Source organism: Diadema antillarum, unplaced genomic scaffold, assembly GCF_040938485.1.
Source record: "Diadema antillarum isolate AM-2024a unplaced genomic scaffold, OU_Dant_1.0 seq00001804_RagTag, whole genome shotgun sequence".
Lineage (NCBI taxonomy): Eukaryota > Metazoa > Echinodermata > Echinoidea > Diadematoida > Diadematidae > Diadema > Diadema antillarum.
The window spans coordinates 1-72,089 of record NW_027272480.1 but is presented as its reverse complement, the minus strand read 5'-3'; the positions used below and the strand labels follow the sequence as shown (position 1 = coordinate 72,089).

Genomic DNA, 72,089 nt, shown 5'->3' with positions numbered 1-72,089 from the left:
GATTTCAAATGTCAATATTTAATTTGAATATTTCCACGTGCATTCAGTTTGTTATCACCAGTGATCTCCTGCTGCTTTTTGGCTGTGATTTCAGTTGTCAAAAGAAGAGAGGCCATCATTACATGAGCAAAAAATGTTGTCTATAATGTACCAAGCTGATCGAACACAAGTAATCCCCCACGAGTAACTAAATCAAGTCCAAGTGAATTTGTATATACGAAGTTTATCCTTTGTCCTTATAATATGAATGAATTCTTTTAAAGAGAAATTTATCATTTCCTTCTTCTGTGAGTTTCAAAAAATATCTACCTCTTATCACGAAAGACGGCGGTAAAGTGGATCATTTTGGAATGAAAGTACGGCTACTGCCTATTTAAATGTCAGGAAGGACATAATCATGTTGATTAAAAAAATCTGCGCTCTAAAAAGCCAAAGTATAGAATATAAGAGTGTCAGAAATTATTTGTTTTATAACTCTCATGTATATATTTACCATCGTCATATCTGAAAACATTTGATATTGTTTCACTATTACCTTCTTATAAGATGGGAACTGTAATATATTAGTTGCTTGCCATGGATCACAATGCAAAACAAAGGTAGGATTTTGGTTAGTTTATCTATCTATTCAAGACATCTTGCCTTCAGCTTACAGCTCTTTTAATCAAGTCCGTTGAAATGTATAGTATAGAAATGACTAAAACATACGAAACATATTTAGAATACAAGATATAACACCATTGCGATTGTAAAAAAACCACCAAAAACTGAATAGAATAGGTGTCACAGACAAATGAATAATCGAATGAAAAGTACAGAGGACAGAAGCGTCTCCGAAAATAAAGTCAAAATGCAAACACGACGAAATTAATGTAATACGATAAAACTGTATTGGTCATGTATTATTCATAATTTGACGTAAGAATGTTTTGGATGTTTTCTCAAGTCAAACTTTTCCAGGAAGATCATGCAGTAGTTTCGCGCATGGATTTTTATCATATATACTGTTGTCCATGTCATGGTTAATAAAAAGAATGTTCTGAGTCAATGCAAAAATCTATTTACCCCTCAAAAGACTGTCTTTCCCATTAATCTCTATAGTGTGACCAGCTTTGCAATTCACTTGTCATCATCATTAGTATCTTTGTTATTTGGTTGCTGACTATTATTGTAATAGATCATGTCGGCAACAAGATATGCGAAAGCATTCAATTTGGACATTCATTACACGACTTTCTTGTTGACGTGCGTTACATTCCACTTTCGAGGGACAGAGAAGGAGCAAGAGGCTTGTTAAACATGGCATATTTAAACGGATTATAGTATCCTCTGAAGGTCTAGCAACAAGCTAATCCCTTGACCTGTATATACTCAACTCATTTCAATACTTCCACCAATCAACTTTACATCATAAAGGTGCTGGCATGTTGAGCAGGCCTCTTTACACAATGAATCTTTGCAGTTGTCAGGAACAACATTAGCATAAAGGCGTGCATCATAGTTATCTAAATATTAATGAACAGTCTGTCTTGAGCTTAATTGTGCACATTCTTCTTCTTCTTCTTTTTTTTTTTGCGACAAAGATATTTGCAAGCACTGTCAAGCGAGATACACTTCTCGTGCCCGCTGTTATTTTACATAATTATGTTCAAGAATATAATACCGTATACTAATATCTCTATACAAACATGTGTCTTGATTATTTAGTAAAAGACTAATGTGAGAATAGCAAAATCATTACAATGTCTTCAAACGGAGCTTCTAATTTTCAACTCTGTACGCCGAATAACATTTACAGTTCCGTACAGAATTCTTGTCTTCTGTATTATTATGATCTGAAGCAAAGAGCAAATTCATATATCGATATCGTGGTGGATATGTTAAATAGATTGAAGTACATGAACTGCTCACTCTTACAATATAAGCCTTTGTTGGCCTAAAGCATTACCTACCCCGGAAGTGAACACAATGATAACACGATGAAAACAGGAAAGATGTACTGCCTATTACTAATCTTTGTATGCTTGAATTTCAGTAGGCAAGTCTATAGACGAGAGAAAAAAACAACAACAATGTGCGGCAAATGAAAATTGTAGAACGCCAGACTTGACTGATATATACATGTATTCTTTTTTTCACGCTAGAATCGACTTGCCACAGGGTCTCATCAGTTTCAATTTTGCAGTCTTGTCATAAATGATTCATTTATAAATTGATATTTCAATAAACTGCTAATGAAAGCAAATCTATATTTTTTCTTCTTCACTACAAGTATACAACAAGCCACCATTGCGTGTATGCTCCAACCGTCAACATCTGGAAACTCCACTTTATTCTAAATTGCAGAGAAAAAAAGAAGGTTTCAAAAAGTTTTTAAATCCACTAACTGAAATCAACACAATATTTAAAGTTTAATTCAAATCGAACATGAAATAACAAGATATGTAATCTCAAAATGCTTTTTTCTTCGCGAAAGAGTGGAGTAAAAAAAAGTCGCTACATCATTACGCATGAGGTGATGATGCCTTTACCTCACACCACTCTAGGTTTGAACACGTACCATATATTACTGTAAGAATATTTTCCCCGCATAATGGGCAGATAATCAGCACCTTCAACACCTCCCCTCTAACAATCACAATTACCAAGATATCAAACAATACATGTGACAAGTTGTTACAGAGGAAACAAACTGTTCTCATTGTTTTCGTATACCACAACAACAGGGACTTCAGTGAAGGTTTGCGAACGATATTGGTCAACAGGAGGCTCAATTAGAAGGAATAAAGCACCGTGCGATCTAGCACGTGCATTTGTAATTTGTGTGATCAATATCGTTGTTCCATAAAAACATATGAAACTTCTTAACTCCTTAGCTCCACAAAAGATTGATTTGCATTAAAATTGAGCAATTCTGTTCGATTTTTTGTACCTTTATCACAGTCAACTTTCCATGAAATAAGAGCTTTAGGTGCTCTGAATGAAAAATGTGGTATACTGTGTTCCAGCAGTTTCTTATTACCATATATCCGATCCGAACATTTTAAGAGGACGTCACTGTCATTTCTTTTTTTTACGTGGATGGACAAGGTGCAAGCGTGATAGGTTTTACAGTAATAATCAAACTTGTTGTTTTGGTATTGGCCCTATTATAGACATATTTGTCAGCTGACTGTTGGTATATGTATCCATGACTCGATTGTTATATGTCAAGATTATAAACATTTCGAACCGTTTAGTCTTTCTGATGTGTAAATACTTCTAAAAGTGTGCACGACTGCGTTCAAGTTGTTTTACACAATTTGGCACATGTCCACGTGTATTTGCATCAGTTGAATATATGGTATAATGAATGTTTTTATAAACTTTGTAAAGATCGTAGGCCTATAATATGAAGTACTCTTAAAGATATTGTTTGTAAAATGCAATAAATGCAGATTGGTAGAATCACGCCTCAAGTGTCAGCAGTCAAATGTCAAATGCAAAGGTTATAAATTTGCCTATATTGTGATTGCGAATAGTGAGTGTGTGTGTGTATATGTATATATATATATATATATGTATGTATATATATATATATATTGTGTGTGTGTGCGTAAAGAAGTCAATCCCGAATGTTCGTAAATTCCGAAAATGTATAAAAGGATCGTTAATTCGAAGGTTTGTTAATTAATCAATAAAAAGATAAAAAATATCAAAAAATGAAACAGGGTTTATTATTCGGAAGAATAGTCCGAAAATAAAAAAAAAAGTTCTTTGATCCGAAAAGTGAAAAAAGGTTCATTATTTTGTAGGTTCGTTATTCCGAAATTTGGTTATGTTAGTCCGAAAATGAAAGGTTCGTTGGTCTGAAAATGGAGAAAAAAAAAGTTTGTTATTCCGGAGGTTGGTTCATCCGAAAATCAAATGAGGCTCGTTGTTCGGAAGGTTCGTTAATGAGAAAAAATGAATAAGGTCCGTTATTGCGTTATGGTTCGTTCATCAGAAATTAAAAAAGATTCGTTTTTCCGAGATTTCGTTAATGAGAGAATCGAAATAAAGTTCGTAGGCCCTAATTACGACGGCTCGTTAATCGGAAAATGAAAAAAAAAAAAGGTTCGTAGTTCCCGAAATGGTATAGATTTCTTTAAGTGACAAAAATACACAGTAGGTCCTACTGGATGAAAACTCGAACACTCAAGTGCACAGTCACACACAATGTAGGCCTATTATAAACACACACAAACGCACACGACACACAAACTTAGACATGAACTGGCCAACAATCGTACTTTGTAATTATTGCGAAACTCATCCAAAGTTGTCCACCCGCAAAAAAAAAAATAATTAAATATATATATATATATATATATATATATATATATATATATAACAATAATAATAATAATAATGATAATAATAATAATAATAATAATAATAATAAAATCCTGCGTGCTGGAGGCCCCCCCCCCCCCCCCCCCCAAGGCAACAATATCCCGCGTAGCTTGCCCGGAAAGACTGGGTACCGTTTCATGAAAGGTGTCGGCACTGACAAGTTGTCAGTCTCTGACAATGACCATAGTAACAGTGAACAGTCTAGTGACCAGGGGGGCATTTCATGAAGCGTTTTGGTCGGATATTTTTCTGACAAACTGTTACAAGCCATTGAAATCTTTGCATCTGATTGGCTGAGAGCAAATTGGTCCGACAACTTTGTCGGACGAAATACGTCATGAAACGCTCCCCAGAGCATCTTGAGCAGCCAATCAAAACCAAGGATTTTGCTGATCAGAGACTTACAACTTGCCAGCGCTGACTAAGTTGATGGAACACCCCCGGTGTGGCAGGGCCTAAACTTGGCTGCGGGTGAAGGACTTGCGTGCGCAACTCCGAGTAACTACGTGTACGGGCGAGATCACTCTGAATGTAGTCAGCGCGAGTGCTTACAAGTGTCTTACTAATTCTGACCTTAATTATTCTCGAGTTATCAAACCTTCAGAATAATGAACCTTATTTCATTGGCGGTTAATGAACCTTAATTAGCCCTTTTTTTTTTCATTTTTGGACTATTGTGCAACCTCGGAATCTAACGAACATTGTACTTTTGGAATAACGATCGTTATTTCATTTTCTCGTTCTGAAAGGCGCATTGATGATGTTTAGGGGTCTCTAAAGGGCAGTTACCCCCAGGGCCTACCCCAGACCTTCCCCTGACCCTAACCCCATTCCTACATCCTGAACCTTAACCTAACCCTAAACCAAACTCTAACCCTAAATCTAATCTTTACTCTAACCTAATTATCACTCGCTAACCAGCAGGCCTATTTAGCAGGAGGATAATTTTCGGGGGTAATTGCCCTGATTGGATGTGAAGTATCCTTTTGAACGATCCAAGTATTACAAGTATAGTGGACTACTCTTTTCCATACTTTTTTTTTTTTCTGTCAACCTTTCAGTCAACCTTTTAAAGTAGGGGGTTCCTATTCATTGGTGTTCTTATCGTATTATGGTTATTGAATTGTACATATTATTTTACGGTCCCCATTGCGTCTTTTTTTTTTTTCAAATTCATCGAACTTAATGATTGTGTAATGCATGCTCTGTATCTTGTATCATTCTTTGTTGGATGGAAATGAAAATTGAAAAGAGTGAATTGAATTTACGTTGGTGGGGTGACAAAACCTCGTATCTCAAAAATGTCAAATGCTCAGGAGAGCTAAAAAACATGGCTGCCATAACATGTAAGTCAATGGAAACAGCCAACTTTTATTTATCATTTGTGACCTTATTTTTGCAGATGGGCATATAAGGATTGGGAATTACATAGTAATGGTTCCTAGCTTCAATATAATGAAGAAAACTCATTTTCACCAAATATCGAGATACGAGGTTTTGTCACCCCACCAACGTGATCGGATTTTATATAAACGCTATGTGTTTTGATTAGTAACGAACCTAATACTTATGATCAGTATTATTATCATTATTATATTTTTTCTTATTTTTCTTTATTAATTTTTTAACTTCGGAGTATAGGGCTGGCCTACCAACGAACTTTCGGAATTTTAACAAACAACCCCGTAAGTATTAACTTTTAGCTCCACAGTTGACGTGGCAGTATATGCTGCACGCGGTTGTTTGTCGATCTCTTCAAGCGAGACGACGCGCAAAACAACAAATCGACGACGTGTCATTCGCATGCACTGGTTTTGCTGAGCACTAACTATTCGCTCGTACGGACTCTGTAGATGAGAAGCTAACTCGGTCCACACCAATAAACATTCTTCTGGGTAAGTGAGTGACGTTGTAACGCAGTCATGCAGACACAAAATTATGTCGTTAGAATTGTATACTTTGCTTCTCACGTGTAGTCAACCGGGGGATGTCACATCGTTACGTATTATGGTCTGCGTCTTGTGAATTCTGACAAACAGCTGTCTTTAAGTCATCGAGTCGAGCAATTCAATACTTATCAGTCCCACGTGTAGGGAAGTGTGTTTGTTGATTCAACAATCATGAATCTTGCCCTGTAATGTGGTCGGTCATACTCATGAGTACGAGTCATAGCCTAGGCTATGTTAAAAGACATACATTTGTAAAGTTTAAGTCTTCTTCTTCCTATAAGTCTTACTGTTAGACTAAGTACCTGACTAAGTTGTACCCAAATGTAACTAGTCTATAATACTAAACTGTAATAGTAGTAACTAGGCTCTACACTGCTACACTTTTATTTTTTTCTCACGAGCACAACCAAGACTGATATTTAAATTACCACGGACTAACCGTTAAAAAGTAAGACTCCTATTTATCAGTGTGTAATTGTAGCGAGGTGAAGAAAAATACGGACTGATGCTGTACATGTGACCTGTGTGTTTCTAATGCAGCCAGTAGATCCTGCTAGACTATAGGAAAGACCATGAATATTCTGACAAAAACTTGTTCAAGATTTATGTATCATAGATTCATACATCAGGTGAAGCCAGGAGAAGAAGCTATTTCTATTCTCTATTTTTATTTGCTGCTGTAGTGTAGGGGCCAACCAGATAGGGAGTGCATTGATGTTGATGGCGCAGAGGGAAAAATGAAGTTAATTGCTTTGCCTTACTCTTGGATGCATTGGATATGACTCTTACATGTATGACATGAGTACAGGATTAACATGGAGAACTGCTGTTTTGAAATTATCTTTGTCTTTAAGATAAGTGACTGCTGATGGCAATGTGTCCCACTCTGTGATACCTGATGGTACTTGGTATGAATGAATACTTCTGTAGCAGTTTTTCTTTGTGGTGATATTAAGGATGAAAAGAAAAAGAAAAGAATAACTTTTTTAGAAAATAAAGGCTAGGCACATTCGTTTGTTAACTGCCTTCCAGTTGTGCCCTGGGCAATTCCATAAATTTGTCAACCAGAGGGTCAATTTTTCAAAATGAAATTATCAGCACAAATTATATATCATTTTGATGGGAATTGTTCAAACTGTTCAAAAATGTAAATTAGAAATATACTTAACCAAGGTCAAGGTCACAGGAGTGATTTCAATGAAGCCATTTAACAACTGCTCTGGAACCACTTTTATAATCCACTATTTCATTTGATATTTTTTGTGAAGGAAAAGGAAACTTTTCAACTCACTACATCATTAAATATGAAGGTAATGAATCACTTTTTCCATATCCATAGGGTAGAGAATGTGAAAGTGACAATTTATGTTGTTTTCTTCACTTTTATTTTATGCATTATTTCAATGTACGTCCGAAACAAAAAAACACCTTTTTTTAATCCTACATAAAAACTTGAATGCCAACAAACTGCAAAATCTCAATGCAAAGCAAGTTTTTGTTGCTTTTCAAATGTGTAACTGTAGAATTTTGTAATTATCTCTAATTAATGAAAAAATATGTGTTCGGACGTACACATTTTTATGTACGTCCGAAACAACTTTTATGTACGTCCGAAACACTTTTCATGTTGACTTCTTACTGTGCTCTGGAAGCCATTGAAAACAATCCCATTGAGCTTACATGTTTAAGGAATACATTTCTGTGTCTAATCCTCTTGTATACATAGGTTTATAATATTCAATAAAATTTTAATTATTCATTAAATAACAAATTCTGTCCATGTATGTGTGTACACAAACAAGTTAGGCTGAACAGAAAGAGCGGTCTGAAGTTGATACTGTGGAATGTATGAAAACCACCAGCAGTAGGGAATGGTCATAGCAACATTCTGGGACATTCTTTAGACAATGTGTCTTTACAAAGACAGATATTGATTACTTGCTTTAACTTACATAGAGCTGAGAAGGTGGCTTGTTGTATGAAATACCCTCCTATTTTGGCCTAGACTGAGTATTTCAGCTTCTTATCACCTTGCGTTCACATTGCAATACTACAATGTACTGTTTACTACCATTTTTGTCGGCTGGTGTTTACAATCCTAATCCTGTGACTTGAAGGTATCATCTGCATCTTCATGCTTTTTTATTACAGATATATGGACACACAACCTGCAATTTAGGCAACAATAGACATTGTTATGACCTAAGACCTCAAAAACATACAATGTTCAATTCACTTTGGTTAGTTCCTAAACCTTAATTGTCAATTTTCTTGACAAAGCTATGATGTATTTATCTTCTTTCAAAATCGGTTTCATGGTCTACTATAGTATCTATGTCATATCATATCTTTTCAATTTAATGATTTAATTCAATGCTGCACACTGGCACTGGTCCGATGGTCCAGCACAAGTAAAAATTACTGTCGGACCAGTAATTTTTTTTGAAAGAATGGACTAGTAAAGGATGGAAAAACTGGGCACCTACTGGTCTGACAGACCAGTCTGACCAGTAGAAAAAATGGGTATTAAACTGTGCAGCCCTGTCTAATTTGTGATTTATCTTCATGCACTGTTAATAATCATTCATTTGAAAATTACAGACTAATGTTGCTGCCGAAGGAGTACGGGAGCTGGTCATGCCATAAAAATGGTCATGATAGTGTTAGTGATTTATAATAATAATGATAAATATTTCAGAGTGAATAAGATTTTTTCATATAATAAATTATGCAACAAAAATACACTGCATAGAGCCCAATGGTTAGCAGGCACTCAATAACATTTCACTATTAAAAATCTAATATCTAAAAAAACAACAACATCAAAAGGCCTATGATTACCAGAATATTCCAAGCATAATGCAAAACTGTCCAGTGATATGTTACTTTCTTCATACATTACCATGCATGTTTCTGTGAGCTTGACCTCACAAAAAAGGAACCCATAATGTTTAAATTACACTGAATGTTGTGTTTAATATATAAATCACTCATAAATTGAATGTGACCATGCACATTTTGCTTTGCTCTTTTCATTGAAAGTTCAGAGAATTTTGAGAACAGAGTAAAATTTCATGTAAAATTTTCTGGTCCAATTCATGTACTTACTGTTGAATCAACATAAAGTAATCAGCAAATGGTTTCTTTTGATTATTTTTTTCCATAATTGTTAAGGTCCTTGTTTACTAAGTACTGCAATATGCTTTAATATAGACTAGGGTTTAATTCTAATATTGGCAAAACAGGGCTATTTTTTACTCTTCTTTCCCATAAGATGGCAAAATAAAATAGCTTTGACTTGCCCATGAACAATATCCATTGTGTCAGGATTACTCTACTGTTGTCTGTAAAAAAAAAAAAAATGTATTGTTTTGCCACCATGGTATACATGTAACAAATATCTAGTCAGTATACAGTTATTGGCTACTAATGTAAATCTTTCTATTTTCCACAAATTTTATTTTTCTTTCTGTTTGTAAATACATGCATCTGGTACAGTACTTCGTTGACCGTACATTATTTTGTACCTTGATCACATTCATTGTGAAAAAAAAATAAACAGAAATATAATGTTTCTATAAATCAAAATAGTAATTTGTTACCTACAGTTTGCAACACATGTGTTTCTGTTGTTCTGGCCAGTTAGTTTTTAGGCTGTATTTTGTGTTATAATCACAAAGTTTGTTATTAGAATTTTGGTTCTGTAATATAAGTACATGTACGTACATATACTTATCATGCCTGAATATTGTTACATGTATTAAGGCAGCTGATAATGCACAAACCCTATGTACACAGTAGTTTTCATGTTCTGAATCTCTTTTATTCATTTACACTGGTAATGCTGACATGATAGACAAGTGCTATCATCTGAGAAGGGCCTAGGATGAATAATAGTTATGTAACAAATGTCTTTTTGCCTTTATTATAAGTGTTGTTGAGGGCGTACATAGTGTACGTCCGAAACGGCGGTCGTGTACGTCCGAAACTGTACGTCCGAAACAAAAAACAAACATAAAAATTTCCATGTTAATTGTCTAAATTGCTAATTCTTTTTATGTTTCTACATCATTTCACATCTACTTTAACTGATATTATGTGAATTTTTAGAAAAATATTGCATACTTCACAGAACTTTGCTACTGAACTTACGAAGTCAGAAAATTCACTTTTTCTGTGTACGTCCGAACACATGCTATCTTTTAATCATTCCAAGGTCACTGAGGTCTTGGCATAATTTTTTCATAGTTAATTGTTTTGTACTGACCACTTGTCATATCATGGCCAGAAAAAAGTTTCATATTTTCAATCTTTGTATCTTGGGCAGCTAAATAATGTGTTCAAAATGTACGTCCGAATTTATGGAATTGCCCCCCTGTTAACAATGTACATATTTATCTGTTATACTGTACTACAACCGATGAAATACTGGTACAAAATATGATACAAACAACATACAAAACAGTGAAATGAACACAAGAAACCTAACTACGTTTGTACATCAAAAGTCATCAAGAACAGAATTAGGAAAGGGGAGAATGACTAGTCCCATGTCTATTGAAGCGAAGTGTGACAATGAAAAACTAACAAACCCTGAAATTGTGTATTTCATTAAAATAGATTTAAAACAACTTGTACTTTTAAATCAGTGGTGAAGTCAGCTATTAAATGGGATGTCTGTTAAAGAGATAACTGAATCACTAAACTACTGAAATCACTAAGCACATCATACCAGAAAAGTGATGTTGCATGGCAAAATTAAAGTGGTCAGGATATTGCCATCAGAGGAGATCAACTTAATGATCACTTTGTTGGTCTGTTTATTTGTTTGTTTTTTGTTCGTTTGCAGGAAGAAACTGGAGTGGCAGGCTATTCTAGCTTTGGTGTCGTGCTCAAAGCTTCGGATATTGACACGAGATGGAATACAAAGATGCGTTGTCGCTGTGTGCTACGATCTGCACCATCGGCCTCTTTCTCACTGGAATGTAAGCACAGTTTGACCTTGATCTACTGGCCATGCTGGGACCGGCAGGCATCCGGATAAGCGATTTGGCCGGATAAGAGACATATGCTCAAATACAGCACTTTTTAGCATTATATGTCATGCTAGGAGTATACACGTGCTATTAACAATCTATTGTTTCTTTGATACTGTACCTAGCAGCTGTCCTTATTTATGACAAACACTGCTGATATCAAGGTGTCTCAAATACTGGGGGTATAACCATATATCTCTATAATCTCTCTTTCGAAAGCAAAGTGTTGGTTCTATGTCCATTTCCATGGGTCTATTTCACTCTTTGGTAGGTCTATAAACAAACGATCACCATATTACTAATCTTTCAGCTACAGTGTTATAGCTTGATTGAGTTACAGTCCCTTGCAATGATTGGAATATGTCCTGCCGTGTATTCACACAATAACGGTTGAACATATGGTTGTTTTGAGTGAGATTTGGCACTGAAAATACGTGAAAACTTTTTTTTTTTTTAAAGTCAGAAAGTCGATGTCTGGATAACAGAGAGATCCATATAATTGATGGCTGTATAGGTAATCAAGGTCAGACTGTACAAGAATGACTTAAAAGTAGAGTTTGGCTAACGGGACAGACTATGGTTCTCTGTATCTCATTTTAGGAGAACAACTATCAGTTCTACTGCATATTTTTTAATGTATTCATCCTTGTAGTCTTAGTTATAAGGGTGTTTTGATGCAGTTATGAAAAGAATCATTCTTTCTTCCAAGGATTATTTGTTTTTGCTTGTTTGGAAATGATGTTCGGTTTTACTTGTAGGATAACTTTTGAGCCAAATGATAATTTGATAAATTTTTGTCAAAATAATGAAATACAGAACTGCTGGTACCACTGTAATTGAAATTAAGAAAAAAGAAAGAAAGAAAGGATGATACTGTAACTGCTTATCAGTGTCACAACACCTAATTGGAAAATGTAATACAATGTATTAACCTCCTAATGTGTGTTAATTGCCACTTTGATCTCTCTACTCTCAGACAAATCTGCATGAAAATCCGTTCTCAGGGCAACACACAAAACATCTCTGTTTTCCCGTTTGTGGCTGCAGTTGTGAAGTAAGTTGAACAAAACTGTTGATTCAAATTCATGAAATTCTTCCGTCGAGATGTTTTCATTGCAACTAATTGACAAATTACCCTACATTGACGTAAATAAGCACTGAATTGTTCAGTGTTTTAGTAGTGGCCATGGTAATAGAAATCATAGGTGTTCGAGCAGGATTCGAACCTACATCCTCCTGATCGCTGGACAGGGGTCATCTCCACTAGACCACCGAGCTTCTGCCCGACAGCATGTGTCGGTTCTAATCCTTATAGCATGCAGGGAGTACTGATCAATTCAGTGCTTACTTACGTTGATGTAGGGCAATTTGTCAATCAGTTAATCAGTTGAAACACTTGATATTCTGCCTACTTGCATCTGAGCCGTTATGATATTGTTGTTTTTTTTTTTTAAATGATTAATCCTATTGTAGCATATTCTGAGAGGAGATCTTTCAGAAGGCTCAGCACTCTAATTCATATTGCAGCCTTGGAGCTTCTTTGAAGGATACTGACTAAAATAACATCCATGACTGTAGCATCAACTGCACTCATTTCCTCTGTGACATAATAGGGAGCTTTAGATTTTGACACGCGGACGTTTGAGCCGACGCTTGCGCTGGACGTTCTCCTCTCCCTGCGTCGTGTGGAAAAGTAGCTTTTATTAGATTACGCTGGGACGCAACGTATAAAAAATAAAATCGCGTCCCCATATTATCAGTGCATGAAGAAGCTCTCTACGTCGCAAACTGTGCGGACGTGAAAATAGCCCAGTACGCGCAGTGAAAAACTCAGGCGACGCAAGCTAAAAATAGATTGACTTTACGCTCGCTACTGCGTACGCTCAGAACATGTTTTTTTCCTTTGAACGTCTGCGCGTCTAAAATCTAAAGCTCCCTATTAACAAATTGTGACACCTGAAATAAATGAAGTGAATGTTCTAATATAAGTACTGAGGTTTGATATCTAAATTTGGTTTTGCTCGACCCTGAAGTTTGGAATGGTTTGAAACCCCCAAAACCTTCCATATCTTGAAGCACGTTAATATGTTGTTTTAATTCTATCTAATTTGGCTACCCAACTAATCTGTTGCACATGTGAATGCACCTAAACATCACAGATAACTTCCTGAAAATTGTGTCTATATGGATGCTACAGTCTAGCATTTCACTTTTTCCTCTGTGGTAAGGTTAATGAATGAAGTATTCAGTAGGACAAATTGTATGTCATTTGAAAGTTTAGAGTCCAGAGGATGAAAGAAAATAGGAAATCAGTATTTTGGGAGCATCACTATCAGATATTTATGGAGAGGAATCATGTCCACTCAATGGCAATAGAGGGTGCTGTTTGTGTTGGTAAGATTAGCTGTGTACCTTTACAGCCTTTCTTTTCTGTTCAGCTGTAATGTCGCAAGACCACAAATCCTCCTCAACATAATGTTTCATACCTTGTTAAAGGGACAGTATAGTTTTGGTTTAAATGTGGATTCAGATTTTAACTTTTTTTTTTGAAATGATTAGGAACTGCTTGTATGAAATATTATATTTTCATCAAATGAACTTTCTCACAGAATTGTATGCTCCTAAATATTGCATATTGATGGCTTCTAATTATTTTGCAAAAAGTTAAAGTTTGAATAATAGAATCCCCATCTCAACTAAACTATACCATCCCTTTAATTCATTTTCTTTCGTTATTCACACAGTACAATTTTGTGGACCAAGTATGGTGTACTAACAGAAGATATGACAGTTATACTCACCAATGGTGTTGGCATAGTTCTACAGATTCTGTACATCATCATCTATTACCTGAATACAAATGACAAGGTGAGATCATAATGACCTTTAACCATTTATGTGCTCCGGCTCTGAGCTTTAACAACATCCCAATTTTTTTAATTGCTATTCAGTAATCCGTCCAGATTTCATTGAGTTGTAAAATCAGTAGCAAACCCATCAGATGGAACAATGAGCGTTAAAGGCATAATTAACCGTTTGCAGATGAAACAAAAACCCAGCATTAGTGCTTCAAAATAGTTCTAAAATGTGAGTTGGGGATAGAAACAACCGGTGTAAAGATTTTAATCAGCATAATCGATGTTGATTATTGTCAAATATACAAAGTGTGCACAGTACAGTTATAATAAAATTGTTTCCAGACTAAACCATCTACAGTTATGGTTTAATGAGAAAAACAGTGATATCTCCTTTTAGGCTTTATTGCAAAAATTTTATGTGTTGGATGTTTTGTGATACAACTGACCTACATGTACAGTATGCATCAAAAGTGGTATCTTGAACATTTTTTAAATTACTGATCCCAAAGGTAAACAGGACCTTGAACCCTTATGTGCTCTGGCTCTAAGCGTTAATAACCTCCCAAATTTTTTAATTGCTATTCAGTAATCAGATCAGATTTATCGAGTTGTAAAATCTGTAGCAAACCCATTCAGATGGAACAATGTGTCTTACTTAACCCGTTGAGGACGGACTGATTTTGCTACAACACACATTTCCCATAGACACCTGCCCGAGTACACTCGGGACTCATCCTCAACGGGTTAAAGTCCAACAGGAAGGCCATGGTAACAAACTAGGAACTGGATCTAAACCTGCATTCATTAGCAATTTGTTTTACAGACATTTATGACATCAGCATGAAAGTATTCCAGTGTGTGTGCCAGTTGGTGATCAATGCACAGCAAGGGTTACATTGAAATCTTATTGCCTAACACATTTCTGTTTTTCAGAAAGTGGCCATCACTGTCTGTTGAACCCAGATATATATTTTGGGGAGAAATTTTCCTCCAAAATTTCTCAACTACTATTTTTGCCCAAGCTGATTTAGAAAGAGCTTCCACTGTTCTTCATTATCACATGCTACTGAAGTTTATGAATAATGAAAGTGACCTGATTTACAGTACTTTTGAAATGAATCTTTCCAAAAAGAAGGTGAAAACAAATCTGTCATTGATTAACAATGTAACAAGCCACAGTAAAAATCACTGATATTTAGTAGCAGGGCTTATCCAATCATGTGACATTCTATTACCTCAATGTTGATAGTTTGCCAATCTCTGATATTTATGCAAAATGCAGAAAGATGTCCATTCCAAGCTACTATATGCAGCCCTCATTGTCTACCCCACCCTTGGTGCTATCAAGTTTGTTACCATGACGACCGAGACTGCAGTACACTACATTGGTCTCATAGCTGCCTGCGGATCGGTCGTAATGTACGGCTCACCGCTCAGCGTTGTGGTAAGTTCTGTGATCTTATTGCTTGCATCATAGCCAAGGCATATAAAGATATGGAATGACTTTTTAGTGGCGGCAGAACAATATAGACCGATTCGGGTCCGTTGAGGGCAGCAGACAATTTCGGTCGTAATGTACGGCTCACCGCTCAGCGTTGTGGTAAGTTCTGTGATCTTATTGCTTGCATCATAGCCAAGGCATATAAAGATATGGAATGACTTTGTAGTGGCGGCAGAACAATATAGACCGATTCGGGTCCGTTGAGGGCAGCAGACAATTTGTGGCACTGGGCGCAGCCATTAGCTCAAATTGCGGTGTCCCAGCCTACCCCCCCCCCCCCCTCCTCTCCCCCACCTTCCGGGCAACATGTTTATCGCGCACTTGTTAGCAGGATTTGCGCATTAAGCAAGTGTTCGTGCACTCTGTACGAGACGCCTATTGGCTATTAAAAACAACCGTGCATCAGTTTTTCATTCCGTGCGCATGCTAATGTAGGGAGGGGGATGGGGGAGTGGGAGGGGGGATCGGATGGGACACAGCAGTAATGGCGCTGCCCATGCCGATAATACACAAAGCGCGTCACAGAATCGGTCTATAGACAGACCAGGAAAACCGACACCAGTAACCCCGTTACTGTTGACTCAAATTCCTTTTTCATGCTGCCATGTGAAAGACTGTGTACAGATTGGCTCTCTCAGTCTTCTTCTTCATACCCACAAATTTAGCTCTTTCATCAGAATGACTGGCTGGTCATCATCATTTTAGAAGAAGTATGACCAGCATTTTGGCATTTTTGCCTTGCTTTGGCCACCAAACCATCCCACAAGCATGTTCACAACATCTGGGGATATTTTTGTGTACATTTTCAGTATTTTCAGTACATTCCATGTGCTACCCATTGCCGAATGTGAAGTCCACCAAAATTCGTAACATTATAGTACTGGTAGTCAAGCAACATAGAGAAAATAAGACAAAATTGTCTTTGAAAAAAAAAAAGAAATCCTTTTCTAGGATATCAGAAAGAGCACTTGACCTACACGTAGCTCATCCAGAATGCATTTAGAAATGATATGCTCTAACATTTCTCCATTATAGGTTTCAGGAATGTACTCTTTTTATAGATTATTTTGTAATGCCTTTATGATTATGCTTCTTTGTATCAATTTATAAGTGTGACTTTCCAAATAGTTGTGCAGCTCTTCTGTAGATATTATAGAGTTCCTGTCTGTAGAGGGCAGTGCACAGGATTGACCAGAAATTTGTCTTGGTAACTTTCGAATGAACCATCCCAATCAATTCCTCAATCAATCACTGGGTGTCTTATTAATTTTTCTGCTTTTACTAAATCCACATACACTTGGGGAAACTTCTGTTTTAATGCCTGTCCTCCAATCTGCTTCTTGTTGTCTTTTTTTTTTTCAGTCGCAGGTTGTTCGGACGAAGAGCACGGAGAGCCTTCCGTTCTCCCTCTCATTTGCGGGGTTTGTCGTTTCCATCCAGTGGTTTCTCTATGGCCGTGTAGTGCAGGACTCCTTCATCCAGGTGAGCCATCTGACAGAAAATGTGGTTGACAAGGGTGACAGTAAGGGCAGTTCGATTTGTTTTATTTGTCCACAAAGACACTTTAGTCATATAACATCCAGAAACCTCTAGATCTCTAGAATGTTTGTATGACTCGTGAATTGGCAACATATTTTAGAAGGTTGATGTTCCTGTTTCTTTCACAAATTGACAAGATTTGGCTAATTTCCTTCTAATTTTTCTGGAGTTTTCAGAAAGATTGCCAGATCCATATAAACTTTCTACAATATAAGACTTGCAGTGATATTCAGATTTAATGAGTACAGGATGACAATTTCTGTATCAAATTTGTCATGTGACTTTATGAATCTAAATGCATGCACCCATCTGTGGTGCATTGTTATGTTACCTGTACAGAGTCTGAGTTCATAAAAGGAAGAAAAATGCGCACACAGCTGACTTCCCGGACAATGTAATCTTTACAGCTTTGTAATAATTATTTCATTCTTTTGAAAAAATATTTTGATGGTAATGAAGTAGGACAAATTAAATATCAATTTTAAGCTTAGCATCTAACAAATTCAAATCTGTTGAAAACCAAGGTATTATTTCTCCGACATTATATGGCATTCGTGATGATGCATCATGTTATGTACTTTCTTTTTATCATCCTATTGTATCTCAGTTGCCAAACTTCTTGGGTATGCTGCTAGGGGCTCTCCAACTGGCGCTCTTTGTGTGGTATCCCAGTTCCTCGCGGAAGTACGACCTCTCCGGGCCATCGAGCATCATATGAAAATGTCATACCTTTGGGACGCAAGCACCATGAATATTTGGAAGTGACGAGGCCCGGTCCTCAGCAATGTGAACGCTTCTGAGAGAGCGTGGAAAGGGATTACATGGGGAAAAGAGTACACTTTTGTCATGTAATACATTATATGCCACCTGTGTGCTCTTGTTGCAAGGAAGAAATGATAAGATAGACATTTTAATAGGTGATTGTGCTATTACGCTAGGAGGCAGGCGGCGTGAGGGATAAAGGCAGAGGAACTCCGGGTGGTTATTGGCTCCGTGGTGGAGGGAGATTGGTGTTTGTCTGATGGAAATGTGATGAACCAATTATGGAAGGAGATTGCCCAATTGGACAAAGATGTGGTGATTTTTATGGTTGCCCTGAGGGCGGCATGAATATTTTTATTAAAGTACACATGTAATTTGTAGATGTAGCAGGCGACAGAAGATGAGCATGTATTTTTATAGAGTACTGTTGATACAGAACCTACAATTACGAGACAATCACAAACACGCACACACACTCACACACAAACACAAGCTCATACAACTGAAGTGTTGGTGGGATATGAATTGAAATATTGTAAGAATTGAAAAATGAAATTATCCAAATGATAATGAAACACAATCAGGATACGGAAAGGATAGATATTTTGTGAGTATTTTCAAAGTATTAAAACAAGATATGTTTTAACAGACGAGAAGGATATATTTTTAGTCTTCATAAACTACAAATTCTAGAGGCTTGTCTAGAGACTACAACAAATGTAAGTGGTCAGGTGGCGATATATCCATCAAAGTCAAATTTTTCTTAATGTGTTCCTTTAATTTGTCGACATTCATTGATGAACCCACCATAGGACAATGCTGAAACCCCGATGCGAGATGGAGAAAATCAGGAGGTATGCGATTTGAAGTTATGAAGTAAAATCAAATGCTGATGGAGGAGTTTCTTATCTTGAACTGTCTACGTGTCACATTTACACTTCTGATGGTATAGTATGTCCCCCCCAAAAATTACAACCGCATTTTTGCATTGATAACTTCCAATATGATTAAACTGTCTTCATGCTACTTCAGGGTCTTAAAATACAACATCTTAGCTATATTGTGCAGAAAACCCCGTTAAATTTGACCACGTGGTGACAGAGAATGTGGATTTTTGTAGAGCATGTCATGGGTCTGATTCTTCCAAGTTTATCACGTGGATGCTCGTGGAACTGCATAATGTGTGAACACAATGGACAGAACTTGGAGGGAAGGGATTCCAGACATGCTCTACAAAACCTTATTTCTCTTTGACCACTTAAGCAAATCGGATGGGGTTTTCTGTAAGTTGTGGGCAATAAGTTATAGTTTCATACCCTGAAATTGCATTTGGATTGATTCACTATCTTTAAAGATATCATTGCGGAGGGTCCCGTTTTATTTATATATATATATTTTTAGACATACGGTATAGGGTCTCTGGTAAATCCACCACATTCCTGTTTGTTGGGGGCAACCAAAACATGAAAGGGCATTTGCATGATGCAGTACCATATGTCCCCCCCCCCCCCCCCAAAAAAAAAAAAAAAAAATTACAACGGGACCCTTCGCAACGATAACTTTAAAAATAGTGAATCATTCCAAATACAATTTCAAGGCATGAAACTATAACTTATTACCCATGTCTTGCAGAAATCCCCATCCGATTTGCTTCAGTGGTCAAAGAGAAATGAGGATTTTGGTAGAGCATGTCAGGAATCCCTTTCCTCTAAGTTCTGTCCATTGTGTTCACACATTAATATGCAGTTCCAAGAGCATCCAAGTGCCTATTAAACTTGAAAGAATCACATCCACAACATGCTTCACAACGATCCACAATTCTCTGTGACCACTGAACCAAATTGAATGGGGTTTTCTGCAAAATGTAGGTAAGATTTTATCTTTGTAGACCCTGAAGTAGCATTCAGACAGTTTAATCATATAGGACGTTATCAATGCAAATATCCAATTGTAATTTTTTTGGGACATACTGTATTGGTCCTTGCCTGATGGCCTGGTGGAGAATTTGGGGAAATGATTTCCTTTGGTAACGTACTGTCTTTTTCAGTGCATTCATTTCACTGTCTCTCTTTTTAATTCTTTGCCTAACCCCATTTGGTGCAGTCGATTACCATAAGAAAAACAAAAATGATAGAAAATAAAGCCAGTAAGACTCATGCACATACCTCATAGGACAACCTTTCTACAGTGCCCATGCTGCAAGGTGCTCTATCGCACTTGGAAAATGTTGAGTTATTTTGCTGTTTCCTTCATCTGTGCACGCAGTCCTGTGGCATATTAAAGTAATCCAAAACAACAGAAAAATGGTCCCCCACCAAAAAAAGAAAGAAAGAAAGAAAAAGAAATGATAAAAATATATATAGATTTTGTATTCTTGAAATTTGCAGGACTGGTCTTTTCTAGATGTACTGACTTGTTTCGCCGTGTTTATCAGGGGTCAATCAGACAGGAAAATGAAGCAAAGGGGATTATCAGCTTATTTCTCGATGTTGAAATGTCACGCGGCTTTTTATTATTTTTTTTGTTCATTTACAACACCTTCTAACTTCACATGCAACTCCGCACCACCTGATAAAGTTAATTAGCCTGAACAGTGTACAAGAGACAGAATGGGTTAAATATAGATGACTTTTAAAACAGGGATTGGATTTTTCTGGTAAAGGACTGTACACTGTACTTGAGAGGGACTCTTACATTTTCAAAATAGTTGATAACATAGTGCACGGGTGTACAGGAGGGATAATGTCAATACTCCTGATGGTAAATTTCAGGTGAAAGCTCAAAGTAGATCACCAAAGTAGCCCATAGTACACACAAATAATGCACTTATTCAGTTACACTGGACTGATAATCAGTGTAGTTGCAGAAAAATTTATTATGCCTCTGCCATGAAATGTCACCGGAGGCATTATGATTTTGGGTTGTCTGTCTGTCCGTCCATAATAAATTTTGTGGACAACTTTATCAACTTTTGCTCGCAAATGCACAAGATCAAAGGTCAAAGGTCAGGATCAAATACTAGTACGTAAAATTTCACTGTTCCCCCCCATATCTCTGCAATGCTTGAAGGTATTTCTTTACATTCGGTATACACGTGTATTACCAGATAAAGATTTTGTACGGAAAGTTTCGTGCCATAATGTGAAAGGTCAAGTGAAAAATAAATGCTAAAATTTAACTTTTTTTTCATATCTCGGAAATGGCTGTAGGAATCATCATGAAACTGTGTACATATGCTGTAATGTGCAATGCATGTACTGCCTGTCGGTGTTTCTCTTTGGACTTCTACGGTCATGGGGTCTAAGGTCAAGGTCAAATTCTCAAGATCTCACTATTTCCCCTATATCCATGCAGTGCTTGAAGAAATTTCCTTGAAACTTAGTGTATGACATATTATGAGATCAATATTATCTTGGACAGTTTTGCCCCATGGTTAAAGATCAAAGGTGGAGTGAAATGCCAGAATTCCACCAGACACTTTTTCTATATACCTTGGAGATTACTCAACACATAGACTCAACAAAACTAGGTCTATATACATGCATTATTGCACAAAGATGCTTTAGGGAAAGATTTCGGCCATGGGGTCAAAGGTCAAGGGAAAATATTCAAATACCAAAATTTTTCCCATATTTTGAAAATAGCTTAAAGTAATACCTTTGAAAATGAATATTTGAAGAATTGTGGGCCATGGGGTCAAAAGGGCATGGGTCTAAGGTCAAGTGAAAGTGTTTAAATGCCAGAATACCTATACCTTTAACAATTTAGTTTTCCATCCGAATGAAACCTAGTTCAAGGAAAGTAAACACTCAACACATTTTTGACAAACATGTCATTTAAATTTTTTTCCAAGTTAATGTGAAACTGTAGTCCCACATTGTCAAGACATACTTCATACCTACTGGAAGAACCATGCATTATAGCAGAGGCATACCAGTCGCCATAGCGACATTTCTGGTTTCCTCTGGCATAAGGTAACTACAGTGGACTCCTGTTGTAACAAAGTTCTCAGGACCGGCAGTTTTCTTTCGTTATATCAAAATTTCGTCATAACCGAACAAATACACAACAAAAATACTTAAAATGGATAATGTTGCTTGCTGAATTTTTACTTCATTGTAACTGGAATTTTGTTATTAACCGTATTTGTTAAAACGTGGTTGTAATGAAATTATGCACGATTATAATGAAAAAGCAACAACAGCAGTGCACTGTACAGATAGTTTCACCTGTGGTTCTCCTATGAATCATAGAAGAAGGACCAAAATTGTGTCTGTTGCAACATGTAGGCCTACTGTTAGAAAGTTACGAGCATGATAAGGTGATGTGTGGGGAACATCTTGAAACTTTGCCTTCCCATTTTTGTGCTGCTGCCAGTACTTTTGTTTTTCTTCTGTTGTATGAGCTCTCCACAGACTCGTATAATTAGTCAGAAATGGACGTGTTTGCTGAAATGTCATCCTGTGTATCTAGGAAGCCCTAGAATGAGAAATGAAGGACGATGTCACTAACGTCAGCATCATTCTTGTGACCATGACAGAAATGTAGGGCTTCATTTTCCTTGTACTTTCTGGTTTAGATATATGGCTGCACTGTTATTAACTAAATCAGAATGTTAGTCGTGACATTGCATTGCTGCAGGAATCACTTGTCTGGACATAAATGCCATCACTTTTTTTAAATTTTTTTATTTCTTTTAAATTGAGAGAAAAAAACAAACAAAACCCACAATTACCGGTACCAGCTTTGTGAAAATCTTAGCTTGGAAAAACAATGAGAGATGTTTTCAATTCAGCCATGACTGTGATGTAATGGTACAGGACAAACATGCCTGTCATGAAGCCTTTTATTTATCTATTCTTTTTTTTTTGTTAAGCACAGGGCAGTAAATAGGGTGGATTATTTGTTCCAAATACATTTGCATAAAAGGTTAAGGCTTACCGTACCAGAGTGCTGTGTAACAAATGTATCAAGTGAAACAGAGTGTTTGCACCTCATGCTTTCTGAAAAATTCCTCTATTGAAGTGGACGGTACTGTAAAACAAGAAATATTTGCGGCATGACATTTTTTCAATTTGGTACCGTTGGCCTTTTTCACGGCATGCAGTTTCCACTAATCACAGCTAGCATTCATTGCATATACAATGTATTGTAGACAAGAACTTTTGCGTGCATTTTGAAATTTGTGAATCTTGGCTGTCACGAAATTCACATACGTGCACAATTTTTCTGGTTTTAGAGTATGTCCAGAGTTGGAGTTACAGCTGTAAGCCAGTTCAATATTAGCTCATAAGCACATTTGTACAAATGGCCTTACTTTTTCTCAGTTGTTTTGGTGTTTTACTCGTTTTCAAATTGTCATAATGTGTCAGCTTGCCCAATGTTACAGTTTATAGAATTCATATTCAAAGGTCCTGGAAGCCTTGGCATATTATTATACTGTACCAGTTGACCAGAATTGCCCATCTTGGACTTCAAAAGTATCCATTTCATTGTTTTGTATCGAATGCATTGAAAAACATCTATTGATATTGTCAAATACTCATTACTAGGTTTTAATAGCACCTGTTGTAAGGTGGTTGTGCTGGCAGGTAGGACCACCATTTGTAAGGATTATATGAATAATCATTGCATTGCAGAAGCTTCTCAGAATTTAAAAACTGATACGGTTATTACCACATCACATCTCATTCTGCTTGTGTGCAGAGTCGAACCAAGAAATGGCATATAGGGAATATATAGGGCTGCTATCTGCTGCTTATATTGAGAACCACCAAATTTGATTTGGTATTTGGGATTCTTGAATGCTGTGGGTGAAGGAGTAAATATTGAAATGTGTATGTCTGAACCATTAACTGATTCCTTGCTGCGGATGTCTTGACCTGGTTTAAAAAGAAAAAAAGATTGAAATAACTCCTTCAGTAGTGAGGTAAAGAAGCAACACAAAAGTTAAGAAGCCAAGAATTACCAGAAGTCATATGGTAACCATAGTAACAAGGCACTGGCGTGGTAGGTAGGCATCATCAGATGGCGTGATTGTGAATCCATATGGCCCTCTCTTTTGCAGATACGTTAGGCTTGCTTGCACCACTCGTCAGTATGGTTCTTCAATAAATTTCGGTCATGTTCTTGGATGAGGTATTCTGCTTTGTTGTGGAGATGTGCTTAGTAGATTTTGGCAAAAAATCTGTCGAGATCAAAGGGCAGTAAAACCTTGTTTTCCAATTGTTGCATTAAATAGGAATGATTTTCCAGCAATGATGCGTTTTGTAGGAAAGATCGAACTGCACCAGAGATCACCTGAGTTGACTGAGGTATAAGGCAAAGTTAGAGGACAGAAAACAGAAGTTTGATGTGGAATTTCATTTTTCAGGTATACCTTCAGGCGGGGAAAGTCTAATAGAAGGTAATGAAAGAAAAAGGATGGAAATATGCAGGAAAATATCTCTTTCATACAAATGTCAACCTGCATGAAGGTCAAAGGTCAGGAGGAATGAACTTCATTAAAATGTTGGTAGGGTTATCCTCATTGCAGTAATAGTGCAAGAAGGAAAAGGAATTTCATCAAACTGCTTGTGGATGCTTAATGATACTGCTGCAGTTATTTTTCTAGCCCACCACTTGTCTGTTTGCCTTCTCTTTCATTGACGATCTATTATTCTGCTTAATACCCTGTACAACCTTGTTTCAAGGGGTACGTATTTTACCATCAAAATGCTATTTTGCACTCATAATGCTAAAAGCTTTGGCTAGGGTATGTTATGTCACAAGTATGTCATGCTACGTTGTGTTATGTAGTAGTACAGTACTTGTTTGGATTTGATGCCGACCAACGTATTTATCATTATTCCATTTTAATCCAGAAAATGGAATTTTAGAATGCTATTGCTCTGCTATTATTTTTTTATTTCATTTAGAAAGTGTAATCACTTTATTGTATTCGTCATGGTAAACAAAGACTTGTGAAATATACCTGCAGTTGTGTTTAGTGTTAGCTTGTTAGATTTTGGGTGGAATAATACTATGGTAAAGTGGGGGTGGGGGTGGAATGGGGGGCTTTATTGATAATTTTCCTTTTTTGTTTTGTTTTGTCTTGTTCTGAACAACTCTGGCATGTACATATGAACCTCAGAATGTTAGCATTATATACATTGACACTTATGTGTTATGAGCAAAAATGTTTGAATGAGATGGATCTTATTTTTGTACAGATCTGCTTTACCTAAATTGGTACATAGATAGAGCTCGTATTTTTGTATATCTTCTTGTTTATACAGTAATATATAACTATGTGTGCTATATGTTTTCTTGTTCTTGTTGTGGCACCTCCTGCTGTAAGATCATGTCTGTATTGGCGATAGCTGTTCTACGGGGTTGACAAATTACCAGAGAATGGCATCAGAGTTTGCCCAGCCCATGCTGTGGTTTGGCAGGTGATGTTTTTCCCTTTCTGTAGAATGCAGAATTAACTGTGAGCAGGTCAGGTGGGGTGAATGTGCCCAACCTGCAATAGACTCTGGCCTACACAGCTCCACTCGCTGTATTTTGCACTGAAGCCGAAAACAATTTCACGAAAGCTGAAGTGTGTTGCATGTAGATGTCTTATTTTTTGTCTTTGGTTTAATGCTAATTACGTTCAGATGGTGATCCTTGACTTCGAAGATAAGCTCGTAGTTAAGTATGGGGCGCCAATTGTCACATAGTCTCTTTTGTATTGAAATCAGTCGTTTTGTTGACAAGTGACATCAATTTCGTCAATGAAATTACAGTTTTGTGACGAAATTATCATTTTGTGGCGAACTTGTTGTTGTAACTTGTCAATAAAAAAAAAAATGTAATGAAATTGTCATTTTGTGACAAAAGAGACCATGTTACACTTGGCGCCCCATACCTGACTACGAGCTTATCCTTGAAGTTAGCTTATCCTCAAAGTTAAGGATCACCGTCTGATCGTAACCATTAATCAGTCTGCCTACTTTAACCCAGTTTACAGTGGACTTTATTGAGTTAAGCTTTCTTCTCTTTTTAATTGTCTGGATTGTGAATCATTATGGAATCATATGCCTTGGGCACTGCAGTCTTTAGTCCACCTTAGATACGACAATTGAGATGTTGTCACCAGCGCACTGTTTGAAGTTCTTCAGGAAGTTTGCTGCAGAGACTATCCTCCTATCAAGTTTTCACCTCTTCATGCTACTTCACACCTTGTATCAAAGACAGATGAGATAAGATTAAACAATTCCATTTGAAATCTGCCCTGAATCCAGAAGAAATTTACAAGAAACTCCCATATTGCAGGCAGAAACAAATACTTTGATCTTGTAGAGTATGTTGTCAGACTTAGAATCAGTAACCAACTATAAAGCAACTAAGAGGCTTTTGAAACAATTATGACACGAAACAACGAAATAAATGTATGGATTGAGTTTATGAAGAAATATTAGACCACATTAGGGAAGTTTGAAGAGAATCAGACAATCCATAAGGAAGTTCAGATTTTTTTCTTTTCTTTTCTTAGTACAGCCAACGGTGGTAAGAAGACCAAAACAATTTGTGATGTCACACATTGACAATGCTATAAAGGAAATAATTGTAAAGAGAATTGACCATATTATTTTCCTTTTCTATCGTATTACAAAACCACTTGGCTCATCTCTGTCCAGGAAGAATGATATTATTCTCGACATGTCAATAAAAAACAAGTGGAAGGAATGTATTTTCCATTAAATTTGAAAATTTTGGAAACTCTAAAATTTGATAACTTTTTACAGTCTGTACCAGATTATCAAAATTTTTCTCAGCATATATCTTATCTGCTATATACAGTACCAACATTCATTCTGCATTAAATCGACCCACATGATATACAGTGTATATTAGGGTAGCATTCCCCATTAAGACGAAGCAGTGGAGCATTCCAGCCAATATTACACACCTTTGTCTATAAATTATCATAAACGCAGGATAGAGGAATTTCTTGTTACTACAGAACTAGATTAAGTAACGCAAATATTTACTTGTAGTAATGTGACCATGTATATTGTGCAATTGCTGAAGAAGATTCATAATTGTGCTTTGCGAAATATACTGTGACGTCATACAGTACAAAAAGTTATGCTTTTACAGTTTCTTCGTAAATATGTAATGATCTTAAAAAGATGAATACCTGTGAATGGAATGATTAGATTTGTTTAAAATGCATCATAAAAACATGTGAATGAAAGAATCACTTGCAAATTACATTCCATGAATGTTGATTATCAAGTTGTAAAATCTTTGGACTTGCAGTGTGTTATTTTTGAATGTGTTGCGGTGTTTTATACCGTGTGTTGTGGCCATACATTACCAGAATCGGATGGCATTATCATTGTGCTGATGAGTGTAAACATACCTCAGTAATCACAGCACACCTCTACCATAGCATATCCCAACCCTAAGTCTTGTCTTTTACATGCCATTCCCATAAATACGTAATATCATACATGCAAAAGGGTGTAGAAATAGGGTGATGTTTGTTATACAACAGGCTCGTTAACCCCAGAATTAGATAGGTTTCGTTATTTCGAGGATCCATTGTTCGGGACCACACAGATTCGTATTCATGTAGAGGTTCGTTATTTCGAAAATGACAAAATTTCGTTAATCCGAACATTTGTAGCATTATTCCGAAGGTTCATTAGTTCGAAAATGTGATAAGGTTCATTAATCTGATAATGAGATAACGTTCGCCATTCCGAACTGTGATGAAGATGGTCGGCCTTCGTGGGCCCAGTGTCTAACTGATTTTCTATGCTTTTTTGTTCAGTGTCAGACTCTGGTATCGGACTCGTGGTTACAGCTCGTTATTCCGAAGGTTCGTTATTCCGAAGGTTCGTTATTCCGAAGGTTCGTTATTCCGAAGATTCGTTATTCCGAAGGTTCGTTAATCCGAAAATGTGATGAGGTTTGTAATTCCGAAGATTCATTAATCCGAAAATAAAATAAGGTTCGTTATTCCGAAGGTTCGTTAATCCGAAAATGAAACAAAGCTCGTTATTCCGAAGGTTCGTTACGGACCCTATATCATTTCGGATCAACGAACCTTCGGAATAACGAACCCTATTTCATTTTCGGATTAACGAACCTTCAAAATAACGAACCTGCGGAATAACGAACCTTCGGAATAACGAACAGCACTCGGACTGGTGATGTGCACCTGTTATGACGCTTCCCCTTTTTTTTCGGATTAACGAATCCTCGGAATGACGAACATTATTTCTTTTTCGGAACTACATTTTGTACAAACATTCGGAGTACCAAACCTGATTTCATTTTCGTATTAACGAATCTTTCGAATAACGAACATCGCCCAATGTTACATATCCAGTTATCAGCACCATGACAAAATCAATCGACCACACGAACGATGAACGATAAGCACCATTTACTACTCAAAGCAGTTGGCAGTTGTCATTACTTTTTGTTCTTTGCAGAGAGAGTAATATGTCATGTATCAATATATATATATATATATATACAGTCAAACCTGCCTTAGCGGCCACCTCTCTATAGCGGCCACCTGTCTATAGCGGCCACTGAAAAATCCCCCCGAGAGAAAAGCCATGTTAAAGACCCTGTGTTTAGCGGCCACCTGTCTAACGCGGCCAGCGGCCACAAATTTTGTTTCCCGTGGTAGATTTTAACCTGTCTATAGCGGCCAAAAACCTGATGGAGCCGTAGCCGAGCCGATAATTCAGTGTGTTTTTCTGCTTTTTAGCCGTGCCAGTCATTCCTGGGCAACGTTCAGTGATCGCCACCGTTGCATTCATCACTTATTCAGTCCCAATAATGCACTAGTGTTAAGTTTTCTTCATGACTGTGCACATGCCACGGTTACTGTCAACAATTTCATAAACACCGACATTGTTTTATGCATGATACACACGTGTGCATACGTACACACATACATGTACATGTAAGTGTTTATAGATGTATACAACGATAATACATGTGCATTTAGGCAATGCACACAAAGTTGGATTACCTGTCTATAGCGGCCACCTGTCTATAACGGCCACTTTTTCCGTTTCCCATGGGTGGCCGCTATAGACAGGTTTGACTGTATATATATATATATATATATATATATATAAGAATAATAGTTCCTTTATATAAATAAATTAACACACGCATACACACACGTGCACACACAGACACACACACTATATATATTATATATATTATATATATATATATATATACATATATATATATAAATTATATATACATATATATCTATATATAAGAATAATAGTTCCTTTATATAAATAAGTTAACATACATACACACACGCGCACACACAGACACACACACTATATTATATATCATATGTAATATAAGTTAACGCACGCTTACTCACACGCACACGCACACTATATATATGTAACACTTGTGAATCGTTGTTAACGCGTGGACTTTTGTAGGCGAGTGTTACTGAAGTATAAGTATAGTATCAGGATCAGTTCACGATGATAATAATGCGAAGTGACGCGAATGAAGTCCAGTTCAGTCAGAATAATGACTTTTATTAGTCGAAATGCAGAAATGCGTGGTCGAAATACAATATTGATATGAACACTTGACACCCCCTGTTGTGCTCCGAATCGGGGCTGGAGTGTAAGGCGGATGAACCCTCTGCCGGGTGGCAAGAGGACTGGCAGCACCAGTGGTTGGGCTGAACAAGAACCAAGAACATGGGTTTACAGGAACATTTATACTTAAACTTGTGAATATATTATCTTTGGTACTTTGCATAAAATGAAAGAGGAGATTATTATTTACTTATACATATGCTGGATATTTCTAAGAAGGGCAATCCAAATTTGGGAAGGGGAAGTTCTTATACCATATTTGGTCATGAGATTGTATGAATGAACTCACTACTCTGTTGTAGTGGTCGTCAGCACGATGGAATGTGCTGGTCAAGTGTTTTAGCCAGTAGCCTGAAACAAAAGGGCACATAGTAAGTGGGTGGAATGGATTAGTGGGGACTGACCACTTTCCAAATAAACCAGAAATATATGAATGAAATTCAAGCAGAACTACAAGGAAACTATTTAATGATTTGGTTACATAACTAGTCCATTTCACAGATGGAAAGACGAACCTTTTCACAAGACGGCTTGTTTTATACATGTAGTCTTCCCACGAATAAGCTAGCCATCAGACGTTGTGAATGTGAGAACGTTGCGCCGTGTAGAACTTAATCATTTTCACGCTCTTTCTTGCTAGCACAAAAACTGAAAATCACTGTGCAAATATTATGGTCGTTTCATGTTATCCATCCAATCTATACCATATTTATATTTTGTGTGAACTGTGTGAACTGTTGACAGTCAGCACAGTCATTTAACGTGAGCGAATTCATCTCACAAGACGGAGCTCGAAAAATCTCGAAAATTTTTCTGCAAAGTCGGTAAAGTTCTAGTTGCCAATTGCTAAAAGTAAGGACTTGTTGATGGTGACTATCTATCAGCATGATCAGGGAAGAGAGTGTACGAAGTCAGAACCATACGAAACTGAATGGACTCAATACTGGCGAGTTTAGATAAAGTTACATGGGGGAAAATTACCTCGATCCAAAAGATATCCGAGAAAAGAAAGGAGAAAAATTCACAAGTATCAAATGATAACAATTACTCGTGTTCTCATGTGCATGTAGACAATATGTGGCACCACTTTATAAAAACCATACAATAATTGTACAAGATAGCATCTCAATTTTTTTTTCTAAAATCGACGATATTGTTAGAGAAACTTGTATTATTCATCCATCTTTAATGAAAAAGAAAAAGGAACATTGGAAGATTTACATCAGAACACTTCTTTATACGCGCGCCTCTTGCGCTTATGCATATTAGATGGCATTGAACCGAAAATAATGAATATATTTTAGATAACATCAGTCAGTGCAAGTTGAATATCAAATGCGACCGTAAGTCAGATTTTTCATTTGGTGGGCTCCATCAAAAGATGCAACATCAATATCTGATTGAAATTCGCACAACTTTCCTTTACGAGTGAATCACTTTATTTCATAACTACAATGTCAGATTTCTAAAACCAACATGGCTTAACCTTATCCGGACAGGTAGAACCTACGCGTACAAATAGACAGCCCCACACTGTGTCGTTAAAAAGAAATCACGCACTTTATTTTATTTTCAATTTCAAGACAGTTACGCCTCTTGTGAACACTGTCTTCATAAGTACACACACACAAAAAAAAGCTTCCACATTGCCTCTCAGCAATATCGTGTCAAGAAGGCGCTCTACATTATTTCTTTATAGAGCTGTCATATATTCTTTTTGATTTATGACATACATATATTATAAAATATTTGAATCCATGAGAAAATACATAATAAATTGGCTCTTGTTACCAAAACCAAGGGGAAACATGATTGCCTTCTTTACACATGTTATACTGGAAAAAAGGTCAATATCAGGTAATATTCATGATATATATCTCTTCTCTTTTTGAATTGACAATTATATGGACATTATGTCAGAGTCAAGTCTGCTATCTTTATAGTGTGACAAAAGTAGAAAATGGCGAAATCAGTCTTTGTGGAACTTTGTGTAGGCCTTATGAACATGCCTGTGCAGTTCATGTATGCTTGTCTTTCTTTCTTTTCTTTTTTTGAGAACAAGACTCAATATTGGGCGAGGTTATGATTTTTTTTTCCTTCATGCAAACCATTTGTACACGAGATCAACATGAAAGCGAGAACAAGACATTAGTTACGAATGTACTCTTAAAGTGTCATGACGTTGCCAGTCTATAGAATTCGAATTTCTGATATCGAAGAGATTTTTATCCTTGAGCTGGTCCTGAACGCGCGCTACGTGACGTCTTTTTGTCCATAATTGATGATCCACCAAAAAAAAAAAAAAAAAAAAAAAAAAAAAAAAAACTCGTCTTGTGCTGCATATACCTGATCCCCAGAGTAGAGAAAATGGATATCCTTTTAGCGAGTGTTTCAGATTTTTTACAAAGTTTCAGAGTATACACCGTTGGTATGTGTATCATCGTATCAAATTCTGAGGTCTTGTCACAATTCTTTCATAGCATGGAAATATTCACGGTGTTGAGGCTGTTGCATCGGTTGATACTTATCGTTCTGTAATCTCTCGAGGATCAAGTCCCCTTGTATCAGTTATAGAACGTACATTTTGTAAATAAAGACTTATAAAGAAGAAAAACGTCCTTTATACCATCGAGTTGAAGCAAAAAAGAAATAAAAACAGACACAAAAACCAAATAACAATAACAATAAACAAACAGGATCGAGTGAAGTTGGATACACTGTATTTTGTTCTGACATACATGGTTCAAGTTCAGCGGTGTTGAGAGAGTACCTTTCCTAATTTCGTGGTGTTTTGCCACCTGTTTCTGCGAACAGTTGACTGAGAATCTTGCGAAGAAAAACCAGTTGAGAGTGATTCGCACTTGCGCAGGACGGGCGGCGAGGCGTTGGTCTGGTCACGGTGAGGCGAACTGGGCGGGTGAGGCGTGAAGTAAAGGGACTGGCTTTTGCTCCACAGTGGAGTGATGGGGTGACTGCTGATCCTTGATGGGGAGAGCGCCAATGGCGGCTCCTCCCGCGCCTCGGGAATGCTGCAGGTAGTGGCGGCTGTGGGCGACAGCTGAAGGTCGCACGGTAGGGACTTGCTGGATTTTGTCGTTGCCATGATGTTGTTGCAGCCTTTGAGCTTGTTTAGACTATTTTCGCTTGCGTAGCGAGAACTTCTGTGATGCGCTCTCAACTCGCTTGGCAGGTTTGGGGCACGCTTCTCTCGAAGAGTTCCATTTTTAGTAGGATGTCTTTCCTTCAGACGCTGGGTGTCGTGTTCCGGAATTATTTGGTTTTCATCAAGGCCACGCGGGTGTCCTACATTCGATTCCGACGAAGATTCCACTCGCCTAAGCGACTTTGATTCTTGCCACGCCATCTTCCTGACGGATGTGACTTTCTTCGTCACGTGAAAGTCAATATTTCCCGTGTTAATGCGTGGTAGACTTACCGAATTTTTGAATGAGGATGAGCATTTGAAGGCAGCCGACACATTCCCGTGTCTGGACAAGGACGATGCGGGTCTCGTGCGGAGCTTGTCGCTACTTCCAGTACGGTCAGGAAGACCCGGCGAGCATACATTTATTTCTCTCCACGGTGCATGAATACCTCCCATTTCCCCTGCAAAGGCTGCTTCTTGAAAATTGGGGTTGTCGATGTTCCCACGTACCAGTGCAGTCGAAGCGCTCGGCGTAGTGCTCCGCCGATAACAGTCCAACAGCCAGGGACAGTCGAGAAGAAACGGAGATACCCCTTTTTCTCCATTTGGTATATGGCCACAATTCGCTTCCTTATCGGGCTGGTGACCATGGCTGATCATGGGGCTGGTCATGGGGCTGGTCAGGTGGGATGGGTACGCCGACGTTACAATGACCTTAAGCACTTCGTTTCGTTCCATAACTAATTTATGTCTGTCCTGGTGGTCTTGAACTCGGGTAGGTCCCACTTGGAGAAGCGTTGGCTCCAGTCGACTGTACTCTGCATGTAGATCTACTCGGTCAGCGCAACTCAGTCAAGCTCCGTAAACTGTATGGAGAGCGAGATCAAACCAGAGAGCATGATTATACCCAGTTTTTCTTAAACACAGTTTGGTGATACAATCGAATAATTTCATACACTGTCCCCATACAATCAATAGAAGACGTGTTCCGGCGTGTGCACAGAGTTGTCGGCGTGGAAAGGTGTCAAGCTTATCACTCTGAAGAATAAGTCGCCCGGAGAGAAACCGTTTGCTAAAATTTCATTCACTGTAGATTTTTAGGATTTGAAAATAATCCCGATTAAAAACTTCATAGTAGATAATTTTCAATCATCCACATAAGAATAAAGAATTAACAAACCTATCTCCCCTACCCCTCCCCCACAACACACAAATAATGATGATAATTTCAAATAGCAGACTCAAAAGCCTGGGTAGCAGCTTTGCTCTGGATTCATCATCCTACTCTTATTTGATACAGAAAGAAATTAACTACCCCGATAATGAACATGACGAGATTGGTGATTATAAGACAGCCCCACAACAATCTGTATCTTTTGCTTTCAACGGCGACAGTTCATATTTCAGACAAATATCTAGAAAAACCATGCGCTGTTCTTAGTGATATAAGGCCGATCGCATTAAAGTGTTTGCCAATTTACTTTTGTAAACAAGAAAGAGACAATAAAAACCAAGTAACAAGACATTTTTTTCCATTCTTTATACATTGAATAAAAGTTTTTGGTGTAAAAGTTTAAGATATAATCAAAATAAAAGAAATCAAATATCATACAGTGTCTTCTCCAGCGCTTAAAGGAACGTAGTATGAAATGTATTATATTCTCATAAAAAACAAAAAACAAACAAACAAACAAACAAACAAACAAACAAACAAAAAACCAGAATAGGCATCGTCGCTATAACTTTGTAAACATCCAAAGGTTGCCCTGGCAAACAATATGCACATACAAATAGTAAGAAAATTTTGCTACGCACATGCATAAGTTATAGGCAATCGTTGTTTGCCGACTTCAGTGCAATCTTCAGCAGATGTGGATATACCAGTACAATCATGTATTCTCTGTGTCATGCAGATTAACTGAAATTTTGACGCATCGGATAAGGATTGAGCGGACGTGACAAACATGTGAAGAGCAGTTGGAAAGCTCCTTTCTGTACCACTGTAATTTGCCACATTTTAAACTATAGTTACTCTTGAGACATTTTACTTACCCATCACACCAACCGATTCAAGTCTCGAGGCTTTTTCTGTAGCACGAGCGTGCAAAATTAGAACAATTATGAAAATAAAGGGTAACACGGAACGGACAGATAAAGTCAAGAGCGAGAGAAAACAGAGATATAAGAGAAAGACTGGAATCTGTTTCGAGCACCGAATGCGTCTGCAAGGAGGTCGGGTAGTCTGCACGCTCGTTCGTGATGACTTTCAGAGCGTCTGCTGATATTGCGAACATGCGCGGTAATATTCATACCCCTGATAAAATAGCGCCTCGCGACTGTCGAGTCGAGCATTGTCGTCGTCACGGCAATTATGTGCTCTTTGTCGACAACGAAAAAAAAAACAACAACAATGAAAGATCACGAAGGCATTATGTGACGCACTAGCCCTCTGCTTCAATCAGAAACCCTGGAAACATCTAATTGCACAGCGCATTTACGTATGTTGTGGCAATCAAAACTAGTTTCAACGATAGGGAAGACATGCAAGGACTATATAGACACATACCGCCCCTCCCTTTCCTAAATACAAAAAAAAAAAATGAATAAAAGAGAAGAAGGAAAAACAATTTCACTGGGGACTGTAGGTCTCATATTCAAGGCGGCATGACGCATTTCGGATGACTTATAGTATATACATCATGTATTGTGATATAAGACGCCATATTTTAACTAAGGTCTAAGAATACTCAGGCACAAAAATCCCTCAAATTTCGTCGTGTTAAGAATGGGAATTTCATATATTTGTAAGCAATTTTACTCTACCTGTGCAATGAATAATTCGTTTTAAGATCATGTTTGTAGCACAATGGAAATGGAGATCATTTCATAGGGATCAGGGAGATAGACTGACTTGGTCAGATTTTTATTTTTGTACATGAATCTCTGATTCTTATGTTCATAGTTTCCACTATGCAATCTGGAATTTTTTTGTAATCATGTGAAAACTGCTCTATCTAATCTTGTAAATATTTTGATTCTGTATGATTGATTTGTTGATTTGATCAATAAAGACTTAAAGGGACTGTACAGTTATGGTTGAGGTAAGGGATTTGTGTTTTGAACGTTTGTAAGTGAGATAATGAGAAACCTCTTATGAAATATGAAAGAACATGTAATTTCAAGAAGGATTTAACGTTTATTTGATGAAAATTGGTTTTGAAATGGCCGAGATATCCAAAAAAAGTGATAATAATGAAAGACATAATCAAAAAAGTGATAATAATGAAAGACGATTTTCATCAAATAAACTTTTGATACCTTTTAGAACTGCATGCTCTTTGACATCTCATAGAGTGGTTTCTGAATATCTCGCAAAATGTTAAAAGCTAAATCCTCACCTCGACCAGAACTGTACACACCCTTTAAAGAATTGTTTAATATCTTATGTATGCCTGTCCTTCATGTACATGTATAATAATTGGAGTACAGCTGTAATTCAGCAATTTTATTGCTGTAAACACGCAAAACCATATCTTTGAATACATACACACTCATGCACACACACACACACACACACACACACACACACACACACACACAAACTCAACAGACACATGCTCACAGACACATCTCTCAAGCACGTCAACAGATTATGTTCGAAATGCACCAAGAGGCATTTTCTTCGTAGCAAAGAATTGAAGTTCTTCATAAGCGGATTTTCTGCATTTGATATATACAACGAATTATAATCAAATAGTGTTTGTCATGTTTGTGATTATATTTGCAGTACAAGTATTAGACAGTTTTATTATGTTTATATGCATGTCTTCTATGTACAATTGTGAGCAATTCAGCAATTTCATTGCTCCAAGTCACAATTTTTATGAACCATGAACAATGATGATTATGATGATAATATGTAGGCCCTACATTATGCAACCATACGACGATGATAATATACATTTCGAGCACCAATGAGAGGACGCTCGCGGCCCATCCCTGAATAATTGTAAATCGCACAGTGTAGACCGATTTATGTGTTTTGTTTCTCGACTTTATAGCAGATTTTGTTGGTAGGGGCCTATACGTGTGTTTGTTAAGCCGTTCACAGTGACTTTATCATTCTTTTTGAGTGCCTTCCCTGCTTTCCCCCTCCTTCATTTATCTCATTCTTTTCTCCTACTGCCTTTTCTTTCATCCTTCTGCAATCTTCTTCTTCTTCTTCTTCTTCTTCTTCTTCTTCGTACTCCGCCCCTTTACAGCTTATATATTTGTAAGATGATTGGAGTGACTTTGGGAGTAAGAAATCAGATATCAGTTTGTTCATTTTGCATTGTCTTTTAACGAGCATTTTTCTTTATTTATGGAAATTAATATATGATAATTTATGAAATATATGTGATATAATATAACGCACATGTTTAAGGATGTATTATCATGTTCAAAGACATTTTAACTTTTATTGTTACCAATGTGTACTTATGTCTCGAATCCATGTTTTGTCAGTTGCAGTTTTATCTGTAAACTTTTGCTTTTAAATGTTATGTATTGTATTTTTATGTTTTTCATGTACCCATCTGCAGGGCCCTCATTGAAAGCGGTTTTATAACTGACGAGGCTACCCTGATTAAAGAGGAAATCCAGTCCAAAAATTATAGTCTGATTTTAAAAAAAAAATAAGAGTTCAACGGTAAAAATTTGACTAAAATCAGGTGAAAAATAACAAGGTTATGAAATTTTGAAGTTTTGATAATTTCTCCAGACCAATTCTTGAACAGTGGGTATGAATATGCAAATGAGTGAGCTAACCTAGTTGTACCCTCACGATTTTGCATTGATGGTGTACAAAAAAAACAAAAACAAAAACGAAAATTCTATGTTTCTGTCATTGAAGTCTGAAACATGACGTTTTTCCTGATTGAATAGCTTCAGAATAGTGATCAGTTAGATATATGAGGATTTGAGCCTCGGGCATAGTTGCTTTTGAATAAAAAACAGGAAATTTCAAAATTTTATGTCCAAACTATATAGCAAGTTGTGAGGGAATGACATTTTCATTTTGCCAATGTCATATTCATATTGACTATTCAAGAACTGTTTCCCCCCAAAATAGCGAAACTTCAAAATGTCTTAACTTCCTTATTTTTTACCCGATTTCGATCAAATTTATACTGTTGAACTCGTAATATTTTACTCTTTCTTATCAGACTAATTTATACTTGGACTGGATTTCCCCTCTGAATAAAACTGGAAATAAGAGATAAAATTAATGATGATAATAATAATAATAATAAATTGTGGCCTCTTATATAGTACTAAAGTCCGTCAAAAATCATGCTCATGGCGCTGTTACATAACCAGCATAACAGTACAAATACAACCATGCGATAATTAAATACGATAACTTATCGGAACACATGAAATACAGAAACAGAAAATGCTACTTATCCATAACAAAATTAAGGTCAGAACCTAAGAAAAAACAATGATGATGCAGCGATGTGTACAAAACAATGTCAAGTCATAATGATCATACTTATTCATAATTATGAATTGAAATGGTAGAGGAAGCCTGACGAAGAAAAAGGGGAAGATTGTTCCCGAGAAAAGGACCGGCGTGGGAAAAGCTGTGATCTCCCAAGAAGTAAGAGGATCGAGGAACCTGGAGAAGTGAAGTACCTGATGAACGGAGTCTACGAGGGGGTTGATATGAATGTATGGAGTTCTGGAGGTAGACTGGCGAGAATCCATGGACTGTGTGGCAGACCAGCAAGATAACTTTGAAGATGATGCGCTTTCGACTTGTGACCAGTGAAGGGACTGAAGAACGGGAGTTATGTGACAGGATTTCTTAGTGAGGGTGACAAGTCGAGCTGTAAAGTTTTGGAGGCGTTGAAGTCTGGAGAGCTGTTGTTGGGAAAGTACGAGAAGGAGAGAGTTACAAAAGTCAAGGCGAGAAGAGATGATGGCGTGGACAAGCAGCTGCTCTGTTGCACTTCTGGTCAGATAACTGCGGATGAAGCTATACAAGGCCGCAGAATTGGTATCTTTTGTAGAGGCGGGTCCAGGAATTCCGTAAAGGGGAGGCGCCTTTGCAAAATTAAGGGGAGGGGGGCGGACCCCCCATTCTTTCGTTTTATTTCTTTTGTTCTAACCAAAATAAAGATGGGGCGCACGCCCGGTGCCCCCCCCCCCCTCCCTCTGGATCCGCCACTGTCTTATGGATCTTTATGTGAGAAACATGGGCACTGAAAGACATATTGGCATATAAGATAACGCCTAAATTGCGAGTTTGGGGGATGGGTAGACGACGTTATCGCCAACTTGGATACAAAAGGCCTTCATGTCAACTTTGCGGAGCATTTGCTTTGAGCCCAGAACAATCACCTCTGTCTTCTGCTGATTCAGTTTTACACCAGATGCACTCATCCATTCGTTGATGTCTTTGATGCAAGCTTCAAAGCGTCTTGCATCTGATGACATCGCGGTGAAGGTCGGAGGAAATAATGCTTAGAGCTGTACATATGTCATCAGCGTAGCAGTGGTAGTTCATGCCATGACTCTTGATGATGAGACCAATAGGCTGAAGATGCTGGGAGAATAGAAGGGGGCTCCTTATACCGAACACTGCGGGACGCCATAAATCAGATTACTTGCCTGAGGCAAGGCATCACCGATGCTCACACTTTGACAACGATTTGTCAGATATGATGTAAACCAACGCAGGGCTGTCCCACTGACTCTCAAGAAAAAAAAAAGTTGGTCTAGGAGTCCGGGAGAATGTCGTGATCAAGTGTCAAACGCCGACGACATGTCGAGGAGAATTAGAGCTGTAACGTTTCCCCTATCCATCTGCTACAGTACATCATCCGCTAAGTTGGTCAGGAGTGTTTCCACGCTGTGGTTGGGCCGATATGCAGACTGATGGCTGTCAAGTAGCATGTTGTCATGCAGATATTCTGAAAGTCGAGAGAGCGCCACACGCTCCAAGACTCTGGAGAGTTATGACAGGTTGGAGATTGGACGGAAACTCTGAAAAGACTCGGTGTCCATTTTTGTTTTCTTTAGTGTCAGACAGATAAACAATTACAACAGCTGTCTTTAGATCCGAAGAACGACTCGAATATCAAGGCTGGTATTGATGATATTTGTCATAGCAGGAACAATGGCAGACATAGGCCCACATTTCTTCAAAAGAGAAGTTGGAGTAGCATCTAGTTTGCAATATTTCGCTGGTGACCCGGACAAAATCTCAGATTTCATCTTCATATATAAAAAAAAAAACACTCACCACATATTACACTTTGTTTTTATACGAAACGTGTTTAAGTAGGACTAATGTCTTCTAAAACAAACATGTTCATACATTATTCAATGTCTACAGTCTATTATTAAATTAACAATCGAACATGATATGTTCAGATCAACGGCGTAGCCAGGATTTCATCTTAGGGGGGGGGGGGAGGGTGTGGGAGGGGGGTGTCCCCCTCCCACGGCAAGAACTTTTTGCATTTTGATGTTGTAAATGGTGCAATTTGATTCATGTTTTTGCGCGTTTTACTGATCGACGTGAAACAGTCCCACTTGTTTAAGGTAGCAGTTTATTTTAATGTAGATTATCATTGAACAGTTTGCCTATAATATGGTATGATTTAAATACACTTCTTGTATTAATTCTTTTCATGGAATATCATGAACGCGACTGAACCCGAGCGAGCGGAGCGAGCGAGGGGGGAGGGGAGGGTGTGGGAGGGGGGTGTCCCCCCTCCCACGGTAAGAACTTTTTGCATTTTGATGTTGCAAATGGTGCAATTTGATTCATGTTTTTGCGCGTTTTACTGATCGACGTGAAACAGTCCCACTTGTTTAAGGTAGCAGTTTATTTTAATGTAGATTATCATTGAACAGTTTGCCTATAATATGGTATGATTTAAATACACTTCTTGTATTAATTCTTTTCATGGAATATCATGAACGCGACTGAACCCGAGCGAGCGGAGCGAGCGAGGGGGGAGGGGAGGGTGTGGGAGGGGGGTGTCCCCCTTCCCACGGTGAGAACTTTTTACATTTTGATGTTGCAAATGGTGCAATTTGATGCATGTTTTTGCGCGTTTTATCGACGTGAAACAGTAACATTAGTGTAAGGTAGCAGTATATTTTGATGTAGATTATTATTGAACAATTTGCCTATTAAATGGTATCATTTAAATAATCTTCTTGTATTAATTCTTTTCACTGAATATCATGAACGCTTACTGAACCCGAGCGAGCGGAGCGAGCGAAGGGGGAGGGAGAGGGTGTGGGAGGGGGACACCCCTCCCAAGGTGAGAACTTTTTGCATTTTGATTTTGCAAATGGTGCAATTTGATGCATGTTTTTGCGTGTTTTAACGAGTAGAAACAGTCCCACTTGTTTAAGGTTGCAATATATTTTAGTGTAGATTATTATTGAACAATTTGCCTATAAAATGGTATCATTTAAATACTCTTCTTGTATTAATTCTTACACTGAATATCATGAACGCTGTCTGTTCAGCAATCAAACAGAAAAAGCATGCACACGACGGTGTAGATAGGGGCATATCCCCTCCCACGCGAAAGTGATTTTGCGTTTTCAGACGTGAAATTCAGCGATCTGATGCAATTTTTTTGATGCAATACTTTTTCATCGAAGTGTTAAAATAACGGAATTTAGCTCTTATTCCGAATGTGCACCATCTGTGTGTATGTATAAAGTCTAGTGAGGTAGAGCTTAGGGGAAGGGGGATTCCCCCTCCCGCTCGCGGAGCTTTTGCGTTTTTAGAATTGAAATAAAGCGATCTGTGTATAGCCACAGTCTACTTCTATGCATGGCGGAAGGGGGGCGGGGGGAGGGGCGGGCGAGCAGGGACAAGGCGTGGGCGAGTGTTATCTCCACCCTTCCCTTCCGATGGAGCTTTTGCCTTTTTAAGGTTGAAATTGAAATATCTCGTATACGCATACTAGTATTTGATGGAATCAACATTTGGGAAATCAAAAAAAAAAAAAAAAACTGATGGGGGGAGGGGACTGAGGGAGGAAAGGGTCGATCAAAAGGGGAAATTCCCCTTATACATGAGGGAACCTTGGGTTTTCGAAATGTAAGTGATAAGTCTTGTGCACTCAGAATTATTCATATTGTTTTTTTTTTTGTAAATCTAAAAAGTGCCAAGCTAGGGAAAGAGGCACAGAGGGGGAGGGTTTGGGAGGGGGATACCCCCTCCCAAGCACGAGAGATTTTGCATATTTTGAATTGAAATTCAACGATCTGGTGCACACTTTGAGTGAAATATTCAAAAAAAAAATATCTTATTTGATGAAAGGTTGCAAAGGAGACCCGCTTCATGTGCATGCATACAGTATACATGTACACGCATTTTTTTCCACCTCCCAAATCCCCGGTCCAAATCTTAGGGGGGGGGGGGGGGGGGGCGACCGCCCCCATCGCCCCCCCCCCCCCCCGGCTATGCCAGTGGTTCAGATGTTTATCAACCACTGCGACCGAACGGAGCGAGTGAGCTCTGTGTTGCGTGTTTACGCTTGAATAAATTTCTTGTTTACCCTCATTTCTTTTCTAATTAATCCTACATCGCCAGTTTAGCTCTGTTTAGTTGATATTACTTGCGTCGTCATCCGATCGAAGAAGGTAAATCTCAATGTCTCGATCTACAATTACTATAGGGCCTACTCCCTCCGTTCACACGCTTTCGCTTCTGACTCTGTACATCATACACGTCGAACCTTGACAAGCACAAAGTAGAATTTAGGTAGAAACTAAATTGCGAATTGAACATGGTGAAGTCAACGGATCGCGATAAGCACGATAAATTAAAATAAACAAACAAAAAACAAACAAACAAAGAATCAAACAAAACAAACAAGAAGTCTAAAGCATCTTTAGGAGCAAAACAACAACTGAAGAGTATGAAACGGATTACGTCAAATCCAAGTACGCCATGACATGAGGACAGCAATAAACATGGTCTCATTTATATAACGCCTTCATGTTTTGTGATCTCTTGATCGACGTCATCTGTGCGTCGATATTTACGTGAAATACGTGTCATGTTAAATTGACTTCAATGAATAAAATACAAAATGTAAAGCAACAACATAATTTGTTAGAAGATTTGAAGAAAGAAGTGAAAAAAAAAAACCCTTGTATTGAAATTGTACAGTAGGCCTACGTACAGGAATAATTTCAGAGTCTCACGTGTTGTGACAAATCTGCAATGTGGATCTCAGTTACAATCTAATCTTTCGGAAGTTAGACGAGGCGCAGTCATCGTGCTGTAACTTTTGCGTTGACATACATTATGATTTCTTAGAAACGATTGAATGCGAGCCACTATTCGGCGGCTGTGACTTCCCTCCCTTATACACTTACGGAAACTTACCAATTTCTAGATCATTTATACAATTATCAACGCTTCAACATGAAAGTTATAATTTCATCACAATGAATAATGTTCAGATCAAAGGAATTAAAGGAGCTTTCTAGGAAGCCGTTCTGAAGGCTCTACGAGATGGGAATACATACAAGTATAGTCAGACCATGTTTGAAGATGCTGCTGGTGGGGCTACTAGAAGGCCTACTGAATATGAGGTAAAACTTTGGAATAGATTACCTGAGAAACTGAGGAAGGCATCATCACTTGTTGTCTTCAAATCTTTATTGAAGACTTATCTTTTTTTCAGAAGCCTTTGATTAATTTGTTATCTATTTTTCGTGTGCCTAATCAGTGACAATGTTAGGAGCTCTGCTACATCACAGCGCAATAGAGTATATTTACATAGTAGCAGCGCTATAAAAATTTGTCTAATCGATTAATTAATTAAATATCACTGGTCAGTTTTTTCCTCCGATTCTCGGGGTCGCGCCAACACTCGATTAGACGCATACACGTTTAGCAACTGGAATAGAGATACAACAGCATAAAAAGAGTCCAGAATCTAGACACTATACTGAGTAATTTTCGGCTCCCCATAAAGTTAACCTTGCGCATCGTCTTCGAAATTATAGTGCTTCACTTCTGGCGTATTCAAAGAAAGTCTCTCTCGGAAACAAAACTTATCCTCGGTAACAGAAATCATCCTCCAAAACGATTATCTTTGGTTACAGATGCACTGTAGTAATCAGGGCCGGCGATACGTTTTTAAAGTGACGAGACCCAGATTGTAAAGCCTTACCCCATTTTTTTGGTGCCACTTCCGGGTTTCTTCAGCTGACAAGAACAAGAACAACAACAACAAAAGGCCACTTCCGGGGATAATCGGCGGACAAGTAAAAAACAACTACTTTACAACAACAGCAACAACAAAACAAACAAACAAACAAACAAACAAGCAAACGATGATTTAACGTTTTTCTGGTGCCACGTTTTTCTGGTCAAAAAAGTGGGGGCCCCAAGTAGAAAGACCCTATATGTATTCCTATGTCTTATGCACATACACACACACGCACACGCACACACACGTCATGCACGTGTGTGTGTGAAGGGGTGCAAACATTTTTTGTGTACTTCCTATACTGCAGAAATATAAAATGTATACATTTTGTATAAGTTCAGACCTACATGCATATAATACAACATTACACTTACAAAATTAGTCACACACACACACACACACACACACACACACACATAAACACAAACAGATTTGTACATGTTTATACACTGCACTCATGTTCGCTCTCAATACTCTTTATATTCTTTCTCCTCGGCTCTCTGTATTCTAGGTTAGATGTCCATTGTACTGTTGGCCTACACTGTTTAGTGAGGCCTCTACCAAGTTCAGGTCCTTTGTTTACTGTAATTCTTCATTGTAATCATAATCATCACTTCACTTATTTTCCTTTCAAGACTATGAATTTTATTCGTTTCACAATGTATTTGATCTTTGAATACGCTGTTACCTCTTTTTCATTGTTATACATGATATAAAAAAATGTAGAAATGCAGAAACTACAATAAAATCATATCACTACTTCAATCAATTTGTACAAATGAATTTTGATGGCTCTCCCTCAATCTACTCATATGTAGGCCTACATGTAACCTTATTTGCCCCTTATCTCCTGGCATCTCCTTCCCTCTCGGCACCCCCCTCCATCACCATTTCCCCCAAAGAGAGAGAGAGAGAGAGAGAGAGAGAGAGACAGACAGACAGACAGAAAAAAAAAGAATGTGCAGTTTCAAAATGAATAACAGTTTGCAAACAGTCAATGGGTCTGCAAAACATAATTTACAAAGTTGAACAGGAAGGAAAGCTTGACAATCACCAAGTACTTTTCCCTCAAAATTTTGAAAAAATTGGGGGAGATTTAATGAAAAATGCACATGTCCATTAACCGCATATAACTCATCACCTGACAAATTGTAGACCATAGATTGGAGGAGAAAATTAATACATGTAGTAACATAGATATTTGCTCAGAAATGAAGTTTTATTTTCAGCTACTTTCTATCTAAATTTCAAAATATATTAAAATTACACTGTACAATAAAAGAAGCATTGCACAGAGGTTGCCACCATGAACAACAGTGTTCAACTCACTGATGGAGCCACCCTCTGAAAACAATATAAATAACATGAATTTTTGTGTTTTGGTGTGGACTCATGAGAACTTCTGGTTAAACGAGTTGTAACAGATAAAATCATGTCATTCATAATTTTGAAGGCAGTCACAAAATCAATCCAGTACAGTGTACTAGCTCTAACAAACTTCTCCTACAATGGAAACTCAGTACATGTATAAAGAGATCTTTGGGACCAAGACAATTTCTTTTTTAATATCAGATATTTTGTTGTATCGGTAGTCAACAGACTACAAAACGAAGGAAATAAATTCATTGGGACCGGAATAATGACTTTGTTATATTAGCTTTTTTGTTATATCACATTTCTTTACATCAAGTTTCCACTGTATAAATAATAGAGTTCATTGACAAGGTATATTACTAGTAGTTGAAGTACAAATGATTGACTTGGCATGTTTTCCACAAACTTGCTTTTCATCCATACTTTGCTTAATTTGCCTATTGGCTGACTTGCTTACAAGCATACAAACCTCATGCAGTCTTTTCCCCAAACCCATTTATCTGTCAGCCAGCTTTCTTAACATGTTGGGTAGGATCACAGAAATTCAGTGAAGTAAACAGTGGATTTGATAAAACAAAGAAGGAAAAAAAGAGAGCAGAGTCTGGATAAAAACAACACAGTAGTTGCAATACCATTAAGTTGATGCCTACAGACTTTATCAGGCCTTTATTTTGTTGTCTAGTTTATGTGACAAACTTGAAAAGAATGTGTGATCAGAATGTTTTGTTTTGTGTTTAATTTGGATTTATTGTGTTCCAGGCTTATTGACAGGTAGACTTCGTAAAGGGTAAAACAATAAAGTTCAGGGTGACAGTACAACAATGTAGAATGTATACAATTGATGTGTAAAGATGATGATTCATACCAGTAAATGATAATTTAAGAGATTTAGCATAATTTTGCAGACATGCTTTGAAGACAAGACTAGACTAATTGCATGTAAAAAAAAAAAATATACAACACTTTGATGTATTGCAGCCATGCAGCAAAGGTGCATCCAAACAGCATTATAACTTCCTTGTGGGGAACTGTGAGGCACACAACATCATACAGTTTGTACTGTATATATGTACTTTACATAAGTTTTAGAAATGATAAGACAGACAGACTCTAATGTTACAATGGAAAATCCGACTCAAAAGAGGAAAAAAAAATCCAATGACATACAGAGACACTTCCTATCTTAGTGCTGATGATAAAATTCTCTTACTGTCTCTCTCTCTCTCTCTCACTCAATTCCTCTGTTCAGTTCAGAGTCTCTGCATTCAAGAATTTTGTATCTTGAACAGTGTAGGGTCTCTTATGCTTCTTCTCTTTCTTCCCCTTAATTGTAGCACGCTTGACATAATTTTCTGACAATGTTGCATCTCCTGCGATGAACCAAAAGGGTTCAGAAAAGTGCACCAGTTTCCGAGAATGGAATGGAACAGACCACTTGATGAGGATTTCAACCAGCTCTCAGCTGAAGCAATATCTTTCACTGCTTGGATGGTGACTCATCCTCTCACAAAACTGATGGGATCCCGACTCCACAAACCTATGTCTTCTCTGAGTGACAGAGTACATGTGTATTTTCCTTTAATCAGAGAGAATGGCAAACACTAATATCACGCATCTCTGGGCCAGATGGTTTCACTGGTGCTTGAACCAATGATGCAGGCACACATGAGCCACCTCATGAACCATTGACCCACTGAGCTAACTATTCGGCATCTCTGGTGACGCCACATTGACTGTCATCGATATGACATCGCTCATTCTGAGTAGTGCCTCCGCCTGGATACCAATCGGGGTCTTTAGCTGGGACACTTGTATCTGCTGCACATCGATGTCCATCATGCCGAACTCAGCCGAGACGTTGGTGTGCTCGTGCATGATGAACGATGCCCGATGCTTGGAGGCTGCAATGAGGAAGTGGAGAAACCTTCGTCTGAGAAATGACATGGCTGCTTGCAGCTCTGTGTCCCCAACAGATTGATCCATGCTGTTGATAATATCTGAATAATAAGAGTGAGGACAAAGTGTCTTAATCGTGCTAGATCACAGGCACTGAGGCAGAATGGGTATTCATAGACTATTTGTCCAAGCTACTGTACTAAACACTCTCGACTGATATACAGTGTAGTCCAGGTAAATTACAGTTGTTTTGTCTAGTCTTAAGAAACCCATTTGTACTACACTCTAGACACTAATCAACAAAACTCGATCCATGAGTATGACACTCCTCTCCACACGTAGGTTATTATTATAATATTTTTATGCCTCCGCAACGAAGTGGCCGGAGGCATTATGTTTTCGGGTCGTCCGTCCGTCCGTCCGTCCGTACGTCCGTACGTCCGTCCGTACGTCCGTCCGTCCGTCCGTCCGTCCCGTTTTGTTTTTGTCGATATCTCAAGAACCGTGTGGTGGTTTTACATCAAACTTGGTATGAGGGTATATCCTTGGGGGATAATACTTTGTGTGGATTTTAGGGTCACAGGGTCAAAGGTCAAAGGTCATAGGTTATTTTGTGAAGAAAAAAAAATTGAAATTTCATGTTTTTCTCCATATCTCACAAATGGTTCAAGGTATCTTCATGGAACTTAGTATATATGCTTGTACCGATGGGCAGTGATTATCTAGGGAAGTTGGGGGTCATGGGTCAAAGGTCAGGGGGGTCAAAGGTCAAGGTCAACTCCTCAAAATATCACTACTTTCCTTAAAATGCAATATGCCTGAAGGTTTTTTTTTTTTAAACTTGATGTATGGCATGTATTACCCAATATATATTTTTGGGGAAGTTTCTTGCCAAAAGGTCAAAGGTCAAAAGGTAAAAGGTCAAGTGAAAGTGCTAAATTGCACTTTTTCCTCCATATCTCGAAAGTAACTCAAGGTATCATCATGAAACTTACATATTTATGCATGTTCAACCTAACAGTGATTCTCTTTGGAACTGTGAGGTCAAAGGTCAAAGGCCAGGTTTAGATAATGCTATTTTCCCATTTGATACTGAAATTATACTTTTTCTCAGTACCTTGAAAATTACTCAATGCATAAACTTATAAAAGGGTCAAAAGTCAAGTAAAAATCATCAGTTCCCCAAATACCTGCACTCTGACATTTTAATCATTCATCCAATTGAACCTAGTTCTAGGAAAGTGAACTTTCAGCACATTTGTGTCAAACCTGTCATTTTAATATTTTGCCAATTGTGTGAAACTGTCATCACACATTGTCAAGACATTGTACTATAGACCTATTAGGAGAACCATGCATTATGGCGGAGGCATATCAGTAGCCGTAGCGATATATCTAGTTTTTTCTTGTTGTTGCTTCGCGTTCGGACTGGCCGCAGTTAGTGTAGAACTTCGAAGTTAGTAAAAAGGCTATGACACAAAATAGACAGAAGATCCATCTGCCTGGAATTTTTTATCCCTTTTTAAAATAATTTTACGACCCTCCTCATCAGAGGGGATTCCGTGATGAAGCTAGACGTAGTCTCCGCGGAACATATCCCCGACGACAATTCTGTTAGTGATAGTGATACACAGTCACAGACCGATCTTTCGCCTGGGTCTGGTTCGGTCGAACGACAAAATACCTTGAAAATGTTAGCTTTACAACTTTGGTTGATCGCGATCGTTGCGAGGTTATTCTCTTCACAAACGTCACAGAACCAACAATTCCTTGTTCAGGCGTATCCAGTCAGAGCCGCAGCAGAGCAGAGCCTCAGGAATGCCGAGCAACATAGTCTTACTGCACTGCACTGGAAAGACAATTGGCGACTCCTTGCCTACCAGGTAGTAGGTACCTTGGGCTCCTTTGGATCCCTGCCCTCACGCGCCGCGGGCAATGTCGGCTTCCTTTCAGCATGATCATCCGCTGACACGCATTGCAGCTAGTGGGACTCGTATCTCGTTTTCTTCCGAAATCATCCTCGTAGACTGTTTGTCCAGCAAAAGTATCTTTTTTCCCCAAATGTTTGTTATGATTATTTTTTAGCATAAAAACTATTTTTATAGAGTGCAAAAATATTTCTATAGCCTATTTTTTTCGTTTATTCCTCTTTTTTCTCTTTAGAATATTTTCTATTTTAATAATAACAAAATAGTTTTTGAAAGCCTAAGATTGAGAGCAGTCGGAGTGCACAATGCAAATTGTGCAAGTGATCGGTGACTGTGCAAGTGATCGGTGACTGCTTATTCATTCGTGCTTATTCATTGCACGGGCAATCCATGAATCTGGATTTGGTGGTTACGACCTACACTAACACTATTTCTTAACAGCTAGGCCCTACTTATTATTAGAATCTAGTATTCTTTCAGGCAACTTTGTAAACCTAAATCCATCTATTACGAAAACAACATGTCTGGGGCACTTTTTGGTGGTTCTTCAGCGGGGTCTCGTCCTTCCAGCAAGAACCTTGTTGAATTTCGTGCAGGCAAAATGGAATTGAAGGGTACGACCGTCACGCCGGACAAACGAAGGGGTCTCGTGTACGTCTATCAGTCAGACGATTCGTTGATGCACTTCTGCTGGAAGGATCGGTCGTCTGGAACTCTTGTGGATGTGAGACATTTTAGTCCTAATATATTGTTTGTTTGTTGTTAAATATCCATGTTAACCCCGAAATAAAGGGCAAAATGTCAGTGAACTTTCCCTGCTACAAATGTAGCTAAAAATAAAATAAGCACTGTCCATATATTGTTCTACAGATTCGCATCATGACATTAAATTTTCGTGAATTGCAGCGACAGCTAGTTTTGTGGCATGGAATTCATAGCATTCAGTGCTTAGACATTTATTTAGAGTCAAAATTGTTATTATATAGAAGCTAGACAAGAACTTTTGTGCATTTTGATTTTGTGAATCTTGGTTGTCGCAAAATCAGTCCGGGAAATCCGCTCATGAAGGGGGCTCCGTCTCACAGGGCCCAGGCCCAGGGCATGGGCACCTCTGCTCTGGGGTACTCAAAAAAGAGGCTCCCTCCCTGCGCCCGCAGTGCTCATGAGGTCTCTCGTCTCCTCTTCACTTCTCATCCATCTCCCATCTGATGTATAAATGGTTGCAAGTTCGCGCTGTGATTTTTGTCGAGCCCACTGGAGGTGTGGGGAGACTAAGGGATCGCCTGCGGCGTCTGTCCGTCCGTCGTCCTTCCGTCCGTCGTCTGTCCGTAACGCTACAAAAACTATAATAACTCTCTACTGAGAATTTCAATTTCAATCAAACTTGGAGGGAAGAGTGGTTATGCAAAGTTACACATTTTACCAAACATGAAGGGCACCTCAAGGTCAAAGGTTACAGGCAGAGGTCAATGAACTTTAGGGCCCAATGTTAAGTTTTTAGGGCGCGTTTCGTTTATGGCTCGTAACTTTTGATGTATCTGTCTGTTTGTGACCAAACTTAGATGGTAGATGTCCCTTGGGAAGTTGAAGGTCACCACAAGGTCAAAGGTCACAGACAGGGGTCAACGAACTTTTAGGGCCCAATGTTAAGTTTTTATGGTGCGTTTTGATTATGGCTCATAACTTTTGATTCCTTTCTCCGTTTGTGACCAAACTTGCATGGTAGATGTCCCTTGGGAAGGTGAAGGTCATCACAAGGTCAAAGGTCACAGACAGGGGTCAACAAACTTTTAGGGCCCAATGTTAAGTTTTTAGGGCGCGTTTCGATTGTGGCTCATAACTTTTGATCCCTATGTCCGTTTGTGACCAAACTTGGATGGTAAATGTCCCTTTTAGAGTTGAAGGTCACCACAAGGTCAAAGGTCATAGGCGGGTCAATGGACTTCTGGGAGTTAGAAAAATATTAATTTCTTGTGTACGCGAATGGACGAGACACAATTTGGCACTTGCCTTGTTTGTTAAACGTTTACACACACGTCACATGCCCACACTCCATGATGAGAAGAAAAAAAGAATCTCTTGGTTTTGACAAAAATCGAGTTTTAATAAAAACAAATAGATTTTTTCCTCTTCTCATCATGGAGAATGCTAGTGTGCAGTGACAATGTAAAGGCAAAATAAGAGGGTGTGGGAGGTAGGGGACATATTAAACAAAGGCACTCATTCCATACCATAATTTTCATGTTTTCATATTATTACATGTAACTATTGTAAGTTCATCTGCAGTTTGTACAAAGCCGTAAATGTCATGACCTTTCTCATTGTTTTGACAAATTTTGAAGATAATTTGTGATAGGCATAAATCTTCAGCTGCTACAAACTAGATTTTGAAAATACAGTGTTTTACATCAAGTTTTGAAAGAGTTTGTACATGTATGGACCATTCGTCAGTTTCAACAATGCTAGACTACATCTGACTGTTTAAGTCTGTATCTTGACCTTGACATGTTACAACTGCTGTAGCTAGTTCACATTTGCACAGTGAGGAATGTGAACATATATGTGACCCGCTACAACAAAAGGATCCTAAAGTCGCTGATGGCCGAGCCGAGAAAATCGAGTTTGAAATCACATCATCAAAATTGGTCAAAACAATAGGATTTCTGTTTTTGGCACAATTTTGTAGTCTAATGTTTTGTCCATCATCTGTCAAAATTTTGAAGCTAAATGATCAAAGGAAAGGCAAGAAATCTGCGTTTTTCTGGGCCATGATTTTCCAACTTTCAATGTAGCAGAAACGTGTCCGAAGATTTGGATTTAGCGCCGCAGCTAGACTCCGCCCCTAGCAACGAGGGAGTGATCTTATTGGTCAGTGCGTGGCATCCTGATTACTGATTGGTCGTGCGTAGACCACTGGCGCTAAGCTTGAATGAACATGGCGGAGGTCGCTAGGAGCGTGCCTTCTATTGTCAAGCAGTGAAAACTGTCTCGCCTCCCCTTGATCATGACAGCGTCTGAAGGACAACTTTGAAGGCGTTTTACTCGAAACTCTGATTTCCTCAACCACTTGACATGCTCTGATAAAATCATCAATATCTCCGTAACCGAGTACTTTTGTGAGTTGTGCTATATATGAAATTAAAGTAGAAGAGTAAGGGAATAATGTCATGCCATTTTGTGAAAATTTTCCTCCCCCGACTTTCGGATCCTTTTGTTGTAGCGGGTCACATACATTGTATACTATAATTGTCTAGATAGCTTATGAATGGGGGCAGCCTAACAGGGTACCGGTACTGGTATTTTCTCATTTTCATTTTCGTGAGGAACAGTATCTACAGTACATCGCACCGCTGATTGGTAACTACAATCAGAACAATGTAAATTCATGTCAATGCATCACCCTTTGTGTTGTGTTTCTTTTTCAGGATTTGATCATTTTTCCAGACGACTGTGAGTTCAAGCGAGTGCCACAATGCACAACAGGCAGGGTGTACATCTTGAAGTTCAAGTCCTCGGCTCGTAAATTTTTCTTCTGGATGCAGGTACAGTGGGCTTACCCCCTCATTCTCACTGGTAGCACCACTCTCGCTCCTGTACGTTAAGCGTAGACATGTACAGGTTTGATCATATTTTCTTCTGTGAGTTAGGGCTGAAACCTTACATTTATTATGACAATGATGAAGTCTGCATTTAGTAATTGAAATAGTGTACACACTACAGGTGTACATGTATGAGCACCCAGTGACCTTTGGAATGAAATTGATAGTGTTTATGGTTAAATTGATTTCATATAGAAATGAATTTGGAGCATTAAACAAGGATCTGTATTTCTATGAAATTACAAACCTGTCTGCCCGATTGTTGTGACACGAGGACCAGGTACATGTACTTGTGCTGTGTAAAGTGATGAATGTCTGTTTGCCTGGTTGTCTTGTATTTGGAAATCTTTTCGATAATTCTTTCAACCGTTTTTTTTCTTTTGGTTCTTTTTTTTGTGCGAGGAAAATTTCCCATCAAAATCTTTAGATCATGCTATGAAAAATGAATGAATTCAATAGAAATTAGATTTAAATACTGTGTTCTCATGGAATCAATGTAGAATGGCCCCACAAATCATGAATACCATTACTATGCCATCATCCAGGGCCCTGTTTCATAAAGCTGTTCGTAAAGTTACGAACAACTTACGAGTGACTGGTGATCGGTTCTGATGTGCTATACTTATCAGAATGTCCATAATTCAGCACAAGAACTGATCACCAGTCGCTCGTAAGTTGTTTGTAACTTTACGAACAGCTTTATGAAACACCCCCCTGGTATGATAAGGATTACCAAACTTACATGACTCTGATACATTCCCCTCTCAGCAAGTCTCCTACTCCAAATCAGGGCAATTACCCCCCGAGGGCAATTACATGTACCCCCTGGCTAAATACTGGTTAGTGATAAAGTTAACGCGTTGAAGATGAGTTCGGAGTATACTCGGGCAGGTGTCTACGGGAAATGTATGTTGAAGCAAAATCAGTCCGTCCTCAATGGGTTAAGAGTAAAGATTAGGGTGAGGTTTAGTGTTAGGATTAGGGTTAGGGTCAGGGGAAGGGTCAGGGTAATTGCTCAGGAGGTAATTGCCCTAGACCCTCCATCTCATTTGTGTGCAGGAACCAAAGACGGACAAGGATGATGAGACTTGTCAAAAGGTCAATGATGTGCTCAACAACCCCCCTGCTCCGGGATCCAGTGGTCTTGGTGGGGGGCGTGGCAGTGGCGGTGGGCTACCTGCTGATCTGGGAAGTCTCGGTTCTGCTCTGGGTATGCTAGATGAGTCAGAAAAATCATGAAGATTGCTTCCTTTTGTAATATTGCATGGTTTGTTTCTTCTCTCACTCTCTCCCTTTCTGTTCATCTTCCATTTTTTTTTCCTCTTAAATGCCATAGATGAAAGATAAGAGCATAAATTTCATGATTTTTCTCTAGAAATGTCTAAATGCAAATGCATTTTTCTCAGAAAAAGAGACTGTAGCATTTCTCATATTAAAGTGAAGATGACTTCATGAAAGACACTATAATCTTTAGTGGATCTATCAAGGTGCTTTTATGTACTACAGATCCTAAGATGTATGAATCTGATATTATAGTCACGTGACAATTTCATTCATAATTCATTTCAATCATATTTCATAGTTTGTAATTATGTGGTATAAAGTCACTTTTTCAGACATGCTCTGACGTTCCCACTAGGCTTTTAGGGTTACAGCCATATTCTACCCTGCCAAAATTACTAGAAATGTAAAGCATTGTTGTTTTTATTATTGCTATCATATTTCGTCTGAAGACAGAACATGTACAACCCTCACATTACCAAGTATTACTTTTACCTAAAATGTTGTTTCATGATGCTGTATTGTAGGACCATGACAAATTTTATTCACATTCTGTCTTGTGCTTCACAAACTGTCAAATTAGGTGAAGGAGGTCTGCAGTCCATGCTAGGCAACATGGATCAGCAGCAGATGATGCAGCTGTTGAGTGGGGGCGGTCTAGGAGGACTTGGTAAGTTTGACAGTGCAGGACCATGGCTAATTGTACATTGGAGATCGGGTAAAAAAAATGGGCAACGAATGTAGCAGAATGATCCAGGTACAAACGTGTAAATCAATGAGATGATATGTGACCCTGCATCACAAAACCAACAAAAAGTCGCCAGGCATGGATTTTATAGTTCAGAACAGATTCAGAAAGAGCAGACCTAAGGTTTAAAATGATGTGTAACTTAATAAAAATGGACTCTCCTATAAGCCTGTCTAGATGTTGGAAAGAAAGCACACACTCTGGAAAAGTGTGAACTGAGAAAAGAGGCTCTGAAGTACAGGGTCTATTCAAGCGCTTTAATAATCTTTACCAAGCTGTGCTAGCTGAGCGATGAATGAAACAAAAAGCAGGATGTATAGCACCGGAGCAACAACAATGTAGGGATTCTCAGATCAAGTTGAAATTAAGCATGCTTTATCAACACATTCTGTTCATGATTATTGGCAACTATCAAAGTAGTAGCATTATCCTTTCTAAAGTTGTTAGAATTGAAAGTGAAGAGTGTACTGGGTTTCTAAGAAATGAAAGCGGACTCTATAAAAGACAGCCCTAATCACTCTATTCTACCAAAGAGTGTGCGAGAAAAAAATGCTTACAACACAATTACCTGCTTGTTTTATGATCCCAAACTTAAGCATATTGTAGAAGAAGACTTTCTCTTTCAGAAAATATGAAAACCTCAAGATTGACCAGGTTAATCCATTTCACCTATTTTCAATCCTCACACAAAATCAGTGTGTGCGACTTTTTGTTGGTTTTGTGATGCACGGTCGCATATGGTGTTGGAAACACCAGGTCCTCACAGCTTTAATATGTACTATGTTCCTAATACCTTTGTCTAGTCATGATGACTATTTGGATAGAGCAGAGTTGCGAGTTTGAAATGCATAAGATTAAATAGATATTAAAAAAAGTGGACAACAATTTGATTTATTTTTCAGGTCTAGCATGCATACTGACCTCATATTGTGAGCTTACCGTTCACATGCATTCCGAGGTTGTGGGTGTTAACAGGTTATGTCAGTGAACGCAATGATTCATGTAGTACTATTTGGTATGTTTGTATGTTTGTTTGTTTGTCCCCTGTTCATTTTTTTTTTCTTTTTTACCGCTTAGACCAGGCGTCCACTAGGGCGCGGACAAGACGCGGACAAGCCCCGGAATGCAAATTTGGTATTCCGCACTCCTTCGGGAACCTGTCCGCACGTTCCTGAACGTTTCCGCTCACTGTCCTAATCATGTCCGGGCGTTTCCGCACCTTCGGGAGAGAGAAAAATTTCCGCGTCCAAATTTTGATCGAGACCAAAATTTGGACGCGGAAATGAACTTCCTGACACCTTCGGCGACTTGTCCTGACGATGTCCTGAGGATGTCCCGCTTGTCCGGAACCCTTCCGCTCCTTCCGCATACGCTCCGGAAAGAATCCCGCGGTGTGGGGAAGCTTCCTGAATGAAAGCGGAAGACACCAGGAATGTTTTAGGACAGCGCGGAGCCGATGCGGATCTATATATGCAAGTGTCCGGAACCGACGCGGAAATTTTGTGATCCAGACACGAAAATGTCGACACTTTCCGCGAGCGTCATGCTAATGAAACACAAAATGAGTAAGAAGGGAGGCGAGGCCCCCATGCAAATATCCCCATCAAAGGCACACCTTTCGTCTAGTGATGAAGAACAGGTAAATCTAAGGAATTTCCGGTCCCAGAAGGCAAAGAAGAAGATAGTAGAGACTGTGCCAAAAGCAACCAGAAAGAAGTGAAATCAGAACCCTAACTTCCTAGTAAGTTTGTTTTGATTTGATCTTTTCAGAAATTATTTTTCATCTGAGTGACTTTCCTGGTTCCTATTACTTACTATAGTACATTTTCCTTTATGTTGTTTTCGTACTTTATTTGCAAACAAACTAGGTTGTCCTATGTGACAGCCCAGCTGAAAAATCACAAAAGTAGGTGGAAGTACACTCAGAAAAAAAAAGCATAAAATTTTTGGCTAAATGTTAATGTATTATATAAACATGAACAAGTTGTTATTCATACGTAAATGCTTTCTAATGATACAACATATTAGAACAAAAGACAAATTCATCACACTAAAAAGCATGAATTCAATTGCAAAGATATACCTGTGGTCTCATTACAATGTAATATCTTTGAAGCCCAAAATAACAATGAAAGCTAAAGATGATGGAGGAAAATGAAGGATTTTCTGTCACTTCAAAATTCAAGTGAAATGAGAGAAAAAGCAATTAATCATGAACTCGAAAAAGTGTTAAATTTCTGTCTTTCTTTTGTTTTGGTTTTTGCTGAGTGTATATATTTAAGTACACATTAAGCATCACAAATCGTTTCAGAAATATTCTTTACCTGAATGATTTTCGTAGTTGTTATTACCTTATATTTTCTTCTCTTTTTGTTTTAATTACAAATAAACTCGATTGTCCAATTTGACAGCCCAGCTGAACCCCCCCCCCCCAAAAAAAAAACAAGTAAATTAAAGTAGGTTAAAAATATTTCACCACTTTTACACTTCATTGACAATAGGCTAGTAAGCTCTAAGCATGAAAAAAAAAATTCTCGGACTTGAAAATGTTCAAAAGTGATCAAAATAAGAGAGGGTTAGAGATGCACAAGGGTAAAAATCAGAAAAAGAAAAACAAATTTAATGATTAGGATCATTTTGGCATGCTCTACAGAAGTATCAGACAAAAATGTTTATACTTCACGATGGATAAAGCACAGGTCTAAAAAAAAGGAATAAAGAATATATATATATATATAATCAATATATATATATATATATATATATATATATATTCGATAAGTAACAAAACTGCAACAAAGTTCATGCTGTATTCACCAACGGTTTATTTCTTGTGAAGAAATAAATCGTTGGTGAATACAGCATGAACTTTGTTGCAGTTTTGTTACTTATCTTTTTATCTTGCCCACACGTGGACTACCTTATCAACATGATTATAATAATATACATATATATATATATATATATACATTTACATTTTTATGTATACTATAGAATATATTTATAATATATATGGTACAAAAAGTTTGCGAATATCATCCATGTGACTGTAGGCAGAGAAAAAATTGTTCTCCCAGATGAGACAAATAATAAAAAAAAAAATGAGTCGTCAGTCGACATGCAGACAATCCTATTCTTTGACTTTTGGTGGTCACATTTATCAAATAATATTGACCAATCATATTAACATAATATCAGCCGCTACTGCGGAAGCACAACAAGGAGCATCAATGACGGCTAGCAGTCAAATGAGGAAAAGTCAAAGTCAAAGTCAGCGCCAAATTTATACCTTTCCATTTTCCTGGTATTGTCCGCAGTTTGTCCGCATGCCTAACTTGTGTTGTCCGGAAGGCATCCTGATTGTCCGCGTTCATTCCTAGTGTAATCCTAGATGTTTCCGCGCTGCCCGGCTACGATTAGCATATTCCGAGGTATTTCGCGCTCTTCCGGAGTGATTCCTAGGAATGTCCGCAGTCAGTCCGCGGACAGTCCTAGGAATGTCCTCGGACAAGCCGATTCACAAAGTTATTCCGCGTCTGTCGCGGACAGGATGCCGAAATAACAAAATTTGCTTCCGCAACCCTTCCGGGGCTTGTCCGCGCCCAAGTGGACGTCCGCCCTTACTGGTACGTTTTCAAAGGACAAGGAACATTCCAATGCTTTGGGTACTTTGTGATTGATTGGGCCTGACATTCCTAACATGGACTGCAATGGAGATTATATGTAGGAGGCTATTTTTGGTGTGCATAAGAAGTTTACATCATCTGTTGTCTATTATTTACCATATCTGTTATCACTTGGCTCTGTTGGCTTGCAGGACCCCTCGGCCTTCAAAGCCTTCTTGGGGGAGGTAGATCAGGCCAAAGTTCTTCAGAAACATCGGCGTAAGTATCTTAGAATGAGTTTAAAAACTATGTGCTTCTATTTGCTTTTTGATTTAATAATTTCTTTATGATAGTTCCATGGTAGTACAGTGCTCACGCGATATTTAGGGACTGCGTAAAATAGTGGGAACTCTGTAAATGCAGAAAAAGGAAGAAAAGAAAATGAGTAACAAAGTTTTACCATAAACGTCAATATTTTTGCACAATTAATTTTTTTGCGCTAAGCGGAACAAAAAACATTCGCGGGTTCTTGAATTCATGCTGTGTGATCAGTGTACACAATTCAACCTATCCAAAATGTGCAAAGGCAATCGCGAAAATATTTCTGCAGGTTTTAGAATTCGTGCAAGCCAAGATAAAGAATTTGTTTAAGTTTCATGCACATGTTTCATGCACATGAAAATATCTGGTTTTATAGTATATTTGTGTGATTGAGAGTTTTTCAGTGAGGAGAAATGCGTTGAGTCTATTAGTAGGTTTGGGAGAATAGACGTATCACAGATATGTGTGCTGATGCTTGTTTCAGGCCATCCAGAGCCCAATCATCCCCAGCTGCCCGGCCGGCGACCACTACTTCGGCCACCCCAAGCACCACCGGCACCAGCACCCCAGCGACCAGTCAGAGTACGTCGTCGAGCCAGGCAGCCAGGTCGGCTGCTGCCACCACCACCACCACCACCACGTCCAGTGGTCAGAAACCCATCCAGCTCAGTGATCTCCAGAGTATTCTCAGCTCCATGAACAGTGAGTCTGTTTAGGTGATACGCTATCAGCGTATCACCTATTGTGATTGTCAAAATCTCTCTTTATTTCTTTTTATTCTTCTTTCTTTCTGGACAATTTTGTGTCATCAATATCTCAAGAATGACATTACGGAATAACATGACATTTTCAGGGAACATGTCTCATGACAATATCTAGCCACAATAAGGTTTTCATGACAGTAACATATCTATGACGTCGTCTAGGCGCCATTTTGTGATTTTTGGACCATGTTACATGATCGATCATAACTTCATAACTAAAGGTCATTTCTGTATCATTTTTTGTGGACATAAAGTTCAGGTCACGTTCTATCTTACTTCTTTTGATGCTAATTACCTAGGACATCATTAAGTGCGCGTAAGCGCGCGTCAAAATTTTAAAAGGCTCAAAACAACTTTCCAATGGGAAATCTCGAAGTTTCAGACAATTTTATGCGTTTCAAACAATTTTGCGCGTGCGCGTCCGTCCGCGCATTTTCGCGCGCACAGCGCGTCAGCAACATGAAAATACACTTTTTTTGACAGATTTGGATTCCTGATACTTTGAGCAACAATATCCATTGATTTCTAATCGATTCCTACAAATAACAAAGCAATGCACTTGCGTCAAAGTTCAAATTTCGCCTGCGCGTCTATGTGCAAATATAGTGAAAAAACATGTCTTTGTTTATTTCGCCATAGCTCTTTAAAACGTCAGGTGACCCTATGTTTTTATTGCATATTACAAAAGCATATAAATTGGACTTGACGTTTCAAGTATCATTATTTCCATAATTACATTATGACGTCATCATATCGTCATCTGAAATCAAAAAAGTGGAATTAATTTTTTTGAGGTACTGTTTCTGACATTCATTTGCTCGTATCTCTGTTGTTTAAGCTCAATATTATCCCAAATTCAGATATGTTGTACTTTGAACATTTGCCTTTCAAGTCCATGTCATGGTTTTGAAATTTGATGACGTCATCATGCTTTAAATTGTGTTTAAAGGTAAAGACGCAAAATCGGACAAGTTTACGTGTATTGTCTATGGGAGGTGATTTTTTTAGAAACCATGCATTGACTTGACAACGTTTAAGCACCTTTATCTCAGCTGATTTTGCTTCATTTCCTCTGAAACTTATTTATGTTGTAGATGTGACAATAAGCTGCAGTAATCATGCATTTTATTCTTTGAAATCTCCTCATGAGGTTGACAATTTTGCAATTTAAAACTGAAAATGAGAATGGAATGCGGACCAAACGATTCGTGATTCATCTTTCACGTACATAAGCTTACGTTCCTCTAATTTTCTCGTCGAGACGTATGGCCGAGTGGTTAGAGGCGTCGTCTTAGAAACGTGAGGTTGCACACGTACGGGTTCGATCCTCACAAGAGCACGAAAGAAAATAATAATTTTTTTTTAACTTTTTTTCTTCAATGGAGTACTACACCTTCGTCCATGTAGAAATCACGTTTGCATGTAAACACACCTATACGCACACACTCACACAGTATACCTTTGTTTTGCGTTGGAGACTGCATTACTTCGTCTGCTGCAAAATTATAGTTTTGCAGGTTGGGCTTTTCAAACTGATACAGTATACTGTAACAAAATGAAATTTGTTCATATCAATTCAGTAACACAATGTAGTCGTGGTTACTTTGTGCTGATTTATACATGTAACAAGCTATACATTGTAAAAAAGGTATTCAGTCTTCTGTATTGATGATTATTTGTCAATTAGTGGTTTTTGTGGAGTTTCAGATAGTGATAAAAAGTATGGATGATAAGTGCAGCGATAATTCCTATAGTTAGTTCAAAGCTGTGTTACAGATGTTTGATACATACATTTAGCATTGTGTGTGTGTATATACGTGTGTATACAGGTTGGCCATATGACACATTCTAGACAATTACTCTTAATTGATTAGCAAACGTGATCAGCTATGGAACTGAATATGGTACTAATGTATGATGTTAATGATTCTAATTAAACTGTGACGAGTTTAAAGGGATAGCGTAACTGTGTGTAAAAATAAGGCAATTATAAGGATATTTTAGGGCAATTTGATAACCATGCCTATAATAATTTCATACAGGTACTAATGCCTCCCTCATATTCATGTGATAGATCGTCATGTCAATAGCAAACTGACAACGTACGATGAATGTGTTATATATTGAACAACTGTCTTTCAAGTCCATAACGTTCCCCATATTTTCCCGTCGAGACGTGTCGCCGAGTGGTTAAAGGCGACGTCTCAGAGACGTGAGGTTGCGGGTTCGAACCTCACAAGATCACGAAACAAAATACTTAGCTACTTTACTGTTTTTTTTTCTTCAATTTTGTATTACATATTCGTCCATGTAGAAATCACGTTCGTATATAAACGCACCTATACACACACACAGACACACACACACGCCATATCCCTCTTTTTTGTGTGTTGGAGACCACATTGCTTCGACTGCAGCAAAATTTTGCAGGTTGACTTTGTCAAACCGATCATAGTATGTAATGACGACGACTGAGGTGTTGTACTTTGAACAATTTTCTTTCAAGACCATGTCATTGTTTTGTAATTTGATGACGTCATTACACTGAAAATTGTGATTAAAGGCAAGGTATCAAAACCAGCCGATTATAGGTTTTATGTCTGCGGGACGTATTTTTCCCAAGTTGCCAGAAATGGTATAGCGACCTCAGTCGTTACAAGGCCGCTTTTCCGTCTAGCAATGCAATAGATGTTCACACGGCCGCGTTAGTTGAGTGGGCATTGACTTTCCCCCCGTTATATCTATACATTGTTGTTGTTTTTCTGTCTTACCATTTCCGTGGATGACCCGTGGCCGAGTGGTTACAGAAACGGTTTCGCATGCACGCTCAATATAACTTCAAGGTGCCTATATCACATTCTTTTCTTTGTCGATCACAGATGACTGTCATCTGATGACCACAAGCGTATCACCTAACTCGTCCTCAATGTGACGAGTTTTCATGTCTCGTTTTATATTAACTCTGGCAAAAGTTTGACCAGCTGACAAAGGCCTTCTCTGAGCTTTCTATTTCCATTTTAAAGAGGAATTTACCCATCTCTGGAATGACGAGACCTTCCATCTTAAATTTTGGCGAAAGTCACTTAAAAAAAAAAATTATTGCCAAATAATCAGTCAAGCAAAGTCTTGTCCAAATCCTAGCTGTCTCACACCAAAAAATAAAGCCACCGCAGCATGCCATAGGAAAGGCTATCCCATTTGTTATATTGCTTTGACTGTCATGTTGATTCACTCTCCTGAACATTTTGACATTTTTGAGTTATGAGGTTTTGTCGCCCCAACTCTGAATTATGTAGACTCAGTGAATGCAGGAATATGATTATACAATTGTGTAAAACTGAAACACTTCGGTGAAGTTTGAGGAAAATGAGACAATCCATAAAAAATTATTGAATTTTGAGAGTTTTGGTTGAATCCATGTGCCATCATCCCTGGATATTAAGAGGATTACAACAATTTGTGATTTCATTTTTCAATAGGACAGTGATATTTTTAAAGAAGATATTAACCTGTTCTGCACGGGAACCTGGTGGCCTGTGTATTAAGTCTATGGGCATTTCAGAATTCAGTGTGGAATGGGTTAAGAGAATTCAACATATTTTCATTCGTCTGGTTTAAAGTGTATCTGTACACAGAAATTTAGTTTTCTGACATTGTAGGTTCTTGTACTGGTAATATCCCTATGAAATATACAAAATGTAAGTGTGCAACATTACATACATAGCAATAAAAGAGACATAGAGCAATCTCTAAAATGCCAAAAAATTACATGCGCCTTGATCTAAGAGTAGTCATCTGGCGTTATCGACTGCATTCGATTGCGTAGTTCGATAATTTTCTGTACGATCAGTGTACTACGATACTCTCAAAGCACACAAACGCACGCAAATGTCCATGTACGCAGCTAGGTCGGTACTGCCACACCGCGCTGCGCCAGGCCACTGACCAGGCAGCCGTGGCAGCATCTACTCATGTGGATGCATATGGCTCGATGAGGCGATACCGATAGACAGTATTTGATAATAGCTGTGTGCAGACGGAGGCGAACGAAGGAAACGTGCACACACCGATGGTCTACCAGCGGCTACTATTTTCAGATCTGGCTACTATTGCCGCGCGCGCTAGTGCGTGCTGATTTATTAGAATTAATATTTCACAGTTTTGGGCATTTTTAGCTCACCTGAGCCAAAGGCTCAAGTGAGCTATTGCGATCGCCCTTCGTCTGGCGTCCGTCGTGCGTCGTGCGTCGTCCGTCGTCCGTCGTCCGTCGTGCGTCGTGCGTAAACTTTTTACATTTTCATCTTCTTCTTGAAAACCCCAGGACCGATTTTCATCAAACTTGGCAGGTAGCATCCCTAGGGGGTTAGGAACTCAATTTGTTAAAATGGGCACCATGCCCCACCCAGGGGGCCCCCAGGGGGGCCCAAACCCCCCAAAATTAAGGAATCTGTAAAAATCTTCTTCTCTAGAACCAGAAGTGATAGAGCTAAGTTAATACTATGAGTTAGTACATTGATGACTTTAGTTTCAAGTTTGTTCATGGCAGAATCAGGGGTGCCCCCCTTTGGGACCCAGGGGAGGGGGGTGGGGAAGGGTTCTAATGGGGCCTAAATTGTACATTTTCATCTTCTTCTTGAGAACCCCATGACCCATTTTCACAAAACTTGGCAGGTAGCATCCCTAGGGGGTTAAGAACTCAATTTGTTAAAATGGGCACCATGCCCCACCCAGGGGGCCCCAGGGGGGCCCAAACCCCCCAAAATGAAGGAATCCACAAAAATCTTCTTCTCTAGAACCAGAAGTGATAGAGCTAAGTTAATACTATGAGTTAGTACATTGATGACTGTAGTTTCAAGTTTGTTCATGGCAGAATCAGGGGTGCCCCCTTGGGACCCAGGGGAGGGGGTGAGGAGGGGTCCTAATGGGGCCTAAATTGTACATTTTTATCTTCTTCTTGAGAACCCCATGACCCATTTTCACCAAACTTGGCAGGTAGCATCCCTAGGGGGTTAGGATCTCAATTTGTTAAAATGGGCACCATGCCACACCCAGGGGGCCCCCAGGGGTCCCAAACCCCCCAAATGAAGGAATCTTTATAAATCTTCTCTAGAATCAAAAGTTATAGAGCTGAGATAATACTACAAGTTTGTTCATAGGAGATCCAGGGGTGCCCCTCTTGGGTAGGGGGGGGGGGGGGGAGGGGGGGGGGGTGGTTGGAAGGGTCCAAATGGGGGCCTGAATTGTACATTTTCATCTTCTTCCTGAAAACCTCATGATGGATTTTTGTCAAACTTGGCAGGTAGCATCCCTAGGGGTCAATATCTCAATTTATCAAAATGGGCACCATGCCCCACCCAGAGGGCCCCAGGGGGCCCCAATCCCCCCAAATTAAGGAATCTTAAAAAAATGGGCCCTTGATATTGTACATTTTCATCTTCTACTTGAGAATGCCTGGTCAAATTTTGGTAGAGCTGTGAATGATTTAGATTAGTGACTGCGTGAAAGGTGAACTTGCGATACTCAGGTGAGCGCTAGACCCGCGGGTCTCTTGTTTGTGATGGGATAGAATTTTCTGTAGAGATCTTAGGACGTGCTCTCACTCCACTCAAATTTAAATTTTAGGGGAGAGATTCCCTTTAAGAAAAGAGCACTTATTTCTTTCAGAAGGCAGGCAAAATATGTGTATATGGCAGTAACACAATCATGTCCATAACAAGTTTGAAGAATGTGTACTTTTCATTAAAAATAATAGCATTTGTAAATAAAAAGTTCTATTTGGTCTCATCATGTTGTCACAGCTGATACTTATAGATATAATGCCCGTGGACTATTCAGTAGACCCATTATTATGTGTGATTGTGTAGTACATACAAACAGAGTGTAGAGTGAAATCTGAATTCAGGCCTGTGAATTCAATTCATAACATGGCATTTTTTTTTTTCTTTGTTTGCATGGCTTTAATATGTATTTGTCACTTATGTTTCTTTCTTTTTTTTCATCCACTGAAAGTTAGTAACACTTGGTGCCATGTCCTCTTTACAGTAAATCAGCTTTGGTTAATATGTTTGTTCTCTTTGTTCTTTTCATTGTAAAACAGTACCAGCGATCCAGCAGCAGCAGCAGCAGCACAGCCAGGTAAATATCTTTGAAACTCTTGACGAACTTTCTGTCACATGTAGGCCTATAGCTAAATAGGGTGGCTTAATCCTAACTCGACCAGCTATAATATACAGGTAGATGATAGAGCTGTGTGGGGGTGGGGGATGGGGGTGGGGTTGGTAGCAGCATCATCAATTTTGATCATTTGGCTCCTGCATAATAGGGTACTAAAATAGTGAAATACTCCTGTTCTGGATCGGATTGATTCAACACTTCCCATCGATGTGTTAAAATATCATCACCTGTTTATCACCTACCCTCGTTGGTAATTTATTGCTTGCTTTGATGCTGATTGGGAGTAAAATCTGCTGGTAGTGATGATATGCCTTGAGTGGAATTTACAGTATTCTCAGCCTACCTCCTCCTCATTGGATGGAAGTGAAGCGTTTACAACTATGGACATGCATAGTGTACACGCATAAAGCGCATATTTACTATAGGGCAATATGGGTAATATAGGGCTGAAGGCAATTGTTGTATTATGCCCCCCCCCCCCCTTCAACCAATCACAATTTAGGATTCATCAAAATGAGATCATATAATACCTATTATATTCCACATACTAAGAATCTTGCTATAGGATTGGTCAAGAGCTGATCACGTGATAAAGCATAGTTTTGCCCATCACATCACCTGAGAGGAAAAGTTCGTTACACTCTATGATGTTAGTCATTTTGTTTCGCTGATTTCTTAGTCCACACAGTCCTAACGCGTGATATAACCTACAATTTTGAGTACGCGCAAAATAAAAGTGCGTTGCACTGTGGTGTATCATTTGACCTGGATCAAGTGATAGACCACAGTGCAACGCACTTTTATTTCGGTGCCACGCGCTGAGCGCGGAGCAAATTCGTTGTTTTGTCATCTACGCACATACGTCTAACGTAAACTTCGTAGCCTAAGCAGTGAGGATACCTAAAGACAGCTAAAACGGTTTCAGATGTGGAATAAAATGGGAATATCTAGGCCTATGACCATAGATGTGGAATATAAAGCAAATAATCAACTTTTAGTTTCAGGCAATGAGACAAACTATCACTTCCTCAGCTGCGCATCGGAAAGATAGCTACATCCAGATCGCCTCGAAAGTGATAGTTTGTCCCATCACCTTCACCAACATTGATTGTTTGCGTACTATAAGAGTGTGATTGTAGAGTGATGGTATCCCTCACCTTTGACCTTTCTCTTCAGCCGTAGACCTGAGTAATCTGATGTCCTCTGAGGCCATGACCCCTATCCTGGCCAATACTGAGATCCAGCAGAAGCTCATCCCATTCTTGCCTGAAGGGGAGTCATTGCCGAAGGATCCCGAGCAGCTCCGGGCTACCTTACAGTCGCCTCAGTTTCAGCAGGCATGTCTTGTTTCTTACTTCTCCTATAGACCAAGAAATTTGTTTTATTTGTTTGTTTGTTTGTTTTTTTTTTTCAGAAATGTGTTATGCTGAATTGTCTTTATGTTTAGTCGTTATTCAGAGTTATTTTGTATGGTCACATTGAACAGCGGAATCCGCCCCCCCCTCGATGTTTTGCGCAATGATTTTGCTCCGCACAAAGACCTTGCTGCGAGGCTTCTTCACTTTTTTCTTTCAAGTGTTGTGCAACTTTTGAGACCAAATTAGCAACGTCCATGTATACCGTTATGAAGCCACGCCCATCTTTATAACGGCATGTCACCCCGAAACGGGCACAATTTTGGGATTCTGTGTACATTTCCTGTGGAAATTGACTACTGTTAGGTGACTCTTGTGAAGTGACTCCTGTGAAGTGACTCCTGTGCAATTCCCTGTCATTTCTCTCCCAGCAGCACTGGGCATGTTCACAGCGGCGTTCCAGTCAGGGCAGCTTGGGCCACTCATGAATCAGTTTGGGCTGTCGGCTGAGGCCACAGAGGCAGCCAACAAAGGGGGTGAGTAGATTACCACTTACGCATAATAATCGTCCAGTGTGGAAACTTTACATATCTCATACAGTGCGCTCCCGTTATAACGAACACGCTTATAACGAAATTCCGGTTACAACGAAATAAACTTTCTGGCCACAACATTACTGGCTCTTTGTGTTTTATTGCTTATATGTTCGGTTATAACGAAATTTTGATATAACAAAAGAAAACTGCCCATCCCGACAACTTTGTTCTAACAGGAGTCCACTGTAGTGTAGTACAAAACCAGAAGTGAATCAAAAAATATTTCCTTGCACTGAATTTAGTATGCAATGTTGATTGTGTGAAAATTTTCACTTTTAAAAGTATCTGTGTAATGTCACATGGCAAGCAACTTAGCATCTAATACAGTGGAGGAGTTTCTCACACTGTTGACCAAGTGTGAACTTGTTCAAAGGCATATCTTGGCTGTGTATTGTGGCCATAGTCATGATTTCAGAGTAGATTAGAAACAAGAATATTGAGAGATAACTCCTGATGATTGGCATTCTCAAATGCATTTCAGGCCACAGCCTTACAACCAACCCCCCCACCCCTCACTTACCCTTTGCCATGCTGGTGTTTGGTCACTACTAGCGACTTATGCACAGGGGAACCTAGTTATAACGAAGACGCAACAACTGTGACAATTACTGTGTTTGCGTATCAAGTTGCTCACTGTATCAGTGTACAAAGTATTTTATATAGTTTGGACCTGAAAAGTCATAATAATATAAGAGTGTTTCGTTACGTCCCCCCTTTTTGTAATGAGGTTCTACGGTATTGACTCATGTCATATTTTCTCCCTGTAGACATTGAGGCGTTCAGTAAGGCGCTGCAGGGTTCGTCGGGCTCCGCAGCAGGTTCCAAAGAGAAGAAGAAGGACGACAAAGGCAAAGATGGCAAGGAAGGGGACGGAGGGGAGGAAGAAGCAATGAGTCTTGACTAGATTGTAAATTACGGCTCAGCTCAATTCCCACAAAAAGTGGGCCAGCTTGGATTTCCAGTCTTCTCCCTAGTTTTGTAAGAGAGCTCTAAGCTTTTGAATAATACGTGAATGCTTAAGATTGGATCACCCCAACCCATTTAAAAAGTGATTGTTGAACAAGAGAGTTGGGACTTACTCCTTCATAAAAAAAAGGAGGAAAAAAAATATATTTAAAGAATTGGGTCATTCCAGTGTGCTGCTCAGAAGCATCAATGAAAATCACAGTGAAAGTAGCGCCTGAAGAAAAAAAAAATATGTCAGAGAAAACTGCTGATATTTAAGTTTTGATGTTCTTTAGGCTGCCAAATATTGACAGTAGGTAGAGAAAAAAATTGCTCTCCCAGGTAAGGCAAACTTAAAAATTTTGAGTGTGTCAACCCAAATGACATTTTGATGCATTACAGAGAATCGTAATTTGCGAGTTTTTGTGGGTTTTGAGCTGGGCAGTCACATAGCAGATACAAAATGTATACTTCTTCTTTTTTTTTTTAAACAATGAATATCATAATCGCTTCTTTTAGCCCTATCCCCAAAACATGTACGCACTGCTCAACATACTTACAGAGTCTTATGTTCCAAACTCGTGCTCTGTGTATTTACGTATCCTCATGGCACAGTTGATGAGTGACATCACTTACATTAATTAACAGTCAGCACTCTTTTTTTTTCTTTGCTTAACAATACTGTTCGCCCAACTTTCAACTGGAGATTATGTAGCCATCCCAATCACTGTTTTTTGACAATGAGACTCCTTGACCTGCTAAACTCATGTGAGTTTCTCCCACATTGTCGTCATGTACATGAACATTATCATTATCATCTATGCTATCCTTATCATACAAGTATCATTTCCTGAAGTCCCTTTTGATTTCACTCTTTGGGATTTGAAATTAGGTTTCCTTGAATTCCCTCTTGTCAAGGCCGCTTTGCATGAATGCATTGATAAAGAAAAATTTGCTGAAACTATTTTCACCAAATGTTGCCCAGCAGTGATGCCTAACATTGCATGCCATTGTAGTTTTGTGCAAGAATTGTCAGTGTTAAAATATGTATTTAATAAAAAACTGTATATCTTTGACTTCTTTTTCAACTAGATTTCCAGTTTCACATTCATATTAAAGTCACAACATTTGACTTGCTTGGTACTGTCAGAAGGCGAAAAGCAAGGTCAGTTGTTTTTTACGTGGTAAAATGTAGTTTTCTTTAACCTTGCATTAGAAGAGGATTTACCCAGCTTTTAATTCTAAACAAAACATGTACAAGATTAAAAAAAAATCTCATCTTCATTTCTGAGAAAATGTTGAAATTCCTTTTGCAGTTATTTCCAATGTTGCAGCAGATGAAATATGTCTGAAGAGACAGAATTAAAATTGCAAGAATGGAAGAGACATCGCTTATTTTTTTCTTGTGTCTTTGTGTAGTTTTTCATCCTTCTGCCTTTACGATTTTAATCCTTAATGCCATTATAAGTATTTGAATGTTGTTTGCTGATGACTTTGTGTGTGGTGTCCAAATGCTATTTGCCAGCTGTTCGTATTCTCCATTATGATTTTAGTTTCTAACATATTTATGCTAAAATCATGTTTCCTTGGTAAATTTGTGCATGCAGGATTTTATGAGTAGACTATGTATAAAGTTTGACTTTGTTTTTACAGTTGGCTGCTCCAGGAACAAACAAACATGTTACGTATGAAAATGGCATGTGGAGACTTGTGATGGTGTCGTACACCCCCCCCCCCCCCCCCCCCCCCCCCCACCAACAAGACAAAACAGCTAGACAGACAACGAACAAGCCATAAAAACCAAAGCAACACACAAAAAAAATGTATGTTGTATAACTGAATTGTGTACTGTGTGAAGTTTGGTCTCTTACGGCATCAGGAACTGCTCCTGCTAGAGGTCCAATTCAAAGTGCCATCAGTTTTCTTTGAACTGTGAAACTCTTGCTGTTAACTGCACAAGCCTTTGTCGTCTTTCAACGGCCTCAGTGGAGAGGATCGAATAGAACGCAACTTTAGTGTAATACTAGGCATTGACCATTTTATGCCAAATTTCATGGTGTGTGCGGAGATAAAGAAGTGTGTGTGTATACACATAGTTGATGGTTATTATGGCGTACAATGATTCTGTATTATGAGCATGCATTGAAGGAGTCTTTAAATGTGTCCATGTTCCTACATGAAGTTATGTTTGCAGGATTACCCAACAAGGTGGATATGAGCATGGAAGCCGGAATTTGTTTATAGAATGACGGGATGTTGATCGACGACGATGCAGTCTCTTTGTGACGACAGAATGCATCTGGGGGGTGTTTCATGAAACTTTTTGTCGGTGATTTACACCGACAACTGTTAAAAGCTACTGAAATCCTTGCGTCTGATTGGCTGATACCAAATTTGTCGGTGAAAACCTCCGACGAACTCGTTGATGAAACGCCCCCCAGGAGATTGCAGATTGTGCTAACTGCCAAACAGCCTTGTGTTTACAGCTGTCACCAGTACTTATAAGGGTTGTAAATTGTAGTTTTGTGTTACGGATTGATGTGTTTTGATTCGAAACCTCAGTCTTGTTTTCCAGTGTTGCGGCGTGGGTAGTCCATGGAATCAAAGGGCTTCTTTCAATCAGACAAAGGCCAGGGTCTCAAAACATGCAGAGACTCTGAATTTTCTCATTCATGTGACGATGCTCCTAATGATGTTTGTGGGGTAATGCTTGGCATGGGCGAGGCAATTAGTACAGGACAGAGCATGAAGTGATTGGCAACATGTTTATGTACCTCGGCATTACATCTCGGGCACAGAGAGACGTGTAGAACAAGTACGATGCAGTCCAGTTGGCTCAAATTCTCCTGTTGCATCCTTGGGGCTTCTAAGCGTACAACATGTTTATCCCTTTGGCTGGAAGCTGGATATTGTGTGGTGTGGTGGTGTCGTGATTCTGCACGACTTAATAGCAAAATCACAAATTTACGGTTTCTCTGCACTGAAAAATGCAATGTCAGAATGAACAAACAAAACTCTGAGAAAAACATATTTGAGTGATTCTTCACCAAGGCCATCATTTTAATCTCTGTCACACTGGAGGAATTGTGTAAACTATGGGATGGACAGATAGTGCATTGAAATTTTTGCTTTCATCTCACCCTCTTGTCCTATCCAGTGTTCTTGCTTATGACAATGTGCAACACTTCATAATCATTTTGTGAGCCTGATGCATGAAGTTTGCATTTTGTTTTAATTCAAACTCAAAGATATTATCTAGCCATCAGTGAGACACTGAGGAGAAGTAAGTTTAGTGCTGAAGCCAGGCATATCTTTATAGTTGACCTTGATTGTAAATGCAGTACAGCTCTTACTGAGTGCATGAACGCTTTAATAGTGCGCAAACTGTTGCTACAAGTGTGTGATAACATATTTACAGTGGCTATCGCTTGTGACGCAACATGCGACCAGTAAAAATCAACAC

At 38.5% G+C, this 72,089-nt stretch overlaps 2 protein-coding genes across 2 annotated transcripts; both read left to right on the top strand.

The window, feature by feature from the left end:
* Window positions 1-11,178: 11,178 nt before the first annotated feature.
* Window positions 11,179-19,227, top strand: LOC139712419 (sugar transporter SWEET1-like). The gene is made up of 6 exons (XM_071624241.1): window positions 11,179-11,308; window positions 12,336-12,413; window positions 14,104-14,227; window positions 15,500-15,661; window positions 17,081-17,200; window positions 17,865-19,227. The coding sequence occupies exons 1-6, from the start codon at window positions 11,241-11,243 to the stop codon at window positions 17,973-17,975; spliced, it is 663 nt and encodes a 220-aa protein (XP_071480342.1). The 5' UTR covers window positions 11,179-11,240; the 3' UTR covers window positions 17,976-19,227.
* A 30,393-nt stretch (window positions 19,228-49,620) lies between these two features.
* Window positions 49,621-68,585, top strand: LOC139712430 (proteasomal ubiquitin receptor ADRM1-like). The gene is made up of 10 exons (XM_071624252.1): window positions 49,621-49,962; window positions 52,664-52,780; window positions 53,897-54,047; window positions 54,702-54,788; window positions 58,684-58,750; window positions 59,277-59,498; window positions 65,660-65,691; window positions 66,907-67,071; window positions 67,520-67,621; window positions 68,449-68,585. Exons 1-10 carry the CDS (start codon window positions 49,759-49,761, stop codon window positions 68,583-68,585), a joined length of 1,284 nt encoding a protein of 427 aa, XP_071480353.1. The 5' UTR covers window positions 49,621-49,758.
* The last annotated feature ends 3,504 nt before the right edge of the window (window positions 68,586-72,089 follow it).

Excerpts from the sequence above, each read along its gene's own strand:
- LOC139712419 (XM_071624241.1), top strand. The coding sequence starts at position 11,241 with ATGGAATACAAAGATGCGTTGTCGCTGTGTGCTACGATCTGCACCATC. Across the intron at positions 14,228-15,499 it reads ACCTGAATACAAATGACAAG|AAAGATGTCCATTCCAAGCT; the intron begins GTGAGATCATAA and ends TGCAAAATGCAG. Across the intron at positions 17,201-17,864 it reads TGCAGGACTCCTTCATCCAG|TTGCCAAACTTCTTGGGTAT; the intron begins GTGAGCCATCTG and ends ATTGTATCTCAG.
- LOC139712430 (XM_071624252.1), top strand. The coding sequence starts at position 49,759 with ATGTCTGGGGCACTTTTTGGTGGTTCTTCAGCGGGGTCTCGTCCTTCC. Across the intron at positions 65,692-66,906 it reads AGCAGCAGCAGCACAGCCAG|CCGTAGACCTGAGTAATCTG; the intron begins GTAAATATCTTT and ends CTTTCTCTTCAG. Across the intron at positions 67,622-68,448 it reads AGAGGCAGCCAACAAAGGGG|ACATTGAGGCGTTCAGTAAG; the intron begins GTGAGTAGATTA and ends TTCTCCCTGTAG.